The 72,089-nt window shown below is 40.6% G+C and overlaps 1 protein-coding gene across 4 annotated transcripts; it reads right to left on the bottom strand.

Moving 5' to 3' along the window:
- Positions 1-13,498: 13,498 nt before the first annotated feature.
- LOC133953959 (glutamate receptor 2-like) lies at positions 13,499-70,687 on the bottom strand. 4 transcript variants are annotated; one of them, XM_062388154.1, is made up of 20 exons: positions 70,461-70,686; positions 49,840-49,980; positions 47,721-47,960; positions 46,578-46,699; positions 45,867-45,941; positions 42,604-42,657; positions 42,185-42,343; positions 40,449-40,616; positions 39,836-39,940; positions 39,578-39,685; positions 37,692-37,755; positions 37,373-37,515; positions 36,703-36,918; positions 35,802-35,956; positions 34,530-34,728; positions 34,097-34,344; positions 25,887-26,001; positions 23,796-23,930; positions 21,643-21,818; positions 16,421-16,562 (listed from the first exon to the last, which is right to left on the bottom strand). In XM_062388154.1, exons 1-19 carry the CDS (start codon positions 70,528-70,530, stop codon positions 21,648-21,650), a joined length of 2,688 nt encoding a protein of 895 aa, XP_062244138.1. In that variant the 5' UTR covers positions 70,531-70,686; the 3' UTR covers positions 16,421-16,562; positions 21,643-21,647. The 4 variants fall into 4 exon arrangements, with proteins under 4 accessions (XP_062244140.1, XP_062244139.1, XP_062244138.1 ...); XM_062388153.1 differs by lacking the exon at positions 25,887-26,001 and adding an exon at positions 26,741-26,855 and having other exon boundaries at positions 70,461-70,684; XM_062388156.1 differs by lacking the exon at positions 21,643-21,818 and having other exon boundaries at positions 13,499-16,562; positions 70,461-70,687.
- Positions 70,688-72,089: the final 1,402 nt, after the last annotated feature.

Raw genomic sequence — 72,089 nt, 5'->3', positions numbered from 1 at the left:
CAACCTTCCTATATTGTAGTGACACATGGCTGAAAAGAAAATGTCAGAGGATAACAGAATTTTTGTTCAGAATCAGTGTAGTCAATAATTGTGAAATTCAAATGTAAGAGAAAAAATGCTCAGACAAGAGAGTTTTGGGGAAATATAAATACCTTTTCAAGCCATATGTCAGAACAAGATTAAGAGTTTGATTTAAACAGTGAGTGGGTTTATTCACATGATGAATGTATGAATGAATGTTGAAATCCTCTGCTATAATGACTTTATCTGTCTTAAGAACTAGCTCAGACAGAAATTCTGAGAATTCTGATAAAAAGGCAAGGACCAGGTGGACGATACATAATTAGATATAACTCAATTATGTGTTTTCAGTGAGTTATAACTACCTTTACGTTGAGAATTGATAAATAAGACAGATATAAAGATTGTTAAGACACTTCCACCTCTGCCTGTGCTTCCAGGAATCAGTATTAATATGGGTAGCGGGCGTCGCTCATTTAAGCCCTCATATTCATCTTTTTGCAGCCAGGTTTCAGTTAAACACAATTAATTAATCTGATGGTCAGTAAGCAGATCATTATTCTGTAGGGATTTGGGATTGAGTGACCTGATATTTAAATGTTTTGGTACCGATAGAGTGGTTGTTTTAACTTTTATTAGGTTTGAATGTATGACTACTCTCCTTATTACTTTTGATTTAATAATTTAGGTGGTCGGGTTCGGCACAGTTTCTATAGGTGAGGTGTTAGACTGCATCTCTGCCAGGATTGTCATTGTGTAGACTGTCTAATAAACTTTGTCATATTTCTAGATATGAGAACCACTCTCTCTAATGCCATCTCTCCTAATCAGAACAGGTTTTCCCCAAAAACACCACCTTGACAGCCAGCAGTATAGGGATGGCATGCGACGGTACATGTCATCACTGGTCATATTAGGCAGGGGTCCACAGAAAACTACGGAGTCCAACACTGTCTTTGCATATGTACATATCAAAATTAATATTGATTTTTTTTACCTCCAACTCATGTAGTCGTATGTTGTGACTGCCAGCGTGACTAACAATCGTACTGATTTTATGCTTAGCCTCAGCCAGCAGTTTTAGGTATGATTATGTTGCCCGCTCAGGCCCCCAGAAAATATTTAACTTTGGTCGCCGGTGTGGCTAACTTCACCTGTTATATTTTCTCCCCTGTTAATAGATACATTTGATTGATTGTTTGATTGATTTATTGATTGAGTTTGTGTATCTAAGTGGTTAAGGAAATTGTCAATCATAACAAAGAAGGCAATTTTAGCCTTTTATCAATGGTTGTCAATGTCTTCCTGTAGTTTGTATGATGGGTTGAGAGTGTCCATCTTAACCCAGACAGCAACTTCAGCCTGTATTCACTGTTTTAATTGTTCCCAGTTTGTGTAGCAGAGTGATTAAAAAGTGTCCAGCTTAACCCAAACAGCAGTTTTAGCCTTTATTCACTGCAGATTCCATATAACTGAATGATTTAAAGAGTTTATATCTTAACATAGTCTGTGGTATCAGGCTTTATTTCCTTTGATAAGCACAGTTATTTTCGTTTCCTTCAGTTTTTGAACCAGAATTCCGACTTTGATTAACTTTTATTAGAAAACACATTTCATACACAGGGAAACTCAAGATGCTTTACAGGGACATTAAATCCACACAGAGAAACATTTTAAGAAAACCCTTGTTCCACCTAATTCTAAGATATTGCAGGGTTAAGTAAATGTTAATAATACTTATCAGCTCCCATTGAACATGGTGAGCCAACTTCTCCATCTACCTCTTCTGAACTTTAAGCCAAGCTCTCCACCCTGTTTTTTTCTTCACCTTGTCCTTTACTTCCTCTTTATTCATTGAAATAGTTTTCCCTTTTTAACATTTCTTGCATTAAAGCGTTCTTTTCAAAATATAGGGATGCGGTAATGGTGGGGCTCAAATCTTGTCTATAGGGCTCCAATATACATATGATATAACATTTTTTTATATCATTGTCCATTAACAGAACATCAGAATGGAAGGAGGCTCTTCAATTTTTGGCTCTAGACTGTATTGTTACAGGCCAGAGACTGCTAATAGTGTATTATAATTGTTTTGAAGAAAAAAATCTATTGTTTAATTCAGCATTTATAATTGTATTGAAATGCAAAACAAAAAAGTGTATGTGACACCCACCCAACAGAAAAGTATTATATAAATATATTTTAATGGAAACAAAAAGCCATTTCAAACAGTTTTGATGCACATTTTTTATATTTGTTTATTTATCTAACTGGTTATTGTGTACATTACAATAAGTGGGAATTACATTCCACATGGACACATCTGACCACATGGACAGTAATAAGAGCCATTTGTGGTCATTGAATGCCCTCTAGTTGAAGTGAGTGTAAACGACACCGACTGACATTTAAATGATACCTGTATTATTTCCCTCTCCTGGAACCGTCACCTTATCGTGGTGGAGAGGTTTGCGTGTCCCTATGAACCTGAGGGCTGTGTTGTCTGGAGCCTTGTGCTCCTGGTAGGGTCTCTCATGGCAGAGTGGTCTCAGGTGAGGGGCCAGACTAAGAATGGTTCAAAAAACCTCAATGAATAACGGAAGGAGAGGAGATGTGACCCGGCCCGGAGGAAGCCCGGGGCCCCCGTCTGGAGCTAGGCCCAGACGGAGGGCTCGATGGCGAGCCCCTGGTGGCCGGGTTTGCCACGGAGCCCGGTCGGGCATAGCCCGAACAAACTACGTGGCACCCCCCCTCTCTTCATCCCATGGGCCCCCCACCTGTGGGAAGACCCGTTGGGGTCGGGTGGTCAGCCACAAGGGTGGCAGCGAAGGTCAGGGGTCTCGACGGACCAGACCCGGGCGGCAGAAGCTGGCTCTGGGGACGTGGAACGTCACCTCGCTGTGGGGAAAGGAACCGGAGCTTGTGAGGGAGGTGGAGCGCTATCAGTTAGATCTGGTGGGGCTTACCTCCACGCACAGTCTCAGCTCTGGTACCGTACTCCTGGATAAGGGTTGGACTCTATTCTTCTCCGGAGTTGTCGAGGGCGTGAGGCGCCGGGCGGGTGTGGGGATACTCATAAATCCCCGGCTGAGCGCCGCGGTGTTGGAGTTCACCCCGGTAGACGAGAGGGTCGCCTCCCTGCGCCTAAGGGTTGTAGGGGGGAAAACTCTGACTGTTGTTTGTGCGTATGCACCAAACAGCAGCTCAGAGTACTCGGCCTTCTTGGAGACCCTGAATGGAGTCCTGTATGGGGCTCCAGTAGGGGACTCCGTAGTTCTGCTGGGTGACTTCAACGCCACGTGGGCAACGATGGAGACACCTGGAGAGGCGTGGTGGGGAGGAACGGCCTCCCTGATCTAAACCCGAGCGGTCGTTTGTTATTGGACTTCTGTGCTAGTCATGGATTATCCATAACAAACACCATGTTCAAACATAAGGGTGCTCATAAGTGTACCTGGTACCAGAGTACCCTAGGCCGAAGATCAATGATCGATTTTGTGATTGTGTCATCTGATCTAAGGCCGCATGTTTTGGACACTCGGGTAAAGAGAGGGGCGGAACTGTCAACCGACCACCATCTGGTTGTGAGTTGGATCAGGGAATGGGGGAAATTTCCGGATAGACCTGGTAAGCTCAAACGAGTAGTGCGGGTGAACTGGGAACGTCTGGAGGAGGCCCCCGTCCTAGGTATCTTCAACTCACACCTCCGGCGGAGTTTTTCTGGCATTCCTGTGGAGGTTGGGGGCATTGAGCCAGAGTGGGCGGTGTTGAAAGCCTCCATTGCTGAAGCTGCGGTGGCTAGCTGTGGCCTCAGGGTCTTAGGCTCCTCAAGGGGCGGTAACCCTCGGACACCGTGGTGGACACCGGTGGTCAGGGAAGCCGTCCGATTGAAGAAGGAGGCCTTCCGGGATATGATATCCTGGAGGACTCCGGACTCTGTTGCAGGGTACCGACAGGCCCGAAGGGCTGCAGCTGCTGCCGTGTCGGAGGCTAAGCAGCGGGTGTGGGAGAAGTTCGGAGAGGCCATGGAGAAGGACTTTCGGTCGGCACCAAAGTGTTTCTGGAAGACTATCCGGCACCTCAGGAGGGGGAAACGGGGAACCATCCAAGCTGTGTACAGTAAGGATGGGACTCTGTTGACCTCAACTGAGGAGGTCGTCGGACGTTGGAAGGAACACTTTGAGGAACTCCTGAATCCGAATAACACGCCCTCTATGTTGGAGGCAGAGCTTGAGGTTGATGGTGTTTCGTCGTCAATTTCCCTGGTGGAGGTCACTGAGGTAGTCAAACATCTCCGCAGTGGCAAAGCCCCAGGGATTGATGAGATCCAGCCAGAAATGCTAAAGGCTCTGGGTGTTGAGGGGCTGTCATGGTTGACAAGCCTATTCAACATCGCGTGGGATTTGGGTACAGTGCCAAAGGAGTGGCAAACCGGGGTGGTGGTTCCCCTGTTCAAAAAGGGGGACCAGAGAGTGTGTACCAATTACCGGGGTATCACACTTCTCAGCCTCCCTGGTAAAGTCTACTCCAAGGTGCTGGAAAGGAGGGTTCGGCCGATCGTCGAACCTCAGATTGAAGAGGAACAATGCGGTTTTCGCCCCGGACATGGAACTACGGACCAGCTCTTCACTCTCGCAAGGATCCTGGAGGGGGCCTGGGAGTATGCCCATCCGGTCCACTTGTGTTTTGTGGATCTGGAGAAGGCGTATGACCGGGTCCCCCGGGAGAAACTGTGGGAGGTGCTGCGGGAGTATGGGGTAAGGGGGTCTCTCCTCAGGGCCATCCAATCTCTGTACTCCCAAAGCGAGAGCTGTGTTCGGGTCCTCGGCAGCCAGTCAGTTTCGTTCTCAGTGGGTGCTGGTCTCCGCCAGGGCTGCGCCTTGTCACCAATCCTGTTTGTGATATACATGGACAGGATATCGAGGCGTAGTCGTGGTGGGGAGGGGTTGCAGTTCGGTGGTCTGAGGATCTCGTCACTGCTTTTTGCGGATGATGTGGTCCTCATTGGATCATCGGCTTGTGACCTTCAGCACACACTGGATCGGCTGGCGGCCGAGTGTGAAGCGGCTGGGATGAGGATCAGTACCGCTAAATCTGAGGCCATGACTCTTAGCAGGAAACCGATGGATTGCTTACTCCGGGTAGGAAATGAGTCCTTAGCCCAAGTGAAGGAGTTCAAGTACCTCGGGGTCTTGTTCGCGAGTGAGGGTACTATGGAGCGTGAGATTGGCCGGAGAATCGGAGCAGCGGGGGCGGTATTGCGTTCGCTTTACCGCACCGTTGTAACGAAAAGAGAGCTGAGCCGCAAGGCAAAGCTCTCGATCTACCGGTCGATCTTCGTTCCTATCCTCACCTATGGTCATGAGGGCTGGGTGATGACCGAAAGGACGAGATCGCGGGTACAAGCGGCCGAGATGAGTTTTCTCAGAAGGGTGGCTGGCATCTCCCTTGGGGATAGGGTGAGAAGCTCAGTCATCCGTGAGGAACTCGGATTAGAGCCGCTGCTCCTTTACTTAGAAAGGAGTCAGCTGAGGTGGTTCGGGCATCTGGTAAGGATGCCCACTGGGCGCCTCCCTTGGGAGGTTTTTCAGGCACGTCCAGTGGGGAGGAGACCTCGGGCAAGACCCAGGACTAGGTGGAGAGATTATATCTCAACACTGGCCTGGGAACGCCTCGGGATCCCCCCGTCAGAGCTGGTCAATGTGGCCCGGGAAAGGGAAGTCTGGGGCCCCCTGCTTGAGCTGCTCACCCCGCGACCCGACCCCGGATAAGCGGATGACGATGAGCGCTGTATTATTTCTAACCATTTTTTATTAATATTTATTAAAAGCCATACTCAACCACACTCAACCACACTCCAACTTTCCAAATATTGGAAACTAACCTTAGGGAGGTTTCCTAAAGCATTGAAACAGTTTATTTATGTGATAATCTGGGTGTGGCGCAGGACGTTGCCACTTTGGGTCTCCCAACTGTAATGGAAAATTCTACTGTTCCTGTAGTGCCTGTAAACACAACACAGGTACAAATGTACCTAATCATAATTTCCAATCTTATACATCCGCATCAGTGATCAGGCGTAACATTAAAACATTGTTAGAACAATGTTTGTTACCACGAGTTTCAGATGAGTCATTGAATGTATGTGTGTCACCAGCTCACATTTCAAATAGATTCACTCCTCTCAGCGAGGCACCCGCTGATAAACAAACTCTGATTATTGGCGACTCGGTTCGGAGAAACGTCAGGTTAGCGTCACCAGCGACTATAGTTAATTGTATCCCAGGGGCCAGAGCCGGCGACATAGAATCTAAACTTAAGTTAATGGCTAAAACTAAAAAAGATAAATACAATAAAATCGTAATTCACGTCGGCAGCACAACTCCCGGCTTCGTATGTCGGAGGTCACTAAATTGAATGTTGAGTCGTGTGCTTTTGCTAAAACGATGTCGGACACAGTAGTTTTCTCTGGCCCGCTCCCTAATACAACAGGTGACGACATGTTTAGCCGCATGTTGTCTTTTAACCGCTGGCTGTCGAGGTGGTGTCCTGTAAACGGTGTGGGCTTTATAGATAATTGGCTAACTTTTTTGAGAAAACCTGGTCTTGTTAGGAGAGACGGCGTTCATCCCACTTGGGATGGAGCAGCTCTCTTATCTAGGAATATTACTCAGTCTATAACATGACAACCCATAGTTGGGACCAGGAAGCAGAGCTGCAGTGCTAAACACTTCTCTGCGCTCCCTCTGGATCAGTCACAAAACCCCATAGAGATTGTGTCTATTCACCGTCCGATTCAATTATTGAAATTAAACAATAACAGAGCGAGAACTCCACACAAAAATTGAATACAAATTAAAACAACCTCTGAAACAATACAGGAAACCCAGACTTTTAAATGTGGTCTTTTAAACATTAGATCACTGGCAAAAAAGGCTCTTTTAGTTAATGAAATAGTCTCCGATTACAACATAGATTTATTGTCCCTCACTGAGACGTGGCTGCATCCTGATGAATATGTCAGTCTAAATGAATCTACTCCCCCCAGTCATATCAATTCACAGGTTCCTAGAGAAATTGGGCGAGGAGGTGGAGTTGCTGCTATTTTTAACTCCAGTCTATCAATTAATCCTAAACCTAAACTCAGCTACAAATCATTTGAATGTCTGGTTCTTAGTCTTCCACGCCAATCCAGGAACCACCAACAGCCAATCATATTTGTTGTAGTTTACCGTGCTCCCAGGGCTTATACTGAATTTTTAAAGGAATTCCCTGAGTTTTTATCAAACTTAGTCCTAAAGACCGATAAAATTATTATTGTTGGTGACTTTAATATTCATGTTGATAATAATAAAGATTGCCTTAGCGTAGCATTTATTTCAATACTAGACTCTATTGGTTTCAGTCAGTGTGTGCACAAACCTACTCATTGTGGTAACCACACACTTGACCTTGTATTATCGTATGGTGTCGGAATTGAAAATTTAACAGTACTTCCGCGCAATCCAGTTCTATCAGACCATAATTTAATAACCCTTGATTTTTCAACAACTGAATATATGCCACTAATAAAAAATTCATTTTCTAGATGTCTACCTGATAGTGCTGTAGCTACATTTAAGGAAATAATCCCAATTACATTTAAACCCATATTAGCAGTAGATATAAACAACAAAAGACTCATTACGATTAACATTAGACTCAATAGGGCCTCTAAAAAAGAAAAATGTCAAACATAGTAAATTAGCTCCGTGGTATAATTCCCAGACAAATGAGTTAAAACAATTATCAAGAAAACTAGAAAGGAAGTGGCGCTCCAGCAACGATGTTGAAAATCTAATAGACTGGAAGAACAGTGTTAAAGAATATAAAAAGGCTCTCCACAAAGCAAGAGCCGCCTACTATTCAAAACTAATAGAAGAGAATAAAAACAATCCCAGGTTTCTCTTCACCACTGTAGCCAGGCTGACAGAGAGTAACACCTCCTCGATCCCTAAATAGCAATATCTTTATGACCTTTTTTAATGATAAAATTCAAACTATTAGAAATAAAATCAACCATCTCCTGCCCTCAATTGGCACTAATACCCTCCCAACAATAGAGATCTCAGAAACGGCTGAGAATCCTACGCATTACTTAGACAGCTTCTCTCTGATCACCCGTGATCAGTTTACCAAATTAATCTCAGGTTCTAAACCAACAACCTGTATCTTAGATCCCATTCCTACAAAATGACTTAAAGAAATTCTGCCCCTAATTGATAGTTCGTTACTTAACATTATCAATCTGTCATTATCATCAGGTTATGTACCACAGTCTTTTAAAATAGCTGTCATCAAACCCCTACTCAAAAAACCCACCCTAGACCCAGAGGTTTTAGCCAATTACAGGCCAATATCTAATCTCCCCTTCATTTCTAAAATCTTAGAAAAAGTTGTTGCCAATCAGCTGTGTTGAGTTTCTCCAGGAAAATAATATATATGAAAACTTTCAGTCGGGATTTAGAGCCAATCACAGTACAGAGACAGCCTTGGCAAAAGTCACTAATGACCTTTTAATAGCCTCAGATCAGGGACTTGTGTCTGTCCTCATTCTGTTAGATCTCAGTGCAGCATTCAACACAATTGACCATCAAATTTTATTACAAAGACTCAAACAGTTAATTAACATTAATGGAACCGCCCTTAACTGGTTTAAATCGTATTTTTCTGATCGCTCCCAATTTGTGCAAATTAATGATGAGTCATCTGTGCGCACCAAAGTTAACCATGTTGTTCCACAGGGCTCTGTGCTCGGCCCAATTTTATTCTCATTATATATGCTTCCACTAGGAAACATTATCAGGACACACTCGGTAAATGTCCACTGCTATGCGGATGACACCCAGTTATATTTGTCAATAAAACATGAACAAAGTAATCAATTAACTAAACTTCGAACATGTCTCAAGGACATAAAAACCCGGATGACCCGCAATTTTCTCTTATTAAACTCAGACAAAACAGAGGTTATAATACTTGCCCCAAACACCTGAGAAATGCATTATCTAATGATATAGCTGCGCTAGACGACATTGCCCTTGCTTTTAATGAAACAGTCAGGAACTTGGGAGTGATCTTCGATCCTGATTTAAATCCTTTAATAGTCACTTAAAACAAATTTCTAGGACCGCTTTTTTCCACTTGCGTAATATTTCAAAAATTAATGTCCTTTCACAAAAAGATGCAGAAAAACTACGTGGTTCGTGGTCTAGATGGTTGCTGAGCATGGACTGTGCTTGCAGCGGGACTGCTTGGCATGTCATGTTGGGGTTGTCCTTCGGGATGTCTACCCTCATCAAATGCTGCTAGAGGCTTTGATTATTGATGATGTTCTCCTGCACGTGGCATCTATTGCGCTTCTGTCCGTCCTGGGAGAGGGATCCCTCACATGTGGCTCTCTCTGAGGTTTCTACATATTTTTACCCTGTTAAAAGGTTTTTTAGTAGTTTTTCCTTACTCTTGCTGAGGGTTAAGGACAGGGGATGTCACACCCTGTTAAAGCCCTATGAGATGAATTGTAATTTGTGAATATGGGCTATACAAATAAAATTTGATTGATTGATTGAAACTCTCTAAAAATCTATTGTTGGAGACTGTGCCAGACTGTGTCTAGATAAAGTTCCTGTATCAATGTTGTTTCTTAAGATTGCACCTCTGTTTTGTATGCTGCTATTGTGTTGATCAGATGATCTGCCCGCCTCACGTGTCCTGTACAGGTGTTTTCGTGAAGTCCCCGTTACTGTTTTGCGGGAACTCGGGGGGGCTTCTAAAACTGCCACTTCTTGAGAGGCTCTTTGCACTCTCAAGCAGACAGCCTTACTGTTCTTTTGACTTGTGTCTGAAGCTTCGTAATAAAATACATATAAACCGTTTGTCTGATTCACTCTTTATTCCTGACGACCAAGTAAAATTGCCATTACACAACACAGCCAGACACAAACCAATCAGGTTTCAACATGCTTTATTTCTTCATCGGCCAAATAAAAAAAAAAAAAAACATTAATTCATAAATAGCAAATAGAAATCACCTGGCAGCTCAACTATCTGGCTCTGTTCCCCGCAGCTGTCTTAGTTGCCTTTTAAACTATGGAGTAATCATTCAGCCAGGTCTAAACATGGCTAATTCTAGCCAGGCTTTAATAAGCCTTGTCTCCGCCACCTGCATGCAGCTCAGAATAAATCGATTGTAGAAAAGAAGATACAATGTCCCCAAAAGAGGCTTATTCCAGTGTGGTGTGTTTTTCTGCTGTAGAGCTTCAGATGTTTGATTTAAATTAATTATTCTAACTCATATTTGCAAATACAGGAAACATGTCATAATCAAAACGGCAAAGGAGACATGGGGCGGCTGTGGCTGAAGGGTAGAGTGGTCGGCAGTTCGATCCCCAGTCTTCGCCATCTGCATGCCGAAGTTTCCTTGGACAAGATGCTGAACCCCGAACTCCCCCTCGTAGAACAACAAAGTGCTGCTCATAGATGAACTGCATTAATGTGTCTGTGAATGGGTGAATATAAAACTGTACTGTAAAGAGCTTTGAGTGGTCATCAAGACTAGAAAATAACTATACAAAACCATTTACCTTGTTTTCTACAAAATTTTCCTCTTCTCTAGTGTGGAGCATTTGTCCCCAGTTTATATCCTTGTCTGGTTGAGTGTCTCAGGCCTGGTGTGTCGGACCTACTTGCTACTCTCCCATCAAACCAATCACTGCCTATCATCTCTCTCTAAGATAAACTAAGTAAGTGACAGGCTTTGTCCGAAATCACTCACAAAATGATTTTGCAGCAACTTCTCGTAGCAGGCCAAGACTGTGGTCCTTTATTTTAAATAAGAAGTTTGCCAATTCTGTCTTTCAATAGCCTTCAATATTATCAGGTCCAACGGAGGAAAAATTAAACTACACTGGCCCTCAGAAGAGTGCATACCTATTGCAAAGACCTAACATTCCATTCATGAAACCACATTTAATCCTCTAGATCTGGATTTCTTTTTGGATCTGCACCAAAGGGCGAGCACTCATAATTATGTCTCCCAAACATTTTTGATTCTCATTAGGACATTTTTGTTACGGTTTTTGGAGGGAGAAGGACCCAGGATGCGGAGGTTGTTAACAAAAAGGGGATTTAATATACAAAAAGGTCTTTAAACAAGACAAAAACAGGAACACTAACACAAGTAACACTGGCGACAAGGTGCAAGGAGAACAAGGAAGCAGGAGAAGCTGGTCGAGACATCAGGAACAGACAAACCATATCTCACGACGTGTGGACACGAGTAGGAGAAACAACTAACGACAAAGGGAAACAGAGGCTTAAATACACAGAAGGAAGGCAGGGGCAATTACACACAGGTGAAACACATGAGGATTGGAGATGACAATCAAAGACAGGAAGTGAGACACCGAGAAGCTGAAACAAGACAGTGACAGCACGGCTACAAAATAAAACAGGAAATAGAAAACACACGACAGAAAACCATAAACATAAATGACTGAGCGTCACAGTAACGGCTCCGTGGTTGCTCAGAGGCTGAGCACAGAGGCACAGGAGGACGCTCAGGGGCAGAGTTCTGAGACTCAGGGGGCGGCACCGTGGCTGCTCAAAGGCAGAGTTCTGAAGCTGGGGAGGGCGGCGCCGTGGCCACTCAAAGGCAGAGTTCTGAAGCTCTGGAGAGCGGCACAGTGGCCGCATAGGGAGAGAGTTCTGAGGCTCGGAAGGGCGGCACCTCGGCTGCTCAAGGGCAGAAAACGAGGGCTCCGGTGGACGGCCCTGAGGCCGGTCAGGAGCCAAGCCCGGGAGCTCGTCAGGCGGGCGGCCCGTAGACCGGTCAGGGGCAGAGGGCGAGAGTTCTGACCTCAGCCCCGGATGTGGGTCAGGAATTGGAGTGGGGACTGGAGCAGATACAGCAAGGAGCTCAGACGCTGGAACACAGGGGACGTCAGCAAGGAGCTTCCGGCGCGGGGCAGGGACTGGAGCCGACGCTGCTGTGAGGACCTCTGATGTCGGAGAAAGAGAGACATCAGCTGGGGGCCTCCGGGGCGGAGCAGGGATTGGAGCAGGTTCAGGATCAGACACCGTTGTGAGGACCACTGAGGTCGGAGAACGGAAGACATCAGCTGTGAGCCTCCGGCGAGGAGCAGGGACTGGAGCTGACGCCGCTGTGAGGACCTCTGATGTCGAAACACAGGGGACGTCAGCCGAGAGCCTTTGGCGCGGAGCAGGCACTGGAGCGGGGACTGGAGAAGGGGCTGGAGCCAACTCCGGTGTGAGGATCTCCAACGCCGAAACACAGGGGACGTCAGCCGAGAGCCTCCGGCGCGGAGCAGGCACTGGAGCAGGGACTGGAGCAAGGGCTGGAGCTGGCAAAGCGAGGATCTCCCATGCCAGAACAGGAGTGGCGACTGCCAGGGCCCACCAGTGTGGGACAGCGACTGGAGAAGGCGCTGTGAGGGCCTCCATCGCCCTCTGGAGGTGGACCCAAACTGGCTTCATATCAATCGGGTGCCAGTAAGTTTGCTTCTCCAGAGTGAGGCTTTAGGGTCCTCCCAGAGCCAGGCGGGTTCCCTCGAAAGGGTTTAAGCGTCCCCACTCCAGCTCCGACATCAAATAATCAAAATAATAAACTCTTTAAAAAAAAAACTAACCTCTGCTGGGTCCTTAGTTTGGGTTGGGTCGTTCTGTTACGGTTTATGGAGGGAGGAGATGGACCCAGGATGCGGAGGTTGTTAACAAAAGGTATTTAATATCCAAAAATGTCTTTAAACAAGACAAAAAGAAAACAGAAACACTAACACAAGTAACACTGGCGACAAGGCGCACGGAGAACAAGGAACGAGGAAGCAGGAGAAGCTGGTCGAGAAAGCAGGAACAGACAAACCATATCTCACAACGTGTGGACACGAGTAGGAGAAACAACTAACGACCCAACACCAGACAAAGGGAAACAGAGGCTTAAATACACAGAAGGAAGGCAGGGGCAATTACACACAGGTGAAACACATGAGGATTGGAGATGACAATCAAAGACAGGACGTGAGACACAGAGAAGCTGAAACAAGACACAGTGACAGCGAGGCTACAAAATAAAACAGGAAATAGAAAACACAAGACAGAAAAACATAAACATAAATGACTGAGCGTCACAATTTTCAGGACGATATTTAAGACATTTTCATGAAGATCCATACATTATTCTCGGAGAAATCAATGAAAATATCCAAATATTTTGCAATGTTAAAGAGAGTGAAAAAAGTCCTTGATCCACCCTCTGATTTGAAACTACAACAAAAATAATGGATTCCTGTTTGAACCTCTTCAACAAAATTTCAGAAGCAATATTCTCATCGCAATGTTTTTTTTTTTGTAGATTTAGCATAATCCTGCTAACAGACAATAAAATAAAAAATGAGTCTCACTGGTGGAGGTCATGAACAGCATTTTATTTTAACTTTCAAATATAATGTTCATTTGAAGATATTATATTGAAGACTTAAAGATGTTCAAAACATTCTCAAATAGAATCCATTCTGAGAGTGCATAACTCCACCAAGGCTAATGTTCTATCTTGCGAACAGGACTGTTTATTGACAAAGGCTATCATGAATAATATGTTAAATGCAGCCTGATATCACATGTTTGAATTCCGCAAAAATCCCCCCCATCATAATTCTGGACATCTGTCTAAAATACTCACGCAATTTAATTCAAGTTGTTTATAGCTGCAGCTTGTTTTCTGGAAAAATCCTACTTGAACCAATAGGTGTACTGTTTTGGACATCTTTGCAACATGTGGATGTGTTTATGATCTATGATGCCCCTTACGTGAATGAGTTGTAGCCCCTGCCCTTATAGATCATAGTCTATTCAAAATGTAATAATACTGAACATAAGAATGCGAGTCCTAATTGGCGATTGCCTATTTCACCACTGCACTTCCTTGGCCCCAGCAAGACACCAACTTTAACATAGATCAGATGATTTCAATGATCATTCATACATAAATACATACATAAATATGTACAGAGATTCATCACATTATAGTAAGATGTAGAACCATGTTGTATTGGACAACAGCGAGAGCACAATTTAGGCAGTAACTGTGATCACATGGTTCATGCAATTAGCCTTAATTGGAAATCCTAGGTGTAATAACTGTTGATGTTACTGAAGATCCACTTTTGAAAAACAACTTACAAAATTTCAGTCAAAATTTATGAGTTTAATAGAAAATGAAGTTATACCAGATGCAAAGTCAGAAGTGAAGAGTGGTCATTTTCACATTTCACTCAGTAGTTGACATGTCTGGGAGCCGTTGATTATAACATGAAAATATAATAACCACAAGTGTTTATTGCAAAAATTATATGGATCCATGAAAAGAAATGGAAGCATATAAATTGACATTTTCAGCTTCCCCTTACCTGGTATTTATCACGTCTTGGGCATTTATCATGTTGAAGGAGAAGCCTTTCAAGACACCAGCTAGCTTCTATCTAGCAGCACAAATAACAGCTTCCTTTTGAAAGAAAGTAGCAGACTTGATTTATTTAAAGCATACACTATACATAACAAGAATCACATTAGTACTGCAATTAATATTGTTAATATTATTATTACTATCATCAATAAACACTAAAATGCAGCCAGGTGCAAAGCTTCAGGCTGAAAAGTTCTTCTAAAAGAAAAAACTAAAAGTGACATGCAAACACTCTCTTCATCCATTCTTCGTCCTCCTCGTCTTCATCCTCCTCTTCGTTGTCATCGTCAGTGCAGTATATGTATTAAAACAAGGTTTCTGTTCAAAGTTTTTTCCAACTCACAGCAGTCAGCTCCCTATTGGCTCAGGTTTCAGCATCAGCAGCTGCCATCGGCTAAGGAAGGAAAGCTCTGATTGGTTCTCCATCGGTTTGGCACATCTTCCAGTTGGCTTTCGAAGTCATGACAACAGTATGTGTGTTTGTGTGCATTTAAGTGTGTATAAAATATGTCTGTGTACTGATGTATTGTATCGGTGATTGGGGATGTGTATTTGTGTCTTCGTTACTGTATTAGATATTGACCTATATACAGGGATAGGCAGTATAAACATTTAAAGGGACCTTCATGTGGCATTATCTTATCGGTGACCTCAAATTAATTTCATGAATTATGGTTCCACACACATGCACACACACCCACCCACCCACCCCCACACACACACACACATGTATGTGTTGAACCATGATTCTTGCATGTCCTGCACGACACTGCAGGTTTACTGTACAGTGGTTTGGCGACAGCAGACTAACACTTTATAAGCAAAATTTGCTTTAGTATTTCCCGACAGCACATATTTTTCACTTCAGTCAATATTATATTGTATTTCTCACATGTACAACTATTAACAATAGTAGATATAGCAAAATATAGAAAGACTTACTAAACCTACGGTTATGTAATACAATAAGCAGGTAATATTTATCAAACAAAGATGTTCTGCTGTAGCTGTAGATGTCTGTGCTCTCCACTCTCATATTCCTCATGTTCCAGATAACATTGATACTAAGCTTAAGAATTTGATTCCAGAGCCTCAACACTGATAAATGGATGAGGTATGCTCACAGGTTGTGGATGCACTGCCCAATAGAGGTGTTGACAATATACATACTCTTTTTTTTTAGCCAATCCCTGTGTAAGGCGCATGTGTTCTTATAATGTGTGTGTGTCAGTCCATGCATTTCTCAGGTCTACTAAAAGACTCTAATAAGGGATTTTCAGGCTAAATTAAGGGAAACAATTAGGAATAACATCATCATATTATTAACTGCTCTAGAAATTACTATAATTTCATTGATGTGATTTTTCAGGACATTTGTTTTTGTTTGTAGCACTTAATCGAGATACTGGTTTTATGCCTATGATTCCAGATCACATCCCTGATTAATGCTGTTATTGCGTTAATGTCAGCATCACTGTCCTAATTGTCTATACAAGATTAGTCTCCATGGCAAAAAAATTGACTGAGCAATTATGCACCTTTGTTTAGAAAACTGTCCCCTGTGCTTGTTTTTCATAAAATTGTACATTTACCAGCCATCACTCGCTGATGGTAGAGTGATTTTCTACATAGGCGGGCAGGTCTTTGCTGACTCCTGACAGCCAAGTGATGGGAGGACAACATCTGTCCAGTCTTTCTAGGCTATATGTTAAAGAGCGAGATCAAGAGTCCTCAGAGAGTTATGATTGGCTAAACTCCAGATTGAAAGTCAGGGTAGATCAGCTTTGGTGATTGGTAATTTGTCTCAGAAGGAGATGACAAGCATATCCATTTCAGAGGGGAAGGAATATATGTCTTGACTGGCTGTAAGGCACTGACTCGGATGTGGTCAGGAGAGGTCAGTCATGCTGAGGCTCATGGGTAATCCTGGACGGAGGTAAGCCACCGGGACACGACCATTCTCACTGGTCGATCCTGTGATGGATAGACGAGCTTTGGAGCGCATTGCATCTGTGAATTTCATCTGTACAAGGAAAAAATGGGTTTGTTATATTTTAATCATCACATCAAGACTAGAAAAAAAGCTACTTCTGGTCTATCATGCTGAGTACTGACACTGCAGAAATTGTTCATTATTATAGGAAACATGCTTATTTGCTTGTTTCCAAATGAGATGAGAAGACTGATGTGAATCTCAGGTCTAAATGAAATGTAAAAACTGGTAAAAATAGGAAAAGCTACATTCCTTACTTCAACTATTTTTAAAGACAAAAACTGTGTATCCATTCATCAAGCACTTCTGAGGTATCTCTAGCCATACAGCCGTTTATAAGGCAATGTCTGTATATCAAGATATAAGTGTTGACAACAAGGGGTTGTATTCAGTAAAGACATGTTGGGTAAATAGAACCGTTTTTCATAATCAGTTGTAGATGCAAAAGGTGACAATATCCATCTTAATATCTCAATCTCAGAAAGAGAGCATAGAAACTAATTTCCCAAAATGTTGAATTATTGCTTAAACACATTGTCACATCCATGTGAAAATAAACGAGTGGTGTAAAAGTTAAATGTGCGAAAGAAATATAACCCACTTTAATGTTCTTTGAGAATATAGAATGAAACATGAGCATGATGAATGAAGGTATACTACACAAGTTATTATCTCTGCACCACGTTTGAAATACTTACAGCTGAGAGCTGTCACCTCTAGAAATCTAAGCAATTCACTCCTGGATTTGTTTCATGATAGTGTCACACACACCGTACATTTACTGGTCAAGTATCAAAAATCTGTAGTATAACCTTTGTGAAGGTGAAGGTTGATTTACAATAAATATGTATGCTTTATTCAGGAGTAGGACTTCCAGATCTCCATAGACATAACTTCCTGCTGATGTCAGGCATATAAATCTTGTAAGAAATCAGGAAACCCAACTGTTTTAAATCCATAATTCCTAGGCTTAAAAGGGCGCTACAACATTGTTAAAATTGAAATAATTGAATTATAACCTGACACACTTTGTTTGCAGCTGTTATTTTTAAGAATGAATATGTAATTTTGATGTAGATACCCGTGGGGTGACTATTCTGTTTTGCTCACGGAGCCTGGTATCAGAGCCATGAAGAAGACGAAGTCAAGTGATGTATTTCATAGTTTACGTTAACAACAGCTAGGACATTGTTTTCAAACACTGCGGCCTAGACCTAGAGCTCCTCATGGTTCGGCGCAGACCGTTCTTTCTTCCAAGGTAACTTACAATGACAACAATTATTGCAGTATGCATTCCCCAACAAGCTCAGGTAGTGCTTGAAAAGCTGCATGATGTCATCAACAAACAGCTGACAGCTCACCCAGAAAGTGTGATAAATGCAGCAGGGGACTTCACTTTTGCAGATCTCAAACTGGCCATGCCCAAACGTCCTAAAAATGTGAGTTTCCCAACCAGTAAAATAATAATAGCTATCATGAAGCAAAAACAATATATGTATTACCTAATTTCCTTGAATCATGCAAATAGCTGTATCCTTGTTTCACCTGGCAACACTACGGCTTTTGTCAACAGAGGGGCCAAAATCAACTCAAATTATCATTGGGAATTCACCTAATTGTGAATTCCCAATGATAATCTGTTAGTTTGTTTTTTTGACAGGGTTGGTCAGAAGTATTAATTGTATATTTTTTAAGTGTATTATTCAGTAGAGTAAGCAAACATATGTATTCCTGTCTGGTTATTTGATTTTGGAAATTTAGTTTACTTTGATTTAAATGTATGGTGTGTGTGTGTGTGTGTGTGTGTGTGTGTGTGTGTGTGTGTGTGTTTGTGTGTGGAGGAAGAGAGGAAGAAAGTGAGACAGACAGCAAAGGAAACTAGGAAAATAAGTACCCACAACCCACAACAAAATTAGCTGAAATCACTGAATGGAGCAAGACTGACTGTGGCACTATACCATGTATGAAGTAAGAATGTGTGTAGAAACAATGCAACAGGTTGAATTATGGCTTGGAAGGAAGAAACCTCTAACATTTTCTCCTTGATAATATGAATATTTATTATCATTAGAATATTTCCACTGAGGCTGATGTTACTGAAGCATATTATGTTAAGCTTTTGTAGCACTTAATTAGTTTCATTTAGAAACCAAATATTATGACCATTACATTTGTTCCCCAAAGGATAAAAAGTACAATACATATCCTTTCTCTTTGTGGCCCTATCTAAAGACCTATGGTGACATCCAGCATTTAATAAGGAACACCTAGAAATACCTGATTGTTCAGGCATCCAATAAGCGTGTGGCAGCAATGCACTGAATAACATCCTGCTGATATAGGTCAGGAGCTTCAGTTGATGTTTTGTGCTGTGGCTAGAGCAAAGCACCTTCTTGCCCCCAGTGCTTTTTAAGAGGCTCTTTGGAACAGCTGCTTCTCAGCACTATCATTGCCACCATGACCAGGTCCTTAAGGCAATTGCTAACAGCATAGCTACCAACAACACAAAGGCCACCACCAGCCAAAGAAAATTGCCTACCTAAGAGCCAGAGAGAAACAACAGGCTAGATCAAAGGCCGGCCTCAGATAGCACCAACACAACTGTGGCCTGACATGAACTCGTTTCAGACTCAGCAATGTAAATGCTATTCCCCGAACAGCAATCGGGGAAAAGCATTTAAAATGCTGGGCATTACTGGGAGAGAACCATGCCCACTGTTTTATATTTGAGGCCCCTGCTTTCTATTTTTATAAAAAGATTTGCTACATTTGGGCACACTAGTGAGCCCACAGCACAGCCCTCATTATATTTAAAATAGAAAGCTGTTATGATTTTCTTAGTAATGAGTGTACCAGTGTGTACGAGGCAATGTTATTTAGCCCCCATCTTCACATTTTATCCCTCAGTTTCATATCTGCATGTCATCAGGACTAAGGTTTGACACATGTCAGTAAAACGCAAATAATATGGGACATCCCTTATACTCAACCAGCACAGTGAATGACCTGGAGGCAAATCGCCAGCTTAGAACAACTGGATGCTACTGCAAGATCTGTAAAATGTCCCCATTATACCATGTATCAACTCAGGATGAACCACGGACACAGAGGATTTGGATTTTCCGTGTTTCCTCAACAAATACAGTGCCAGTACTTCTTCTCTCCTCTCTTCTGTTTGCTTTCTCAGGTGAAATTATATAACGCAGCAACTTCATTGTTTCAGCCAGTTTTCCTCCTCTCTTACAGAGCAGAACAGGGGAATACTTACCAGTTATGTTTATATACACCATTCGCAGGACTAACCTGAATAAAAATAAATAATCCCGAGTTTATTTATATTGATCTACTGTTGGCCATCGTGATCCTGATTTTGTTCAGCAAGGCTGTCAATGAGCACCCCACCAGACACATCACCTAGGTTTGGAGCATGGGACAGAGCAAAGGGTCTGAACGGAGCCTTTCTGCTCCTACAAAGTTTCTGTTATGGAAATATTGGCCAGCAGACTGAACCAAACACCCCAACACCAGCTCATGAGTTAGGCTAGAGAAAGAAAAAGAAAAGCCTCCTGTTTATCCTCCAACTCTGGTTTAGCATACTCTGTCCTGTCACAATAATCTCCACGTGGAAAGGCCTTTTACTAGTTCTTTAAGTGCACAGAAAAACCTTACTTATGGCAGGGGAGATTTAAAAAACAGTCTTTGCCTATTTGTTTAGGACTTTTAGAGGGTAAACCTGTACGTGTGAAAGGGAACTAACCAAACAGAGGATTAAGCATTAAATTAGTATTTGTAAAAAAGGTGCCGAAAAATCCTCCATCCATGGGTAGCCAAGTTATCAAATAAGGCTGTTGTTGCTAAATTCCAGTTGATTCTGAGACAGATTCTTTCTCAGCTAATGAAACATGAAGCTAACTAATAACACTCTGTTGTGTCAGGTGTTCTTAGCAAGGTGAAGAGCAAACTGTTGACTAATTACTTTGGTATTTTGATCCAATAATATGCATAGAGATAGATAAGGACACAAGTCACACCATTCCATATTTTGAATGAAATTATTGGGCTGCCTAAAGAAAAGCTGGCATTAAGATATAGATGGGAGTGATGGACAATGAGTCAGTATAATAAAGAGGATGATTGGCTCAACGGTCAGAAAGGAATAGGAGAAACCGGGAAAGGACCGAGGCATAAGGATGGAAAGAAATAAAGAAATGAAACTCGGGATGGATGAGAAGATGAAGACAGGAGGACATGAGTGTGGGTAGGAGGAGTGTCAAAGAGGAGAGAAGAGGTCAGTAGGTGAGAAAACGGAATGAAGGGAGTGAGCAGGCTGTTGGGTGAGGAATGAACAAGGGAATGAAGGGAGTGAGCAAGCTTTTAGGTAATGAGTGAACAAATGAAAGGAGTATCACACCCATGTACAGTTTTAACCAGATACTTTGCATTTACTGTCAATCTAGACTGTCATGGGTATTTTGATCTCCATGTTTTCATTCTTTATCAAGACCAATTGCTGCATTCACAAAGTAAATCCTATCGCTCCATAATACCAGTCAACCTCAATGGCAAACTTATTGGTGTTATTATTGTGATGTTAATTCAAATACAGATTCAAAGTTAATGTATTTGACTGAAATCACTAAAATCAAAATCATGATGTGATCTTTTCATTGTTGTTATGTTTTTCGTAAAATAACAGGTTATATCAGTGAAAATAACTACATGTAATATCACCATTAATTTAATCTTGACTGTCATCTTGTTGTGATTGATACTAAAAACATTTAATCTGCATCAACAATAACTTTTACTTTGCCATTTCTCCAGTTGTTAAGACGCTGGTATTGAAACTAAACCCTCCCTGGATATGTTTTGCATTTAACTTAAACCAGAAAAAGAGGAGAATTAAACCACTGGAAGTTTAAAGGTAAGCTTGAAGCTCAAAGAAAGTTTAGCACATGAGCAATGTTTTAATGAGTCAAAATGCAATTTGCCACTGAAGCTGCTGTGTTCAATCCTAATGTGAATCCAGTTGCATAAAAGTTCATTGTCTAAAAATGATTTATGACTGTGAGGTGAGGGAAGTTTTAGCCATCAATCATCACTCTCCTACCCGTTTTAGATCTTGACGCTCTCAATGCCGTAAACGTTGTAGCCCTCTTTATAGGTGGCGTAGTTTGGCTGGTGGCTTGGGGACAGCAGGTTGAAGTTGGGGGCATGTTGAGGAGAAGACAGAGTGTGTGTGTAGTTTCCTGTGTGCTGGGGGGACGACAAGGTGTTGGCTGCAACCTTTATGAAAAAATAAAGTCATCGTTACTACTATACTGGTTGTAGTTATGTAACAATGACGACTTAAGCTGTTTGACTTTTAGTTTGACAATAATAGTTTGAGAAGCAATAGCCCTAATAGTGCTGAAATGCTGCATAGACTAAATTGTATTATGAGCGAGAGAGAGAGAGAGAGAGAGAGAGAGAGAGAGAGAGAGAGAGAGAGGGAAAAAGGTAGAAAGAGGGCTGTCTTAACATTGAAATGTGGTATAATACATTAGCATGCGTTTGTGCTAACATCCTAATGTCATGTTAGAAACAATAAAATAAAACAAAATGCCCATTACACAAAGAGGAAAACAACTAAGACAACAGGTGAAAAGCAATGTATTTTCTAGAGGAAAATTTACAAAATATATAAATTCTTGCTTTTTAGTTTCTACATCCGAGGAGGATTTTTGCATTTGTTCAGCACATTTCTGCTCTCTGATTGGCAGACGGTATCATTGTTTTAAATGCTCCAATAACATAAGTATATCTTCACCAAGATCTCTATTAGGAACATCTATACATATACTTATTGATGGAATTGTAGAAAACCATATGGCAGCAGTGCAATGACTAACAGCAGAAGGGTCAGGTGCTTCAGTTCAGGTTCACAAACTGGAATAAAATGTTTTTTAAATGTGATCTCACTCACTCGCTAGTGCCAGAAAGGCTAACTTGAGTGTGAAACTTCTAATTCTGGGGATGGTTACATGCAACAGTCTCCAAAGTTTCCAATCAAACTGGTGCAATAAACAAGGAAAGCGCCAATGAGTGTGAAAAGTGTGGACAGAAATGCCTTGTCGGATACAGATGAACAAGAAAAGCCCACCCCAAGTCCAGAAGGTGACATGAAATGAAATGTCTGGTCAAAGAAAGAATGACACTGGGGAACAGGTGGAGGAAAGCATCACAGAAGTAAAGAGATCAATCTCCTGCAAGTTGATCTAAATGAACAGCCGGGTAGACTAAACAGAGCAGTGAATCCCAGAGTTTGTTGGAAGAAGAAGAGAACATGGACAGCTTTTCTAACGGACCCTTTAGATTTGTCCATAGAAAATAGTGGCTCCCACTCATAATGCTAAAAATAGTATTATGAGTGGGAGCCAACGGACAACTTGAGATAAGCAGATGCCCACTATTTTTAAGGGTGTAGCTTCAACTACAGAACTAAATAAAACAACTCCGCAATTATTGCTCAGACGCAGGAAACCCTCACCTGCTTCAAGCCAAAAGCCAACACCCACCACTGTCCCTATCACCCAAACCCTACTTGCTTCTACAGAGACTCCACCTGGCCCAAGCATTAACTCTGTAGTCTTTCTGCTGAAATTAAAGACCAGTTGCCCCCCTGGACTTACCATTTACCCTCAAGTTGCCTTAGCGATTAAGACAACAAACTGTTTGGAAGGGGGATGGAAAAGACACTGTAGGCAGCTCAGGCAGGTGTCTAGTAAAAGACCAGACTCAACAGTGAAGGAAGAGTTATTAGTGAGTCAGGCTTTGTCTTACTTTTAGCACCTCCGAGTCTCCAAGTATTACCCATCTCTGTAGTCTGACTCCCCTCATAACCCAAAGCCTATTGCTATAGCCTGATATAAACATAATGCAAATTAGTTTGACCCAAATGTAGAACAGATACATTTAAATCAAGTACAGACAAGGTCCACATGAATACAATTGGTTTTTGTCTTTAACAGTTGTACAAATATCATGTCAGCTGGTGTGGATTTCAGAAATTGAAATACTACAATATAAATCCCATTTACCACGCAAATTTCTGCTTGAAGATATATATTGATTTATCTATAATTTTTAAATCTGTAATCAAACAAATTCAGATTCTGATGGTATTTTAGTGAGACTCTAATTTGTCGAAGATTCAAAATACTAGTCATACTATTATATTATTAACATTTAAAATGGAAAGTGAGTTAAAACAAAAATTTGTACCTTCATTTTTTTGGCTTCAGCCCGGCTCTTGTAGCAGAACTCTACCAGTGCTACCATCATGGCAAGACCCAGACCTCCAACCAAGATGTAGAAGACACCTGCTACGTTACTAAGAGACAGAGCACTGGTCTTCTCCTGGTACACACACACACACACGCACACAAACATACACACACACACACAAACACACACACACAAGAAGATGGCAGTCACCCAGAGAAAAGAGGGGTTAGTGGGGTGTTTTTACGTTAACAGCTAAATTAAATGACTGACACACTATAAGTGAGTGAGTGATGTAAAGAGCTGTAGATTGGCACATTAAAAAGAGCAAACACAACTAAACTAAACCTGACCTGCACATATATACACATATTTGAAACACAGTTTCTCTTTGTTGCTTTCTGTATCAGTAAGTCAGTGAATTTATATATATTTTGTTTTGACCCCACTGTATATTTATACATACACACAACAATCACATACACACAAACATATATAAACATATATATGCAAGTAAACACACATTAGCTGTTACTTAAGTCCAATGTTAATATAATAATAGAAACAAGGGGAACCATAGTTTTTCTACATTTGACTTGTGTCAAATATCTCTACATTCGGCACAGTTTACCAGTATTAGTTAACTGTACCCCTCAATCCAGGTGTTTTGGCTAGGGTCACCATGTGCTCTGTTGTACCTAGAACTACACAGCAGTGATGTCACAGACAAGATTTTTGTTGTTAAGTTTCTTAGTAAGAGTCATCAGCTTTTAGACGTTTGTTCATCATCCTCCATATACAAGTATTTACTTAATCAGTGGAAATTAAAGGCCAACTATTTGAAATAAACACTTCCAGGAATTCAATAATGTCCCGAAACAATAATTCCGATAATCCCTTGGAAAGATGTCTCATGATCATAATTAGTATGATTCATGGCAATCGTCCCCTGTATGTAATGGCTGGCTTTTCTAACTTCTTCCTTTTGCTAACTAGTGTGACAATTCAAGATATCATTATTTCTCAATGGAGTGTGACAGAGACAGCATAAACAAAGAGGGAATAATAAACAGTCTATGAAGTTGGATGTAGAGATGTTTTTTCTTAAGCAAAGTAGGCCATGAATAATATGAGAGCTAGTCAAGGGATGATATTTATCAAAAGGTTTATTTATAAAGCTTTCACAGACAATAGTCATAAAGTGCTTAAAATGATAACACCAAATTGATTTAAGAAAATAGAACAAAGTTTTTGGTAAAATGAATTGAAAGTATGATATCTCATGGATGATATTATATGAAAATTCATAGATATTTAGATATTTAAGCTCCCAATTCCACTGACTTAATAAAAATGAATAAATAAAGATAAAGATAAAAACCCAAGTGAGGAAAAAGCAAGTGTTTCCCCTTGTGAGCAATATGTAATGATGACTTGAAAAGTCTCGAACAATCATGGATTTTGAGATACAAAATTCTTATTCAAGAAAATATTTGAATTTCAGAAAAATTATCATATTTCTCAAGATCAATCCATGGGTCCGGCTGTAGCGTGTGAATACTGTAAATAAATCTAAATCTTAATTTACGGACTTCAAAATCTAAACAAGGTTTCAAACAGACACACGGATGGACAGGCAGACTTCAACTTGTGTTAAAACAGACAGAACAGCTGATTATTCAACAGCCAAAATACACAGGGGACTTAGTGGGTTTGCCTTTGTCTTAGTAAGTTGTACTGTTCTCTGGACACTAATTGTTTTTCTTCAATTCAGTTGAAATCTATTCAATTCAATTGATTTTACAGACTTTACTATGTAAATTGTACTTTACATACCAAAGATTTTTTTTTCTCTTATCAGCATTATACTTAGAGTTTTGAGGGTTGAAGCTCCATGCTTCAAACTGGGAGTGTCACTGACATTACTTAAAGCTACAACTAACCTGTACTAACAAAGCTGTGTTTGGTTTCTTTTTCAGTTAGAGATACAGAGATATGCAACTACTGCAATTATAGAGCAAAGCTTACTGTGTATGTTTAATATGCAAACAGATAGTGTGTTTAACTGATTCACAGACATGTACAACTAACCTTATTGGTGGAGTCCTTGAAGCCACACTCTCCTTTATCGTACCACCACTTGTTTTTCATCTTGTCTAGGGTCCCTTGCTCATTCAGTTTCAATACGGCAAGGTTTACTGGCACTCTTCAATGGGAATAACATAAATAACATCATTATCAATGTTATCTTATGTTATTGGTGAGGCAGTGGTTCTCACACTCTGCTCCAGGACCAAGAGAAAGGCCAACACGTTTGTCATGAGTTCTTCAAGGATTAGTTAGCTCATTTTGCGAAGCAAATATTTAAGTTAAATGTTTATTGATTGTCAAATGGGGAATTCTAGGTGTTTACAATGAAGTGTTATAGTGAAAAGGCCCCTCTGTTTGGTCCCTGAGACAGAGGATGAGATGTTCTGCATTGAAAAGCCTTTGTGCTGCTGTATTTAAGCAGCAGTATACTTCCAGTCCAGCCAGAGCCATAGATAAGTAGAGTTTGGCTGTGTTCCAAACACTCTTTATCAACAACTCTTCTCTTGCACTGTTGCTGCCATCTGGTGTGAGGTCACCTGACCCTTGCCTTGCCCCTGACGCCTGCCCTACCCCTGACCTCAACCAAACAGTGTACAACACAATGGTGTAAGAGGCAGCACAGACTACAATGCTACATGTTGGTGATGCTTATCAGCATAAGCCATATAATATCTATGTGCAAAATCTATTTACATTAATTTGTTTTCACAGTTATGAGACATTGCTGGATCTTGCTGTTTAGTGTTCCCATGTAGCATTGTTACTGTGCTGCTTCTTTAGCTTTCTTCTTTCCACATCATAGCCCAGTGTTACCTTCATGTCTGTGTGTAGTGTGCATATGTGTGTATATTAACCTTGCTCTCCCCTCCTCCGCTGCCGCATTCTCCCTTGTCATACCACCACTTGTTTTTCAGTTTGTCCAGCAGCCCCTGCTCGTTCAACTTTAACACCGCCAGGTTCACCGCATTTCTACATGAACACAGGGGCTGTTAGCAGTTCAGTGGTTGTCACTTGAGTCTTCCTGCTGGTATGCATGTAAGCAGCATGAACTCTTAATCCTAAGCATTAACAGAATACAAACAGCTGAAATGGTCCCTTTCATTAGCAGCAAACTCATCACTTGTAGATAAGTTAACCTTTAACATGTCTTGGCAGCTATGATCAACCTGCTGAATAAATTACAAATATTTGTTTTTCTCCAAGTTGAAACGCTAAACAAAACTTATCAACTTTTTGGGGATTTTCAGTTGGCATTGATCATTGTTTTTGTAAATTTATAAGACAGCTTTCCAAAAAGGGAAAATCAGACTTATTTGTTGTGCTTTCAAGTTTCTCTCTACAATCTGTTCTTTTGTGAACAATAGTTTTTCTCTCAATCATGTTTTCTCTAGCACTGGCCATCACCTCTATTGTTAAAGGTGGCACCTGAGATCTGAGAATTTAGAGTTTGGTGACATCACCCAAAAAAATAAACATCCATAGGGCAACAAAAATTTAAATCAGACCATTTTTAAACAAGCCAACTAAAAGGAAATACTTTAAGAATGCAAAATAAGGCTTGCATTAGCAAGTGTCTGGTCAGGTGTCAGTGCACCCAATATGCATTGAGATGTAGTCACTCAGATCACATTTGGAGGTGGTCTGGACCACGTATGGTAACATTCAGGACAGCTTTGGCTCAGAAGCAAGGAGATCAATGAGAGCAATGAAATCACATATGTGATCATATCTCCCAAGAAAGATGTCAATGCAGGATATAAACGGTTAAGATCTCACCAATCATTTCTCATTTTAGAGATAGAACCATGGTCCTATGTCAAAATAAATAAATGTTTTTTTTCCAGTCAAATTGGAATGATAGTTTTAGGGTTAGGGAGTCAACGGTAAGGTTAAAGTTATGACTGTATTAGATTAAGGTGGCCAAAGGTCAATTGTAACGTCATTGAGGCACCACTCTTCCAACATCACTAGACATAAATACCATGTCTCTCTGTAGAGGATCTTGCTGTGTCATGTCAATTTCAACTGTTTAAATCTCTCATATAGACTTCCAACAACAACTTTTCAGTGACAGCTTAAGATGATCTGCTTCTCTATCAGGACTTTGAGATTAACATTTGTAGTCATACAGTTCGAGTATGTTTAGACTAAACAAATACCTACTCTGGGCTGTCCCAGGTGACCAGACCAGGAACAGGTTGCAAAAAGTTAGTCATTAACTAGTGTTGATAATAGTATGTAACAAAGTACCCTTTCAATATTTTGCTGATGATCACTTTATGTAGGTCCCTTAAATCATAGGAGGATGAATACTATGGGAGTCGTATAAAAATAACAACTCTAAACTCTAACAACTAAAAATAGAAGGCTCTTTTTTTAACCAAACATGCCACTCCTTCTGAAAACCACGGTTCCTCTGCTGATGGAGGACAAGCTGGGTGGCAACAATGCAGAGAGTAATGTACTGAGCTCTTTTACATGGTCATCCAAGTTTGGGCTCTGGATCCACCAATGTCAGCCTAGACAAAAAGAGGGCTCACTGCATCTTTCTAGTCCAATTTTCTCCTTATTAAGAATGCACTTCTTATCTTTGTCCACAGTTAAGTAACATGTGGTCTTTATCTTTCTGCCCTTCTTTCTTATAGATTGCACCAGGCCACTTTGATGAGGACCCGCAGCCCAATCCATATTTCCCATGGATGTGGATTCAGTCTCTAGGTGCCCCACAGATGATCTTTCATCTTTTTCACCAACCACCATTCTTTTAAGTATAGGAACAAAGGCTCAACACAATATGCCCTGTGTGCGTTCTGTATGTGCATGTGAGCATGAGAGCAGGATTCAGCAAAGCTGATCATCCAATTATGGCTGTAGACAAGTACTGAACCTTTGTGCACCCAACCCAATGGTTGCTTTATAGGGTCCTCTTTTCATGTCATTGATTTGTTTTGTATCTAAAAGATCCTCAATCCAGCAGGAAGCTTGTTCTGTATAATATTTTTGATGTAATAGTACGACAAAAAGGCAGTGAAATAGATGCGAGTGGTATGTAAATTCCATTCATAAATCAAGTGAACCTGTCAATACCGACCTTTGTGTGTAATGTATTGATTAATGAAGGTGTATGTTCTGTAAGACATTAAAAATACTATAAAAAACATTATTTGGTTTAAAAATGTTTGCGATAACCAGGCATGGGCTCAGATCACAAAAAATTTGATCAGGTGAAGCACATGTGAATTAACCTCTTCAGTTTTCAGCTTTTCTTCTGAACTGAGCCCACCATTTACATTATAACATTAATAATCCACTTTGACCGCAATAGGGGCAATATTAGAATATCAACTAACAACAGTTAGATCATGCCAGGAGCAGAGACATGAGAAAAGGGGAACATCATGTTTGCAGGTATTCAGTGCATTATTCAAGCACTTTTGATCTATCAAAAATCTTACTGACTGAAAATGATCGAAAATATGTCTCCGGTTCTACCATGATATAGGACAACAACAGACATACACTAAATTTTTGTTAAACTTAAAGCTCCATTAAGCAATATTTTTGGTAGTAAAATTTAGGGTTGCCAACTACCATCAGATCCAAAAGAAATCCTCTTCACCAGCAGATGATCTAATTGGATAATCCTTGCATTGAAAAAACTAAACAAAAAATGCTATAAAAGCAAGTGTAATAAATAAGTAGTAAACTGAGGGTTACTTGGTTCTTCTTGCTCTTATTACAATAGAAGAAAAAAGGAAAGTAGTCAGTCTGCCATTTTGTATCAAAATAAGTTTACCAGCTGAACCTCAGCAGAACCTCAGCTAGTTAACCTCCACTTGGTCTTATACATAGACTGTGGCAATATAAAGAATCTACAATGCATCGCCACTATTAGAGTCTGAACATGGGTGATAGGGGGATGGAGCCCCAGTAGCGATATCATAACGATGCAAACACTTAACCAATCGTAAGTCAGTCTAAGCAGTCAATCATGATATTTTTAGCATCAGATAACTCATTTAAACCAAACTTATCAGAGACATGGACACTTGAAGATACATCAGTTTGATAAGACCTACCCCAAAAAAAAACATCTTTGAGAAAAATGTATTGAACGTTAATTTGGTCGATCTACCATCTGCTAACATGGAGGATGAAGGAATTATGATCTGTCTGGCAGTCAGCCACTGGGTGGTAATTAAGACAATTTGGCCTTACTTCTAGGGAGCAGTAATATTATCCATACAGTCTACGGCCTTACAACACAAGTGAAGGAGATGTACTGTATAGGGAAACTAACCATTAGTCCTCTGCAACTCAATAGCTGCACATCTCTAAACCTGTATATCCATGCCCACATTTGAGATATCCAATCAACACCATAGGATTTGATTAAAATCACACTATTGACCAAACCCTGTTTACACTGTTCACGTTTCATTCATAAATATGTCATATTACCTATGGCACTGTAACCATTCCACTGTGGCTTCATTGATCCTCCCATATAATCCTAAAACGAAAAACGTCCATGTACTTGCTGCTACTAGTATATCCCATCTGGAGCTGGTCTGTGGACTGCATACTTGTCCTATCTCTTTTGGTTATTTAGTGAAGAGGATTTCTTTTGGCATGTCAGGTTGTTCTGTTATGTTAATACATCATATTGAACTTTATTCGTTAATATGATGATGTTTGGTTATCAATTACTATGAGTTGCCACTGCTCTTTGTCTAATAAAAGAATTGCATAATGCAGCTTTAATTGCAAATTTGATGATTAAAGGAAATTTAAATCATCATAAAAACATTCTGCAGGCCAAGGTTAAGTTTCAAAACCATCTGACAGATACAAATAAGGAGACAGAGAAGGCAGGGCAGACAGAACCACGGAGGCATCAGTGTGCTGAAAAGACACAAAAGTGGGAAACAGTGACTAGCATGCAACTCAACACAAACAACAAAACACACACACACACACATATTTCAACTAAAGATTAAAAAAAAGAAGTGTCTGTAAGTAGTAGGACAGGTAGACATTTTAAGAGTTTTTTTTGCAACTGCAATCTGTTTGTATCACATATTTATTTCTAGCTACACTATAGGTTTTATATTTATAAATAAATCCATAACACTTTCTGAATTCACCAAGATGTTGACTGTTCTCTTTTCCAAGCACACAAGATTGTACTTAAAAATAAGTTTTTAAATGGCTCATTATGCTATAATTACAAAATATTGTACTTTGAAATGTAAATTGTTGGTACTCTCTGAAATATCTGCATTGTTGTACTCTGCGAGAGAGGAGGGTGATCATATATTTATTTTGATAAGGTTGAAAAAAGGCCTGCAGTATATTTTGTAAAGGTGTTCTGTAAAATTATGTCAAATTCAATTCGATTGTCCTCTCAACCTTCCTAATTCCAGATATCAATATTTAAACAACAGTGCCGTGATCAGTTGAACACGGCTCTGGGGGCAGAGGTTGAGAACTGAAAAATAATTACATTCATATCTTTCAAATGTAACAAGTTTTGTGACGCTCTAGTGTCATGTCAACCCAAGCATAGATGTATCTTATCTTGACTTTATGTAGGCCCTGCAGCAGAGATGGGCAGTATTTCTATTACTTTGAGAATTTTGTAATTTGTATTTGATAGGGCCGATACAAAATCTAACGTAATTTGTAACAAAATACTTTAGAGTGGAGTAATTTTGTATTTAAAATACTCAAAATACTTTCTCCACTAATCAAAAAACAATTCACGAGTTCACCCATTCTTCAAAATGCGCTGGCTACCAACACGATTATCAGGCGAAAGGAGGGGAATCCATCAGTCTATGCTCCACTCAGCTGAAGATCTTGGCCTGGTGGAAGAGACTGAGATGGCTTCCTCCAACTTCCAAGATGATGAGGAAATGACTACTTTGTTTTCTCAGCTGAAGAAACTCAAGTCCAGGAAAGACAGGAGATCACAAGCCACAGCAAAGAGACCCTTCGTTTTCTGGAGGACACCAGAAAAGATCTGCTTTCTCTTCAGCAGTACCCACTTATTAAGCTCCTTTTTGTGCGATTTAACATAACCCTCCCCTCTTCAGCTCCGGTTGAGAGACTATTCTTGTTAACAGGAATAATATTCCATCCGCACAGGAGGCGGTTAACAACAGAAATATTTTAAAAGTAAGTTGATCTTAAAGGCAACTAAACTGGCTACTCAGTGGTTGGGTCTCAAGAACCAAAATGGAAGGATTATTATGTCATAAAGATGTCAGTGTGAACCTGTATGAGACACTTAACACTGTAATAAAGAACTATTTAGCCTACCATGCCACTGGCCAATGTAAGGGAGAAATAAGTAGGCTACCATGCCACTGACTAAGGTACAGTAAAAGAGAAGTAAGTAGAATACTCACTTGTTAAGTTACCTGTTCACTTTTGTATGGATTTACTATTTACCTTTTATTTTTATTCATTTTTCTGTCCAAAACTTGATGGACAGTAATTTATTTTGGCTCTTTACCTGTGTACACCTGGTTTAATTCTACATTTTGCTTTTATAGTATACATACGCCTATGTGTTATGCTATTCATATGTGATGAATATTTTCTTGTTGACACAAAGCCAAAGTTTATAGGCTGTCAAGTTGTTGTCTTTTAATAGCTCTGCTTAGTTACACTGACATTCTGTGACTGCTCATCCTTTTTGTGGGGTTCACCAGAGCTATGTGTACATTATATAGCCAAAACCTGAATGCTCTGCTATATCAAATTGTGAGAAAACAGAAAATCCAGAAAAAGTATTTCCTATATTTTAAATACTACATGTATTCTATTTTGTTACATTTTCTGGCACCAATATTTGTATTTTATTTGAATACATTTATTTGAGGGGTATTTTGTATCAAAATACATTTTGATGTATTTTGCCCATCTCTGCCCTGCAGTAAATTTGGGAGTAATGCAGAAATAATCTTATGAATACACGTCAATTCACCATTACCTCTCTTGTTATCTGGTGAATGATAATTTAGTCTTAATGTTGAGATTTGACAGCAGTTGAAAGTAATGTATAAACATTGAAGTCTAGGTTAGAGTTGTTTCTGGGAAAATTCCTAGAGTAAATTGGCTATTCTAGAAAATATGGCACCTGTAACTTAAATATTATTATTACTTAATATATTTAAAGGATTTTTCCATAAACCTACGCTTTCCCTGGCTACCAAAACTGTTAGCTTGTATCTTTATGAGAGGCTACTGTTACAAAATATCAAATAATCTGAGTTTATTTATTTAAATTAAACTGTAATAAAAAGGTTTGTGTCTAAAATGTTATCTTTTTAAAAGGTATATTACTTATTGAGGGAGACATGACACATCTCATTGATAACAAATGTAGACACACATAGACAAACATACACACAAAGATGCACACATAAAAGTGTTCAGGTCATAAACGCATAAATAACAATCCCTTGAGCCAGGTCTTGAAGAACCAGCTCATCACAAATGCAACCAAAGTCTCCCGATTGTGAACAATATTAAATCCCATTTATTCAGTGTATAGTGTTCTAAAAACATAACACTACAACGTAAAGAAACTATATGATACTATCTATTCCCAATCCTGAACATCTGATGAATTGTTGAGATGAAGTATTTCTTCAAGACCTGAAATCTCAAATTCAATCACCCCACCCACAGTCGTCAGGGCAACCACCACTAGCCATTGGTCAGAGGTGGTAGCCATGGTAAAAAATACAAACCACTGGGATGATGTCATCAGGGTAGGTGGATTATTATAACAACGAGTAAGCCGCCATGCCCCATTCATCACACTCGCATACTGCAACACCCAATTGGCACTAAGGCTTTGGACCAGACTATATCGCTCCCCATGGTGGGATATTTTCTTGAGCATGGCTGCACATAACCACAGCCACAGCTCACACTGGCTAATCACTATCTGACTACTATAGCAGACGGTCAGCCAGCGATTTCTGATCATTACTGCAGAGCACTGAGGGAGGGACATTCTGAATCCACTCACCAGCCTAACTCAAGCACAAAGCAGTTGCATGAATTGCTCTTTCCAGTGAAGAGGAATGAGCTGTGTGAATGGGTAGAGGGACAGAATGCTAGGCAGCAGGTTAGTAGCGTGAATGGTACATGGCAGTGTAGGTTGGCTAGCATTGTTATACTGATCCACCCACCTTAATGGGGATCCTTTGGGTGTCGCGATGCCGTAGCCTTTGGAGTCCAGGTTTCCTCCCACTTTCATGGTGTCGCAGGGCTTCCTCTGCTCAATGTATTCATTCATGGTGGACTCCAGTAGGTAAGCATACTTCCCTTTGGACTTCCGCACACGGAGAACACCTTCTGATGTTTTCTTGACGAAGACTGAAGGTTCTGCTGATTTCATGTACTGCCACATCTTGTCGAACAAGGCGATTTTTGAACGCTTAAAAAAAGAATTGAGGCTATTACAACTTAATTTGAACATCTGGGGTACCATTTTATACTCTTTAATACTAATCTAAACTTGTCTATACCAAGTGACTACACTGCCACTACTGCCAAAAAAATATTTAAAACTATAGGTTGCATTTGTGGCAACCTACTTTCTGTTAGTTATGAAGTCCTTACCCTGAAGAACTCCTTGGTGGATCCAGAGTCCAGGGTTCCATATGCAATATCTGTCTGTTTAGCCAGGTCTTCAGCACTCTCGATGGGAGAAACCATCCTCTCCACAGTCAGGAAGGCAGCCAGGTTGGCCGTGTATGATGAGATTATGATCAGAGTGAAAAACCACCACACACCGCCTACTATACGACCTGACAGAGACCTGCAGACAAAAACACACACAGTCAAAGACAAACAGCCCAAACTATGCTGTTATTTTAGTTTCCAAAACTGAAATTCATGGGCTGGCTGGGAGGTTCAGGTAAAGAGGATAATTGAAGGCCTTGAGAAGGAGCATCCCTGCTCTCCATGGATACAAAAGTAAATTATGTTATGTTTCTTGATAAAAGAAAGCAAAATTCTTTGTTGCTTTTATAACATCATAAAATCTCTAATTCCTCTAATGAGTTTCATTAAACTTTATACTATTGAAATCCCTGTCTGCAAAAAATGGACTGAACCCCAAAACCTACTGTTAAGTATGGTTAAAGGGCTTGATTTTGATTTGATTTCTTACAAATGTCACTATGAATTTGAATACGGTTATTCCTCTTGCACAGAACATTAAAGTTTCACTTTTTCTTTGGAGAAACACAGAGTCTTGAATAAAAAAAACCTTATTAGTTCCACAGTGTAGAAATTTCCAGTTAATAATTTATAAGTATTTAAAGCAGAAAATCTGGTGAGTCCAAAGGACACATACTTTTCTGGCCTCTATTCTTCTTTTGTATTTGATATTCACATCTGTGCTTCTTGGATTCAGTATGATGAAAGGTTTTATAACTAATGTGATACTCGGTGTGGCACATACCTTGACCAAGACCCAACAGTCCCTGTGAAATTGTTAAAAATGAAATAAAATATTTTCCTGGATCTGCCTCTTAACCCACATCAGCACCAAAATGGTATGTTTCTTACCAAGATTCATGGCAATCTGTCTAGTAGTTTTTTTAGTTACAGTCTTGCTTACAAACCAACCAAATATCAAACTGTTGGATGAAAGCATAACCTCCTTGTCAAAAGTAATCAGAACTTGAGGGGTGACCTAACATCCTTGTACCCTTATGTAGATTAATTTGAGGTATTGAAAAATCTGTCATTAGAGAGAGTTCAAACTATAACAATCTCGGAAAAAAGCATCTCTGACTGTGTTGAGAGCAACTGTGTGGCAAACCATGTTTTTGAGAAAAGATCAGACACTCATTCATTAATACTGAAGCAGTGTACCATACCAACCTTGGTGAGATGTCACAACCTTGCCGCATGAAAGCACCCAAAGAGAACCAAAGGGAGTTAAAAATCCCAAACTCATTGGTGGATTCAGTTGTTAATGGCAGCGCTCCGTCCTCGGGCTCCTCTAATGTCCACTCATAGGGGCTGAATCTGGATACCTGCAAGATAATATTAGTATTTAGAGCTTTGAATTTCCCTGTTGCACTGTGCTTAGAAGAAAGAAAGCTTGGTTACTTTGGTAGTAAGGTGTCATAGAGAAGAATAAACACAAGCAAGATGTGTTGATAAAAGTTTAATGCGCAGGCTGCATGAAAACTTTATTCACAGCTATATCACTATCACATGTCGTCTGACAGGCAGCTGTCTATTAGTTTGGTGTGTGAGACTGCTGTGAATGGACCAGCTTCGGGCCCATCTTTCACAGCCAGCTGCTGTGGCAGAATGCCACAGTTCTTCTAAGGTCATAAGTGAAACTTCATCCAGCCACAAATCTTTACATGAAAACTATTTTGTATAGATGTATACCACACCGTTTTGGCATTGATGCATACAGTTGAAGCAAGAATTGAACGAGAATTTTTTTTTCTATAGTGATATTGATATAATTGCAGTTTAGTGAGTTAGCAGCCCTGCACTACAACGTAGGAATTGTCCCTTGCATAATACATACTGTATTATACTCACATACCTTACATTCATCTCACAGTCATCACATACACACAAACGCCATTGTGTCTCTCTATCCACTCAAGTTATTAGCTTAACTATCTTGTTATTCAAACAAATTGAAAAAATTATTGGTAGAATATCCATGCATGTGTGTAACACATTCATATTTTTAACCTCTGACAACCTGTTTGGTGGGAAGAAAACACATCTATACCCAATCAAAAGACTCACTTACCAGAAACAGTACAACACTAACTCCTATATAGGCAAAGACAATGCACATCCAGATCTCATAGGCCAGTGGATCCAGAAAGGAGAAGACCCCTGGTTTGGATTTCTGTGGCTTTTTGATCATGATGGAGATTCCCAAAGACATGAAGGGTTTGGAGAAATCGATCACCTCTTCACGAACCAAAGTGATTGTCAGGGGAGCAACTGCTATGTCTGCTTTCTGTTGGAAAGACAAACCCAGAGTGAGACTGTTTGATGGTGTGATCTCTTCATAGATTTGAGTCACCTGTGGAAAAGATGCCAAAAAACAATAAGACCAATGTAACTGTCAAACCTATTTTCTATATTTGGTGTGATGCCCCAGTTTTCCAGGCTACAAAACCTAGTTAATGTGCACACGACCTCGAGAGCACATCATCCATTCATTCAAATATTATACTGATGCACCAAAAGCTGGAATTGCCAGTGTTCATTTTATCGTTTATCTCTATATAAATTTTCTCAGGAATCTAACAGCTTTGCAAGTCATATATGTGAAAAAAAAGTAATAAAAAAGATTTGCAGACAGTGATGGCTCATTTACACAATTTGACTCAATGCTCAGGTTGAAACATGGCATGATTGTATCGATCATAATGTAATATTATATTTTCTGCAGGTGGATTAAGGCTTACCCCATACACCAGCTCTCCAACCATACCATTCCAGATCTTAGTTTCCGCATCTCTTGCCCCGTATTTGCCATCCCCGACAATCCTTAGCTGGTAGCGTATGCCACAGTGCTTTGCGATCTCTGCAGCAAGGTCAACGCAGTAACCTTACATCAGTCCGAAAAGACGAACACACAAGAAACACATCAGCAATGTTAGAAAGACTTCCAGACTTCTCTCTCTCTTTCGCTTTATTTCACTCTCTCTCTCTCTCTCTCTGTCTCTCTCTCTGTCTCTCTCTCTCTCTCTCTCTCTCACCTACATGCACAGTACAAAAACATACCTTCATAACGGTCATTGTCTTGGAACAGCTCGGAATTTTTCTTCAACATCACGTAGGGGGCTTCCTAGATGCACACAAACATACTTCTACTACTTTCATACACTCCTCATTAAAAATAACGAAATTTTACAAAATTTAAAGAGACATAAACATTCTATTTACGAGTAATAGTCATATATAAGACTACTTTATTATATTTTATATATTACAGTTTTTCTAAATTTTCCAAAACATTAAACTCCATTCTCTAAACAAAACTGTCAACTGGAAAAACAACTTGCAAATCAATCACACAGTTGGTAAAACACACATTTAGCAGTGTGGTGCACTTGGACCCAGACTGACATACAAAGGCCTCAAAGACCAAACACATCAAACTAAACTTGTCATTGTTAACACACCACCACTTAAAATGTTCTGGATGGTCTATCGGATGCTTTGCTAAGACATGAGCAGAGATGTCAAGAGCAGGCATAGCTTCCTGTTGATGTTGTCACTTGGGTTGTGTGCTGTCACTGTGGTCAAAGAATGTAAATTAAATCCTTTGGTCTGACCCGGCCCAGAGTCATAATGCTGAGGCAGAATGAATGATACTCATTGCTTACTGTAAAATCATACAGTGTAGATTTTGCATTTATGAAGTGTGTTATTATTGCGGAGTACTGCTCATGCATATACTGACTTAGGCTCAATCCCATGTCACCCCTTTCTCCAAGCCCTTAGACCTACCCCTCAGTTTTGCAAGTTCACCTATAGAGTTAGGGTTTCCTGATTGTTGTTGGAAAGGCGGGGTAGGGCCAAGTGTTAGGGCTATAAAGCCCTAGAAACAGAGATTTTTCAGACCCAAACTTCAAACCAAGGCTGCTCCCAATAACCAGCACAAAAATATTTTCCTCCATAATAAGGAATAAAAAAAATCCAATAATAATTGTAACATCTTAGTTTAGATCTTTCACAGCAATCTTTAAACAATATTCGCAACCGTAACACCTGCCAATGTCTCAGTAGCTATTATGCTAATGTTACATCGTTATTGCTGAATTAAAAACAATAATCCCGTATTTGTATATAATTCCATGTCGCACCACCCCTCTTTGAAGATACTGATTGCACTTAATTTAACCAGCATACAGCAGCGAGGTTACTGAAATTAACTGCTCCTCTAATAATAAAGCATCCTGGCAGGCAAAACATTGCTAGTAGCCTGAAGCTTTGTGCTTTTGATTTATATATGAAATAATGCAGAACATCCAAGCTTTTAAATTTCCATTGAGTGAATGGCAAATATCATTGTGCTGTAACCTTGTTGCCATAGTAAGAAGGGAAAGCAGGAAAACATGTTCTAAGCATGTATGTGTTAATTAGATTCACTTTCATTACCATATATGTTATTAGAATATTATATGCATGTCACTTTAGTTGTTGCAAGCAATAGCCTTGGTTTATTTAAGATCGCAACACTGTTGTTACAATGACATCCCCGACAAAACCTTTTGTCTCTTCTGTTCTTTCTGCGACTACTGATGATGTAAGGGCTTCTTGAAGTACTGTCCCAATTCGTAGGGGAAGATTTCAACCATTATACATTGTGACTCCGTTTCAAGGGACAAGTTAACCCTCGAAAACATGATGTAGGGGTAGGACCAAGGGGTGAAATGGGATTGAGCCTGTGTCTTATCTGAAAGCAGATTTTGTGAGTGTAGCTTGAATTTTGGGGATGTGTTTACAGATTTTTTAAATGAAGAGTCAATTTCAGAAAATGTGTTTTAGCAATTCTGAAAGACTGTGATGTAGTTGCACATTTTCTTAATATTCCTAAAATCTACTCAACAGCTCAAGTTACTTTGCTAATTTTCACTCCAAATGTTGAAATAATGGATAAATACCAGTATAGTTGAAACAATGACAGTCTTGTTTTCCATCCCCATAGTGTCATTGGGGTAAAGGTCTGACTTTGTCACCACCATCTTATCCACCTCATTCCAGTAGCCAATCTAGAAACACACACAAACGCGCGCACACACACACACACACACACACACACACACACACACACACACAAGCACAAGCACAAAGGTTATATATCTTCCACGTAGCTCAATGCTGTCATGGTAATACTGATGGGAAATTGATTGTTGAGTTACCTTTATGGGCCCGTTATTCTTTAGCTCCATGACAGTTACTGAGTAGTTGATTCTCTTCCCATACTGATCAAACTGAATGTTCCCTGTCAACCCATCCACACGCACCTATACATACAAATACATATAACACACACAAACACACATACATATGACAAACACACTCACAAATTCACGAGTTATAATTTATGGTGGAAAATGATAATGTACATTTTAATAGAACAGGTGTAATTTTTCAGCTTAAATAATAATAAAGGAGTCGTAGTAACAGACTAGTTCTAGTCAAATCTGAAAAATATCTTTTTTAAGCAGCAGTTTTTTGTCTGGTAAGCATTATCAACTAACATCATATACAAGAAACATGTAAATGCACCTTCAACTCTCTCTGTCTCTAATGTGTATACTATGTTCATGTTACATGGTAGAGTAAGGCCTTTCATTGTAGACATATGAGCTTTCTAACAGTAAACAAACACAGTAGTTTTAAGTGCTCTCCCACTTTTCAACTTCATTACCTGTAGTATCCTGCAAATAGGCTAACAACTAACTGTTTTAAATTTTTATAAAACTAGTAGTCTATCTCTGTTGATAGGTCTGTCTGCTGATCCATGGTTACCTGTTTTAGGGCACGTTCAATCTCCACCCCTTGTGCCCAGGGCACTGCAGGATTGGCCAGACAGTCCCCATTGTTGCCACGACGACTCATGTCTATTCTCTGCTTATGCAGGAAGCGAAATGCCTCAGTCATCACATGGACAGCATCAAATGTAAGGGCTGAGGTATACTGAAAGATAAAGACACATTGGTAATGATAAAATCTTGTAGACTACATGAAGACATTTTACTTAATTCAGAGAGCCATAATCTACTGTGGCTATTGTAGCTTGTATAACACATCCATCTCTCTAGCAGCTCATTATTACAAACACATGTCAATCAAATAATGTCTTGGGCAAGAGTAACAATGAATATGTGCATGTGGAAAGTGTGGCCACAAAGTGCTTCACATCAAAATATATATACCGGAAGGCAGTGTTGTGCAAGTTCACACCTCTCATGAACTAGTTCAAAGTTCAGTTCACACAAGTAAATATGAATAGTTCACATTCATAGTTCACCATTTAAATTCTGAACTAGTTCATAGTTCAGTTCATTTCATAGTTTAAGGTGCAAAGTGAGCCATTTTTGTAAGAGGCCAGAGCTGTTGTGTTGCAGGTAGGGCCTGCCCCTTTAAGGAAAGTTTGTAGTGTGTGACGTACTGCATCTGGGTATTGTGGGAAGAGAAGTTAAAAGTGTGTTTATAACGAGAAGTGACGGACCACCTAGAGGTGATGCGAGTGTTGCTCCTGCTTTATATCCGAGAAATAAAGTGGCCGCATTCCAAGTAAAGAAACATCTCCGCCTCCTTCTTCACGGAGCGGTCCGGATGGCTGGTTACCGGCCAGACAGCGAGCCAAGATAACCCGTGAGCCGAGCTCCAGACTACGGCTCGGAGCCGAGACACTGGCCAGAGAAGAAAACACTTGGAATACGTTGCTTGTTTGGTGTGCATGTGTGTGTGCGATGAATCATGGGTAACATAGTGCGAAGTCGAGTTACTCGGTTCAGGTTAGGCTACATCGCGGACATTTTACTGGCACTGAGCAACGATTTAGACAGCGTCTCTCCTCAGGAGAAGGAAAACATTCCGTAACGTTTTAGCTAGACCTCAGATAATATTGTAACGGACTGGTAGTTAGGTTTATGTTCTGTTTGACTGCTATGTGTTTGTTATGACTTATGTTCAGCTAACTACGCCATGTCAATAAGTATTGGGATTTCCAGAGGGTCAGTGAACCAGTCGGGGTGGGGCAAGTGACAGTTCTAGACCAATGGCTGGAGAGTTACCTGGCATGACAGGCTCTCATTGGCTGATGAGTTGGCATGTCAAGGGTGAATGAGGAAGGGGAGTGAAGAACACAGTAGTGGATGACAGGAGTGTCGGAGTTACAACAAGAAGTGTGTCGTGTTCGCTGGACTTTAGTAAAGTTACACATAAAGAGAGAAGTTTCCTGTCGTCTATAAGCGAGGACACGGAAATATGAACGTGTTCACCGTTCAAATTCATTATTTGTCATTGAGGTGCGTTCAGTTCATCGTTCTCACAAAAGTGAACGTGTTCAATGAACGCGTTCATTTGCGTTCGTTCATACACAACACTGCCGGAAGGACAGAGTTTTGCTAGATGGTAAAACTCAATATTAGCATTGCTTCATGCTAAACTGATTCTTAGCTCAAGCTGACTCTTCCTAAATAAATTCCTATTTCTGGAGCACTTTATACCACATAAGTGTTGGATAATCCCATTCTTACTCTGATGCGTGTATCAGCTCCAGGATACTCCTTCTCTTCTAGAGCCTCCCATCGTTGGTCAAACTTTGCCACAACAGGATCATCAAAATCGACTATTTGAAACCCAGACACATTCGCTCCACCATACTGGATTTTAGAGAGGTCCCCATCTACAAAACCCTGAAACAAGAACAACAGAAAATCATTTTAATTGAAGGCTTCTGACTTTTTCCTACATTTGCTGCTATTAACAATAGAAAAGCATCCTTAGTCTTGATAATGGGGATCCTGGCCTGATAATACATAGTATCAGGTCAAGACCATATTAGGTCGTACTCGCACTTCTACTGCCAGCCAGCAAGGTGCCTTTTAACAATAACTGGCTTTTAACCAAATGTTCATATCAGCCATAAGAAGTGTTTGGAAAGCAGGTAACTCACAAGGTTGGCGATGATATAGTGATATCCCTTTACATGTCTGCCTATGGTGATAACCTGATGGGAAAATAGAACAGGGTATGTCAACAACATCCAGAACAACAATGACAAAAAAAATTTCCATCCACAGCAGTGTTTTGGGGTTTTATCACTCTGTTGTTGCTGTCTTGTGAAAACCATGTTTTACCTACATTTAAAATTACAATCACTTGCAGAAAAAGGCTCAGGCAGTATTAATACCTTGATTCAGCCTTTATGGTACACATTTTCTATAAAGTAGTGTGCTGACCCTTTGTTTTGTTAAATTATGAATTCTTGGTATCCTTAAACCCTTGACGCCAGCGTAATTGTAGCCTTTGCAACCAGCTCAATGCACTGGGTCCCAAAGGGTGTTGGGGGCCCACCCACTGTCCAAAGTGGGCCTCATGGATGAGCCCACATTGGCCACTTGAGTTCCATTTCTGTTTCCATTTCCTGATAAAGTTGGCTACATATATTCTTGACCAGTTCAAGCGCTCAGCTTAAACTTTTGCGATCAGGTGGGGAGCGCAACGTGAACTTTTGGAAATACACAAAAGAAGAGTGAAATGCCACTTCAGTGAACTCTGTGAAGATGAGAGGCTTAATGATGTTTTCAATGCAAGCCTGGACATCTTTATCAGCCAGCTCCAGTTCACCTCTATGTGTGAAACCAACAACCTGTTTCAGGCTATCCAACCTGGCACACTGCGCAGGACAATGTGCTTCATCAGGACTCGCAGCATGTCACAGAGCACTACAGCAGAGATTTATGACCGACTGCTTTTAGATAATGCTTTAGATCCAAAATAGAAAACAATCAACTATAAAGGATCTAGCCATGATGCTCATCGTCGAAAGCAGCTCAAATGCAGCCTCATTCGGCTACTTTGATGAGTAACAGAAACAGCAGCTGCTGTCTGTGGTGTCTGCGTGTGTATTTGCAAGTGCATGCGCACAAGCATGTACTTTTTATGGAAGGGTGGGCCCAAGAAAAATATTTGCACCGGGGCCCATCACAGTTATGTTACGCTGCTGACCCTTGTGTTATGTTTGCCACTGTGTGCACAGTTTTATCAGCTATACTCATTCTGGACCGAATACTGCACTGCGGTTGTATGCCTCCGTCAACCAGAGCACTTTCTGTGTACATATTTAAAAACCTTCCCTCAAGCACTCTTGAGATATCACATCCAAGAGGACAAAAACATGTTTTTTGGGGCCACTGTGACCTTGAACCTTGAACACTGATATCTAATCAGTTAATCAGTCCACTCCAGGTGAACTGTACTAGATGTAATGAAATTCTTTATGGGCCGTCCTAATATATAACATTGACAGGGACGTGAGGTCAGATTGGCAATGGTAGTAAATCAGAGGAGATCTCTTCCCGTTTCTAAAGGAACAGCACTAGGTTGGTTTAAATCCTATACATTAGATGCAGAGAAACTAGTCCATGCCTTTACAACCTTTAGACTGGATTACTGTAATTCTTTATTTCAAAATCCTGCTGCTCTCATACAAAGCCCTTAACAATCAAGCCCCGTCACAAAATAAAGAGGTCATTGAACCCTAATATCCAAATAGATATACCTTGCTCCCAAAATACAGGCTCCTAAAGCCTGTAAGAGTAGAATGGGAGAGAGCCTTCAGCTACCAGGCTCGTCTCCTGTGGAAACAGCTCCCACTCTGGGTTCGGGAGGCAGACTGTCTCTCTCACTTAAGGTTAGACTTAAAACATTCCCTTTTCATAACGCATATGGCTAGGGCTGGATCAAGTGAGTCCTGATCTATCCCTTAGTTATGATGCTATATGAATAGACTACTGGGGGAACACCTATCATGCAGTGAGCATGATGGGAGAAATCTATTATCCATCCCTATTTGGTTCAGGTTACCTGTTTGACCGTTCTCTGGTTTTGGTATTTCACATGCCTCAACTCATTGCAAGCCTTGTCCTTTGTTTAACATAATCTTTAGAAATTGTGTACTGGGCATCTATAATGGACTCTCCCCTTTGTGTCTGTTTGCAGCCAGTTGTTCGACATTTGGAGTGTATATGTTCAAACAATGGAACTGTGATACCTCGAAGATTAAGTCTGTGGTGTCTTCAAGTGGATGAGAGGGTTTGTAACAGTGTCACTGTAGTTTAAGGATAAGAATCCTAATTTCAAATCATGTGTGACCTTGTTAAAAAAGGCCAGGAATGTCTGGCCAATGCACTGATTCTTACCTCAGATTTTCGCCTAATACCATTTTGTCAATTTTTTTTTGTCTACTTCTTTTCAATTGCCTCTGCATAGGCTTCTTACTTCAAGTATTTTTGTTGAGCTTTAAAACTATGCAGAACATTCACAATAATAAACAAATTACCTTTGGCCACATAAGGTCAAACACTGGACTGAAATTATGTGTATTATGTGGGCTATATGAATATGTTGTTCTTTTCTCATTACAAAGAGGAGCAAAAGGGGACAGTCATGTCATGGTTTCGCCATGACCTCAATGTTTTTTCTGTCTTAACCTTTGTTTTTCCCCCTCCCCTGTGTCTCTGTGTTTTAGTGGGGGTGGCTTCTCTCTCTCTCTCTCTCTCTCTGCTGAACTGCTGAAGTCTCATCTATCTCATTCATGCCAGTTCATAAACCCCAGACCTTGCACTCACACTTGGACCGCTGTTTTGTTCCTTCCACTCAGTGGTACAGTGCGCTCTAGCTAAATTTGAGAATTTGCCACCTAAAATATTTTGACTTGCTTTGTTGTTTTTGCCTAGCTTGTAACCTGTGCCTTTTCCCAGTTCACATCCACTTGCTGCAGCGTGCTCATCTGTCATCTGGCCTTCTATTCTTCACTCCTCAGTAAAACACACCAGGCTTCTTTAATCCATTTGTTGGAAAATACATTTTCTAAGTCTGCGTTCGGGACAAGCCTTTTGCTCTATCACAAGTCTTTCAGCAATAGATTTGGTGACCGCAGGGATAAAATGAGTTGGTATAGTCAACTCAGAACCAGACCCTGTAAAAAACACTAATCCTACCTTCTGTGGCATGCAAGCACATTCAACGGCAAGAAAATATTTGAAGAAAAGTTGGCAAGGTAAAAGTATTTAGTGCTAATGCTGACAACAAAAACAAAGTTGAAACAATTTACAGGAAAAATTCATGCAGGGGATGACTTTATAGCAGGTTAAAAGAGGAGGAAAAATACAATTTTCTTTTAGTAGTAGCAGAAGAGACAAAACTGGAGTCGACCTGTTCCATGATGTCTTTGACTTTGTCTTGTTCGCAGTCTAGGATGATGCGTCGCTCTTTACGGATCTCTAGGTCCTAAAAAACAAATAAAAAAATGCATTTCACAGTGTCTAATACCGAAGTCCTTATTATTGTGTAGGTCTGCAGTATAAATGCTAGCGCCGCAAACACCTAGATGTGTTTTCCTGAAGTGCAGCGAGGTTCCAGACTGGTATTTAGGTGCCTTCTTGTAGGATGAGAGCATGTCATCCAGCTGCATGATCTCTGGTGTTTGCTATTTAAAAATCATTTGGTGGACAGTTTACAAGTGTAAAACAACTATTTTCCATACAGCTAGCACCTAATTCATTTCCAATAAACCTCAATTCATTAGATATTCTAGATGTGCAAAAGGTTGTTGTCTCACACAAGAAGGAGCTTATGCGCTGAATGTATGTATGTATGTACTCTAATCTGGAGACAATATTTACAGTAACATTAAATAACAAACATTATTTTACCATTTATTTATTGCTTATTACATTTTCCAGTTCCAACTGCACTGCTGCCTTTATTACTGCACTGTTGGACTGGAACAGGCTACTATGCCACATAACACCAGCCACTCCGGTGGGATGACATAATGGTGAAGCTCCACACTATCTCATAATTTCCATCAATAGAGTGAGAGCCAACATGGTTCAGTACTATGTATGAGCAGAACATCAGTACCTGGAACAAGGAGCGGTAGGCTTCGTCCTTCCTTTCATCTTTCAGGTTTCCGACATTTATTGCTGTGACAATCCATTTTTTCTCAGCTGCTGTGTCCAGTATTACCTGAAGAGTAGAAAGACCTATGCAACCAATTCACAAACAGGACATGGTTAGTAAAATAAGTTGCTGCTTTGTACATTTTACATGCATTACAGGTAAATCTGAAATGCAATCCTTTTAGTATTCCTGACAATTTTCAGAGCTTGCCAGGTAAGGTGAAGTTCCACAGCATTTTAACAAAACTGACTACAATTTCAAATCTGCTTATCAAGTATGAATCCATTTATATCCTTTATCAAATATATCAATATTATTTATCATATTTATAGATTCTGCTTCAAGCTTTAGTAACTTCTAAACTTCTACAGTTGAGATGGGTACTTTTGTCATCTGTATATAAATAGACAAATCTGTCAATGTGTACATTGACTTTTCATCCATTAATATCTGGAAATACAGACAAGTCATTAGTTACAACACAGAAAGGCCTCTCAATTCCTCAATACATCTCTCAAGTTTCAGAAAAGTAGCCATTATGAGATACAAATGAGGTACTTTTACTTTCAAAAACCAAAACTGATAAAGTAAAAATGTTAATCTCGGATCTAGTCCGATTTATTATAAACTCAATCATGTTGTCCAGCAACCTAAAATAAAAGAATACAGAATAGAATAGATTTATTGCTTCCAGTAAATATAATGAAATTAATATATTTTTTTCTATGCATGTATTCTTTTGCTGAGTTTGCCATTCAAGCAAAGGTCAGAATAAAGGTGCGCTCCAAAATCATGAATGTAACAAAACGGTGTATTCTGCGGCAAACTGATCTGAGTAGCCACTGAGACACAGACAATTCACATACATTTTAAGGACATGACGATTAAAATGCTTTAAACTAGATCAAGGCCCTTTATGACTTGATTATTTCAACATGATGAACGCTACCATGACACAACATTGTTTTTCTGCCAGAGATTGTAAAGTCAGTCAGTTCCTCTCAGTACTAAATTCTTGTTAGAAGAACTAAATTGACACAATTATGCAACAGCTCCACTAAAATCAAATGTAATGTACGCGACGACTCACAAGATCCTCATTACCTCTGTCACTGTCGTATAGATAGGCAAATTTCTCCCATTTGTAGTACTCCACTAATGAAACCAGCGGCCCCTTGATGTCTGGCCTCATCTGGAGAACAAACTGATTCATTCCTTCTGCTGGGAAAGATGGTGTGATGAAGGAGACATGGAGTGTCTCACAGAAGGATGTGATGGTGTTTACGGACTTCTTGTCGTAGAAGCCAAATATGGCATACACACCTCGAGAGAACTGAGAACAAACTAGAAGAAAGACAGTGAGAAACATTTTAAGATCGCTTTAAACAGAGACAGACAATCAGAGGATAAAGCAGGACAAAGGCAGGTTTTATGTAACAGAAGAAGAATGTCTCTGCACTTAGCACCTCGCAGTCAAACTGAACTACTCTTAAATCTTAAGATCTTGAATAACTTTAGGCTTCTCTGCATCTGATCATCACATAGATTATATTATTACAATGATAATACCAACTTGGTTTGGTAAACATTTCAGTTGTGCCATGACATGTAGTTAGATTTCAAGGTGCATTTCAGGCAATGACAGACGCTACCCAAACCAACCAGCTGGTGCTAAGCTTTTTATTGCAGACCCAGGCCTGTGTTGATGTTGTCTGACAAGAAACCTTTCAAATTTTCTACACAACCTTTCATCTTTTAACAATTAAATTTGCTACCCTAATATTATCACATTACTATCATATATATTACATTTGTAGTATTGTGGATGTCCGCTGTTGTACTTAGAGGGTAGACACAGAAGTCCTTTGTGCCTGTTTGGCTGCTATATTTAGCTGTCCTACTTCAGTGACCTTGTTCTTCACTCTAGAAATAAAAATTCAATTTTCATGTCTCTGTGTAAATTCCTGCCTTCATGTACATCATATACCACAATAATGACTGACATCATAATGCTAAGGGCCCTAAATGAAGGGCCTTTGACATTTAAAAAGACACCTTTAAAGACTGGTGTGACAGTCATCATCATCGGATTTTTAACATCAAAAAGACGAAGGAGATGATATTCAACCCCAGAGAGGGGAGGGTCCATGACCCGGTCATAATCAGTAACAAAGTTATCGAGCAGGTGAGCACTTTTAAATATCTGGGCATACGGCTGGACTGCAATCTGAAATGGAATGTTCATGTAGTAATTCTGTCTGTGAATTTCGCTTCCTATGCATTCATGTCAATATTCCACACAGCTGTGCTAGAAAGCATGATTAAATACTGAATGGCAGCATGGTTCGGCACTCTCACAGTCCAGATAATCAAGAGAATATTGTAAAAAAAAAAAACGTCTATAAAGGTGATGGGCAAAAATAAATATCTGTTACATAGCCAGCTATTCTTTGAAATATATCATTCTTTGTTTTTGGCAGCCAGTAATCTGTGTTTCTCTGTACCTGCAATTTCTCAGCCTGACTCCTGCCTCATGATCTCAGGAAACCAACCACCACCCTGAACTTTACTATTTATCGCACTGCTTGTGATCAGACCTAAGCCCTGCCTTGTCCTCACCATCAAGCCCTCCTCATCTCCTCTGCTCTGGATCCTCCCTCAGATCGGCCCCCCTCCGGCGCCCAGCTCTGACACAGTTCCATGGTTCAACCTGATATTTGCTCGTTTCAAGAAAAACGGTTTACCTATGCTATCCTATCTCAGTCTCTGTTCTCTGCTTATAGGTTCTCTGATCAGCCCCCTACACTTTGTACTAAAGCAGGTCCAGAACAAGTGTGTAGATGACAGACAAAGGGAGCTCAATGTTAATCCAATGCACTGCACTTATGTAGCAGAGCTTTAAGCCTCAGGTCACCATTACATCATGCTCTGATGAAAACACAGTATTCTGCATGCATGAGTTTTCGTTTCATTTATTTCTAGTCTATGTTGCACAGTTACTGGAACCCAAGTATAAAATAACGTTACAGTGTCTTGTTATTTTTAACAGGGAGACTAAGCTCATTTTCTTCTGAAGCATTTATACCGTTACATTTTTAAATGGATAGTAGATACAATACAATACAACAAACACATCAGTCTCTATAACACTAATGTTAATAATTATTATTTTTTTAACACCTATCATTTTTTTTGTTCGGAATAAGAGAAGAGCAATACTTACAGCAGTTAGTTACAGCAAAGCTATTGGCCACCTCCAGGTTATCTATATGTGGAGTCAGTCTGAAGTCTGCCATCCCAAACTGAACCATGCCAATTCTGAATGCACTATACTCCTGATCTGCACCTCTGGGGAACAAACCACCTGAGACAGACGAACAAACACAGGACCCAGGTAAGACCGACATGAAAACAAGAAAAACATGAAGATAAACAGCTGAATATAAATTTGATTCTAAAATACACATTACAAGATCACAGTTTTGAATATGAGGTGTTTTTGTGTAGGTCGTACTGTTTTTTAACTTTACTGCTGTACTTAATAAAGTGACAGCTGTCTCTAAAACTAACAGCCTTGTTTACTATCATTACTGCAGTACCATCAGGAGGCAGTATACGTCATTTTGACTTTAATTCAACACCTAACAGGTTATTGTTGTTTGCTCTAATAACCACTAGGTGGCATCTGATGTGGCCCTGGAATATGGACCTTCTGGACCATGTACTCCTGCAGTATGATGCATTTTAATGCAATATTTTGCCAGAAAATAGGAAGAACAGCAACTCCATGTTTGGGGTCAGACAGACAACTGACCCCAAACATGGAGTATAATATGGCAGGAGGGTAAGAAACAGCAAGGCAAATTGTGATTTACAGCAGTTTTTGTTTCATCTATGGCCAATACATTAAAAGGAAGGAAGCATTCAACGTAGGAATTTCACAAAGTATATAAAGTTTCCACTAATTCAATGAAAAAAAGTCCCGGAAAAATAAAGGTGTGTTAATTAACATAAAAATATGCTCTGTTTTGTGTATACACCATATCAAATATGACCAAATGGTTACCCTAATAGATACTAACAACAATCGGAATGTGTTCAGACAGGTGCTGCAGATGCTGGCTCTGAGAAATTCCCAGAAGGATAATTATCACTGCAGCAAAAAGTCTGCTTTCCTCCCACCTCAATATGTCCAGGGTTCTGATCCTGATCAGACCATGGAAAAAGCTCTACTTTGAACTTAAGATAAATAAATAAATTCCTAAAATCGGCTGTTTTGAATCCGACTCCACCTCACCCCATCTAAACATTCAACATTATTATCCTAAAAACAGACACATTCCTACTGTGAGGAGAGGCTGTGCTCTCCCTACATGTCCTCTGACATCACAATCAGTCAATTGGCATGCGTAGAAACTAGAATACAGTGAATACATTCGAATACATAGAGTAGATACAAATCAAATAATTTCAGTGTGCTTTACATACTGGCGAATAATATAATCTAAAGTATAGTTTGGTACATTTGTTCGATATGTAATACATTGTTAAGGTTTGAAGGTCAGTCTTAAATTATCAGACAATTGGAACAGAACTCAAACATGTTCCAAACATGGGGAAAAACTAAAGGCTGCTTCACTTTGCATGGTTCTGGCTCTGACTGTGAAGAAAAAAGAAAACATCAATTTTTCCATTGGGTGAAGTTGAGTCAAACACAGTTAGGTGGGGTTATGAGAAGAAAATATGGGCTTTCAGGTCAAAAAACTGTTCTGAAATTAAGTTAGATAAACACAAGCTAAACAAGGTTTTACAAAACAGAGTCTGCACAGAACTGAACCTGTTTTATTTTGATAGTTAGCCAGTAATGTATATTTTACAGGTAAGTTTGCTATGCCATCTTGCGCAGTAGGTAATGTAGTGTGGATCCATGTTTTGAAGGAACACAAGCATCTCTGTTGAGCGCATACCTCAACCATGGCCGAGTAGAAATTATATAAATAGAAATCATATAGCTATCCGTTCCCTAAATATTCCTAATTTTCCATCACTATTATTCCATCGGAATTTAGTTAAAATTTTGACAATCTCGCAATGTAAAAGATTCTGAAAAACATTCCTTGATCCGCCCCCTGAACGGGTTCTGCACCAGAATTTAAAGGGTTCTTCGCTGACTCATACTGCATCATTCTACCATATTGTGTTGTTACAACCTTGAGGTTGTGTGGATCTCTCTCTCTCTCTCTCTCTCTCTCTCTCTCTCTCTCTCGTGATGATTGTGTGATGTGTTTCAGGTGTGTCTGTTCTAGTGGATGCGTTTCAGGTGTGTCTCTTTGAGGGGGTGGATGTGTTTACAGGGAGCGGATTGGTTCCAGCAGGGATGGAGGTGGATCGTATTTCCAGGATAAGAGGACGGTTCCCAAAGCTCCTGCGGTTCTCTCTCCTCTTGCCACTGCCAGCAGGACCTCCAGCCGGACTCAACTTATGCAGCCGTCTGTAAATTGTTCTTTCGGTAACAGCCCGTTCTTGGTAGGGGTGGGTAGCATCTTCGTTCGAACCATGTTTTCTCCTGTTTTGTTGGTGAGGAGCTAGGTCAGTATGATGTCTTTTGTTTTCTTTAATTTTGAGTAGGGAAGGTTAGGTTGTTTCGCCTTAGGGTTGTTTTCTGTTTGTTATTTTGCTGTAAGCCCACCCTGAAGCAAATGTGTCAATAAAAACGAACGGGCTGTTAATTGTTGTGGCTGGTTCTTGGGAGTGTGGCAAGGAGGGGGGGGGGACTATTGTACCATGTTGCGATTATATTTTCCCCTAGACAGGGTCTTAACATGAATTGGGGGCTCGTCCATTTCTTCTTTTGGGGAATTTTTCTTTATTTCTTGCTCTTCTCAGTTTCATTCAGTAATTGTTGGCAGATGATATATGTGTTCGTATAGATATATTCTCCACAAACGTGTTGCCGGTTGGTTGTTTATGTTAATAGGATGGATTTTCAATTAGACAATTTTGCCACAGACCCCTCGATAAAAAAGCTGGATAAATGTAAGAAAGCTGATTTATTAATTGTGGCAGATTTTTTCGGGGTTCAAGTACCTTTACATGCAAAAAAAGCAGAGTTAAAACAACTTTTGGTTGAAAAACTAGGGGAGAAGGGGGTGTTTCCAGAACGTCATGTGGATACTGGGGAAGATGCGGAGGCCAAAGCAATGCCACAGTCCCCCCCCCCACGTGGAACCCATGATTAAGGCAGACATGATGGCCGAGGAGCTCCACTTGGTGCTCCGGATTAAGGAGGTGGAGTGTGAGGCAATGCATCTACGAGTGCGAGCTCTAGAGTTGGAGCGGGAACCCCCATTAGCATTTGCCACCCCCATTCGGGCAACATCACCTGCCCTCTTCCATCAGGATAGCTTTGATGTCGGCAGACATGTGGCACTTGTTCCTCCGTTTAGGGAAACAGAAGTTGATTCATACTTTTGTGCATTTGAACGTATTGCTTTGAGATGGCCTAAGGATGTTTGGCCAATATTGTTACAATGTAAGTTAGTAGGCAAGGCACAGGAGGTCTTAAATAGTCTTACTCTAGAACAGTCTCTAGATTATGAGGTGTTGAAATCTACTGTTCTACGTGCCTATGAATTAGTTCCTGAGGCTTATCGCCAGAAATTTAGGAACTGTAGAAGAACTGGCAACCAAACGTATGGGGAATTTGCACATGAGAAGACCACATTGTTTAATAAATGGTGTCAGGCTTCTGAAACCAAGGATTTTATTGCCTTACGGGAACTTATGCTTCTTGAGGAGTTCAAAAGATGTTTGCCTGAGAATATTGTGGTGTACTTAAATGAACAAAAGGTTGCAACCTTGTCACAAGCAGCAGTGCTGGCTGATGAATTTGTCAGGTCAAATGCACAAAAGTATGAATCAACTTCTGTTTCCCTAAACGGAGGAACAAGTGCCACATGTCTGCCGACATCAAAGCTATCCTGATGGAAGAGGGCAGGTGATGTTGCCCGAATGGGGGTGGCAGACGCTAATGGGGGTTAAAATGAGTGTTTTACGTGTGCCGCTTCATACTATGCAGCTGTCCTCTCCTATTGTGTCTGGCCTTGTGCGAGTTGGGTTGCGATCCCAGTTGCCAATACAGGGGGTTGACTTAATTCTCGGGAATGATGTTGCAGGAGTAAAAGTGTTCCCCTCCCCTGAGGTTGTTGAAATCCCCACCGTGGTAACATGTGACTCACCCTCCATTTTTCCTGCGTGCGCCGTAACACGTGCCAGGGCTCGTAAACTAGATGATGTGGTGCATCTTTCTGATACTTTCATGGTACAGGATAATGTTGTGGTAGATAGTTCTGTTTTGGGTGAAGCCCCAACAACAAGAACAACGTTGGAAAAAACGTATGACCATATGTGGATGGTTCCAGATTTGTCTTTGTCCCTGGACAAAGTAGAACTGATTAAGGCCCAACAGAGTGACTGTACCTTAGTTAATAGTTTGTCTGCAGCTTCTGAAAACAGAAGGGAGGGGTCTGGCACTTACTTCTTTGATGATGGTGTCCTCATGCGGAGGTGTTCTTCTGGGCCTGACAGTGACCACAATACAATCCGACAACTAGTTGTGCCAACTCCCTTTCGTGTTCAAGTGTTGAGTTTAGCACATGATCATAGTCTGTCAGGACATTTGGGCATTTCCAAAACATATCGGCGCATCCTTAGGTATTTTTTCTGGCCGGGATTGAAATCCGAAGTGGCGGCATTTTGCCAATCATGTCATATTTGCCAGGTTGTGGGAAAACCTAACCAAATGATCCCTCGTGCACCCTTACACCCTATCCCTGTAATAGGAGAACCGTTTGAGCATGTCGTGATTGATTGTGTGGGACCACTTCCAAAAACTAAATCTGGCAACCAGTATATCCTCACTATGATGTGTGCTGCCACTCGATATCCTGAAGCTGTGCCCTTACGCACAATAAAGTCAAAGGCTATTATAAAAGCACTAGTGAATTTTTTTTACCACATTTGGAATACCTAAGCATATCCAGAGTGACCAAAGTTCCAACTTTATGTCGAAAATCTTTGCTCAAGTAATGTCCCAGTTGTCTGTTAAACATCGTATTCCAGTGCTTATCACCCTGAGAGACAAGGCGCGCTTGAGAGATTTCACCAAACATTAAAATCCATGCTTCGTAAGTACTGTCTTGAATCCAGTAGGGACTGGGATGAGGGCCTACCACTGCTGCTGTTTGCCGTGCGGGAAACCATGCAAGAATCCCTAGGTTTTAGTCCGGCTGATCTTGTTTTCGGTCACACAGTGCGTGGTCCGTTGCGTTTACTCAGAGAAAAGTGGCTGGCTGGCAAACCAAATGTTGCTCACAACATTCAAGATTATGTCAGCGCTTCAAAGAGAAGTTGTACCATGCTTGTGAAACAGCTAGACAGTCTCTTGCTTCTGTTCAGACCAAGATGAAGAACAGATACGACCAGAAAACTGAGTCGAGAAAGTTCCAGTCTGGTGATAAGGTTCTGGTTTTGTTACCAGTTAGTGGTTCTGGCCTACAGGCAAAATGTTATGGTCCCTATGTCGTGGACCGCTCGTTAAGTGACACTAATTATGTGATTAAAACCCCTGATCGACTGAAGAAATACAGAGTATGTCACGTAAACATGTTTAAACAGTATTTCTCCCACAGTATCGACCTGTCCCCCATAGTCCCTGTTTCTGTGGTTGGGGTACCACCCCCCAGCAGGGAAGAGGATGAAGTGATTGAGGGACGACTTTCAGTTCCCTGTGCTCGCCTGAAGAATTCAAAAATTTTGTCCAAACTGGACGAGTTTCTGTCACATTTGGCTGAGCCAGCTCGTGACGATGTGACTTTCCATTTCCCCTCAAACTTGAGGTTGATGCCAGTGGTCACGGGGCTGGGGTGGTGCTGCTGCAGGAGGATGTTAAGGATGTGGATCACCCGGTCTGTTTCTTTTCTGAAGAAATTCAACAAACATCAACTTAATTATAGTACTATTGAGAAGGATGCATTAGCTTTACTCCTAGCCCTTCAACACTTAGAGGCCTATGTCGGTTCCACTCCGCTGCCTGTGGTTGTGTATTCAGACCACAACCCCTTAGTATTCCTGTCCCAAATGCGTAACAGCAACCAGCGTTTAATGCGTTGGTCGCTGCTATTGCAGGACTTTAATATCGAAATTCAGCATAAGAAAGGTAAAAATAATGTTATAGCTGATGCACTTTCGCGTTCCGGTGACCTGTGAAATCGATCATTTTCTTTTGGAGAGAAATGTTCAATCTTTAAGGGGGGAGGTGTTACAACCTTGAGGTTGTGTGGACCTCTCTCTCTCTCTCTCTCTCTCTCTCTCTTTCTCTCTCTCTCTCTCTGCTGTGATGATTGTGTGATGTGTTTCAGGTGTGTCTGTTCGAGTGGATGAGTGGGTGGATGCGTTTCAGGTGTGTCTCTATGAGTGGGTGGATGTGTTTACAGGGAGCGGATTGGTTCCAGCCCAAGGATGGAGGTGGATCGTATTGGCAGATTCCATGCCTTGCTTACAAACATACAAACGGAAAGGGGTGAGAACAACCTTTTTGGCAGAGGTGACAAACAATACTTGAAAACACATCGCTTGGGAACTGAACTACTTTTTTATGTACCATAATTATGGCAACTTAATTACCTGCAGAAACAAAGGCGGATCATAGTATTTCCCCCATACTACGGGGGAAATCAGAGCTCTTCTTCTTTTAAAGAGAAGTCATTAATGATCAACTCTGCTCCTTTAAGTCTGCCAGACTGTGGTACACTGTCACAGGACTCCAGGGTTCTCTCTGCATGCACTGCTGTCTGGCTGCATCCCCATTCCCACTTTGTCCCAGCAGCAGCATCTGGATCCTGAGTGGAGCTGCCTCACTTTGACATATCAGCCAGTCAGGATGGATGATCCATTGAAAGCACTATTGCGCAAAAGTTAATTTTTTTCATTCTTTTTCAACCATTTAAAAAAAAAAAGATTTGCTCGATTTTAGACCTAACCAATCAATTTAGAGTGAATGAAATATGATCACTGAGCATATCAACATGTGTTTGCAATTCAATCTCTTTTTTTTATCAAGTATTATCAAGCACGCACTGACGGGGGAAGAAAAAGATCTTTAGAGATTTAAGAAAATAAATGATAGCTCAGCTCAGATGCAGTAGTTGAAATGAAGCTGGCAGAATGAGGTCATAGTTGTACACACTGACTGATTGACCATGAGCAGTGAGAGTGGGGTTGTATGAAGAAACGATGGCTGCTTGCACTGACTGCGTAAAGTCTGAATACACTCGCTGAGCTTCTGCCAACAGAAACAAGGCCACCATAAATAATGGTCATTGACTTAGGGTGGATGTCACATGGGCTCCTGCTCCGCTCCTACTATCAATATTTTCATATTGTAGTGTATGAAAATGACTTCGGTGAGTAGAGGTCCTGTTTCACTTTCTGAACAATAATGCCAATATTCCCAAATTAATTTAACATTTGGTTCATGACCTTGCAGCCAGCTGGACTGGACTCTAGCAGTACACATTTTTGTTTATTTTTCTCAATTTGATTGAAGCTCCAAGTTACTCTTATTTATGATTATTCTCAGGTGTATGTTACTCTATTATGTCTGCTTCATGTTACTGTATTGTATTTAAATATTTTTAAGTTATGTGCTGGGAGCTCAACGTTCATGTGAGAGGTCTCTTATTCAGAAAATAATTACAATGGTCCTGTGTCCTGAATGCTCAAGGAAAAAGTTTTTCCACTTAATGTGTAGAAGACAATGTTGTTCACAGAATTAAATGTGACATTTCACCACAACAGCACATGCATACAGCTAAGCATATAAGACACACATGTACAGGCTGACTGCATACACTGATGCTAAAACTGGAACACCTGAAGCTGAGTAAACAACAAAAAAAAGCAATGCAGTTGACCACACAGCCCGAGCTTCAGATTATGGCGTAGAGCTCAGTTATTGGAGTGTGGGATGGGTTTTGGTGCTGGAAAGGTTAATAAACAGTCCAAATCCTGATATTTTAAAAATACTCAGGTAAAAAAAACATTGTAGAAAAACATCATGAAATTAGCAGAATTTGAGTAGCTTTATTATAGCCAATACTGTTACATCAAAACATGATTATCTTAGCCCCATGTCAGTTCTCTGAGATACATTGGTTTTAAGACAAGGGGTTCATAATTTGAAGGAACACTTCTCCAAGGGGAGATGTATTGGATAAACAGCATATACTAAAAAACTACTGTATACAATGTATTAAGTCAGGGATTAGACATTGACATTAGACCTATTTCCTTTTTTATTTACTGACCTTATATTATATTAACATATTATCTAGTATGTTGGCACTCATCTGCACTGATGTTTGTTCACGGTAAATTAAGTAAACTGTACTTAATGACGTCTTTCTATGAATAAGACTTATGAGATATAAGGCCACAGTTTAGTCCACCATGATCCGCTGAATGGGCGAAGACTGTGTAGAAGTCATTCTGCATCTCCCATCTGTCACTTTACCAAAAATAAGATAAGATAAACTTTATTGATCCACATGATGGGGAAATGTCCTTGTTACAGGAGCAGGCAGGTCAGAAATGAGGTAGACAAGAGAATAAAGAAATATAAAAAGGAAAATAGAATAAATAAGAAGAATTAAAGTTAAATAAAAAATTGGAAAAAAGCATTCTTGCACTGTGGGTGGAGAAGTCTGCTGCTGAATGAGCTGCTAGGGGCTCCCACGGAGTCATACAGGGGATGAGAGGTGTTGTCCATGATTGAATTCAGCTTTGCTAGTATCCTCCTCTCGCCAACTTCCTCAGTGGAATCCATAGGGCAGTTCAAGACCGAGCTTGCTCTCCTAAACAGTTTATTTAGTCTTTTCCTGTCCCTCTCAGTGCATCCACAACCCCCAAATATGATGAACAGGGTGGACCAATCTGTCAGCACTGTAATGTGGTTGTACATATCTATGGCAATGAAATTGCCAGTTTCAGAAACCTGACCCAAGCAACTAAGCAGCTCCATCGGCTTTAAACTACTAAGCCCCTCTGCCAGCAAATCGACATTTGGGCACAAAGAGAAAGTGTCCAGTGATGAGCCCTCCCGAGAGGATCAGGTTGGTGAATGTCCAGTTATGAATGTTAGAATGCTTGGGCAGATTATGCCTCGCCTTGTGGACACTGTCTTACAGATCACTATGTTGAGAGAAAGCACTTTTCACCAAGTGTTTGGTGAAAAGTGATCCATAAACATCCATAAACATACCATTTGGTGAAAAGTGCCCAGCGGGCGACGTAGCTGAGGTGATCCGCGAGAAGGGACCGATACGCGTCCAGAGTCGCAGCCGCCGACCGCCGTAAACGGTCCCCTCCAAACGGTCCCCGCCTTCCGCACCGGCGACGGACACCGCCCCGCGGTCCCAGAGAAACAATGCCCCCGCACCAGCGACGCCGTGAGGCGCCCCGGACGAGGACCTCCCCCCCGAGGCTTGCCGCACACCGAGCCTCGGAGGGCGACACTAGATATTAGATAATTTCCCACGGCACACCTGACGATCTCTCACGGCACACTAGTCCGCGGTAAACTGGTTGAAAATCACTGATGTAATGCTCTGCACTCGAGGTGAACCAGAGGAGCCTCAAAAAGACTGGGTCAAACTTCACCACAAGAGACTTAAACTGGATAACCAGCAAGCAGCTGAGACTGGAGAATGTTCGCCATGAAAGCCATGACAGAGGGAGAACAACACCATAAATTACACACATTATGACTCAGTCATGACACAGCCAGGATTTCCTGTTCAAGTGATTCGAATCAATCCAGATTCATGGTCCCAACCCCATTGCTTCATCACTAAATAAATGTGATTGTCAGTTTGTGTGTGAAGAGCGACATAAAGGAACACACACAAACAAACACACACAACCCTAGAGAACACGCTGAAAGACTAACGTAATATAATACAAGCCTAAAAGTTCATCTAAACCGTTACCATCCTGTTAATTAAGCTGGTAAAATACATTATGGGCCAAATGTTTAATATTTATTCAAGATCAGTTTTTGTTAACAGAGTCCATTTTATTCATCGTTTTAATTGTGTGTGGTTTATTTTGTTTGGGTTTTATTTATATGGTATATTTTAATGTCTAATTAAAATGTCAGACTGAATACTCTAAAGAATTAAGTCCATGGCTCTTTTGTCTACTTCCATGATTATGCTATAAAATTATCATGTTAGTGGTATAATGTTTATAAATAATATCATTTGTCACAATACTTTCAGGTACAATATACAGAGGGCCGAAACTGCCAAAATGAGGGACATTTTAATAATAGTTTCATATTTTCAATGCTTAATAAACTGCAGTTTATGTGCTGTTTTTTTGTTTTTTTATATGTTTCCATACATGTAGGTTTGTTTTTACAATAAGTTAATACCTGTATAAAGTAATAGTTGGTCATTGTAAATGACCTTTTAAAGGTCATGGTACAATTTAAGGTTCACAAACCAGTTATGCTCTTTGAAAGTTATATATTCTTACAGTTTATGCGCCTTATAAATGGTAATTTGTCTGTATCTATATAGCGCTTTTCTAGTCTGGATAACCCTTAAGGCACTCTACTGTGAGAACGGCACAGCTGCCAGGGTTGATTTGTATCTGGCCCACAGTTAATTTCAGTATCCTGCCCATGGACACTTCAGAACACGATACGGGAAAGACTTGGATCGAACCACTGAGCTTCTGCTTAGAAAATGACCCACTATATTAAAGAAGAGGACATGCACAGACTTGACAAAAGTCATTTTCTAATAATAAAAATGCTTTTACTAATCAATTTTAGCTGGTGCTTTGGGTTAAAAGAACCAACATGCTGATGTGTCATTAGATAAAATGTGACAAAACAACTTGATGACAGGCCTAAATTAAACTTGGCTGTTGTCAGTTTGTGGGGTCTCTGCAGAGACATATACCTGTCTGAATATCCAGAACCTCCTCTTTGGTAGTTCACCCTCCCACGACAAATGTTCCATAATGACACACACACACACACACACACAGAGCTCAACAGTACTGCTGACAATAGCAAAATGTAAATACATGTGATAAGGAAATAAGTAAAGAAACAAAATGGAATCAGCACAGTACCACGAAAGAAAGAACAGAGGGATCACAATGGAATAAAATACAAACAAACAAGTACTTTTGCATAGCATATGTTCACCGAGTTACTGGCTTCTGAAGTCAATCCTCCTGTGCATGGTGGCCATGAAGAGATCCCCTTATGCCATGACAACAGTTACAAAAGATGAAGGGCCATAGTCAGTCCTTGTTCTGTGTATTAAAAACATTCGGTAGCAAAGCCTCAGCAGTGCGAGTGAGTCAAATTCAGTGGGTAACTTTCCTTTTCCTAACCTGTGCAATGTTTCTTTGTTGACTCAAAGTCAGTGGAGATATTCAACAGCAGTTAACCTGCAGTCACCAAGATGAACATGCCACGTTGATTTGTTTAACTGTGACTTCTCAAGGCAAATTTTCTCTTCAGCTACACATACGATTGCAGTTTTATAGAATTTTTTTCCGTTTTGTCACACAAAATGGAGCACATCCCAGCTGTTTTTAAACAGGAGGAAAAGTCACAGCAACACATTATTCTCTCAAAGTACAGTTCATTTGGTTTGTGAGTGTAATATTCAAATGAGCATGAAAATTCAAAATACATTCAAATGTATTATTACGATTTATTATTATCCACTCCTCAGCCCAGTTGTAGTTCAGGGCACCAGAGGGGCCCGGGCACCCTAGACTCCTGTAACAGCCACATTCGTCTCAAATTATTGTCTTTAAGGCATATTTTAATACATTTTTGATGTGACAAGTATATTTCTACACAGTTAAAGTCCTGGTACTACATAGAGAGCCTACTTGGCTAACATTGCTGTTAGCAGTGGAAAGTAGGCTACATAATGTTTTACAAGCATCTGATTAAAACATAGTGTAGCCAATATTCCTATATTCAGCTCCAAAGCTAAAGCATCACAGAACCTTTATTCCCCCTCTCTGTTTCCATAACTTAATTTGGTAGTTGAGTAGTTTTAAAAAACATCTTGACATGTACAGTATGGCATGCACATATTCTGTGTTGATCAAAGTACCTTCAGGGGCTTCTCAGTTGATAATTAGAATCATTAACATTAATGGCGCAGGCTTACACCACATTAAAACTCAGATCAGTATCAGGAGAAAAAAACCAGTGGGGGCTCGTTAATAGGGGCCGTTGGGGCGCCGCCCCCTCCAACATGCTGAGAAAAAAAGGCCTATTAAACATTTAAGACATAATTTGATTAAATAATAATAGTTTACTCTTACAATGCAACGGCCAAACAATGGTGAATGTAAGTGAGTTTAAGAAAGTTTTGGCAACCACAGGAACTGAGGCTGTTCTTTAAATATTGTTTAACTATAAAACTAGCATTAGTTTATGGATCACGTTTGACAGTCACAACCTTCAGAGGTAAGTGCTTAACAGTGTGACATGAAGAGTCTTCAAAAGTAAATCGCTGGAACTGCCCAACTAGCAGTTCACCTGGATTGAATGTGACTATACCAGCATGGGTCCTTCCACAGCCATTCAGGCTGTATAGAATATTGATGAAATGAAGATAGATGGATGAATGGCTGCAAAGGGCGAGTATGAAGATGGATGAAGAATGTCATTGTTAGGCTGAACTGGGAGGATGAAGACTCAGAGTGGGGGTCCCTCTCAGGCACATTTCCGCCCAAGCTGGTCAGACCACCAGACAGAACCTAGGGAGAGATATGAGAGAAATATGCACATGATGAGCTGGAAGGGATGTAGGTAAGGATAAGGATGGATTGGGGAAGGGAGGGTGAGGGGAAGGGAGGTTGCGTCAAGAGATGAGACAAACAGAGCAGGATGGATTGACCAGGTATAAAAAGGGTTGATAGGTAATTAGAGGAGTGGTTCAGGCATGGTCCCGTTCCCGAGCCTAAGTTTAATTATTATTTTAATTTCACTAGTACAATCTGTACGTTTAAGAGTAGGCTTAAAACCTTCCTTTTTATGACCTAGACCCTAGACTTGCTCTTAGGTATGCTGCTATAAGTCTAGAAGGTTGATAACATCAACTGGCGCTCTGCATTAATTAGTGCGGCAGAACTTAACTTTTCCTATGTTTTTAAATAGGAGGCGTTTAGTTTAAAAGGCAAAGAGGTATTGATGTCTGATCTACTGAGTGGGCCACATGGTTTTCATGGTACTGCCATAGAAGGGGAATTTATGACACATGACACACAGAGCTTCTCTTTCCAGCTTCTCCTGCCTCTTCTCCATCCTTATCACATCAAAGTTATTCATATCACATCAACACCTGTTTCTGACTTGACCCCTTCCCCGGAGTCCCTGTGCCTTATCGCCCGCAGATCCAGGGCCACAGCTGTGGCCACATCTTCATGGATTGCGATTTGTGGATCGCGTGTCGGAGGTCGCGGTGGTGGATCTAGTGTGGTGGATTCTAGGTGGGGTCAGCTGATCGTAGTTGGAATGGCGGATCCTTTGTCGTGTTGGAGTGAGATAATGGTGGTGGACAACGACCGAGCTGGCAGCTGATGATGAATCCTAACTGGCGACAATAGACAATGACTATGGACTATAGTGGATCCGATCTTGATGATGGATCACGATCTTGCTGGCTACTGACCATAGACCAGGGGTCTTCAACGTTTTTCAGGCCAAGGACCCCTAAGCTGGTGGAGAGATGGAGCAGGGACCCCCTACTATATATATTGTATAAAATTGTTTTTTATATTAAACTGGACCTAGTGCGATATATAAACATAGCTACCCTGTTATTGCGCATTCAATACTATGCTATTCAAATACAACACGGGTGCATATATTCATGTTCAATTTAAACATGTGCACGGTACAGGGTGGCCATGCCACTGCCATGTATAAACATACATCTTGCATACAACACTGAGCTATTAAAGCAATTCACAGATTCATGTTTTTATTTTAAACACATGTAGAAGAGACAGTGAATCCTCAAGCCATCTGTGGATGCCACACATACTCCCACATCAGTGAGATGTCGGACCCTGATGGGTAGCACACAACTTATCTAACCTTGGACGGATGGAGGTTGTCAGGCAGAGGGTCAAATCAGCCTCTCAATATGTTGATGCTTGTTAATTGTGTATTTAAAGACATTTAAATTTGTGGAAAAAATTGGCTAGAAAATAAATCAAAAATTATCAAAAATATAAAAAATGGTCTAATCAACCAAACATTTCACGACCCCCCTGCAGTACCTCCACGGACCCCCTAGGGGTCGCAGACACCCTGTTGAAGACCTCTGCCATAGACTATGATTGCAGCAGGACTGCTTCATATATACTAATGAAGTTATCCTTCAAAACGTTTACCCTCATCAATGCTGCTAAAACCTTTTATCTTGATGATGTTTTCCTACACTTAACATCTATTGCAAGTCTGTCCGTCCTTTTTTCCTTACTCTTGCTGAGGGTTAAGGACAGAGGATGTCTCACCATGTTAAAGCCCTATGAGACAAATTGTGATTTGTGAATATGGGCTATACAAATCAAATTTGATTGATTGATTGATAGTATGGACCACTCCACAACCATTTAACATTAAATCTCTCGATGGAAATTCAAAAGATTGAAAGGCTGTATTGTATAATGTGGATGAATACATGTAAATGGCTGTTAAGGGGGAGGATGAAGATGGATGAAGAATGTCCCTGTCAGGCTGGTCTGGGAGAATATGCTGTTGACTGGGCAGATAGAGATTCTTTGTGGGGGTTCTGTCTCAGGCATCCACCCAAGCTGATGTTGGACCACAAAAAGAGTCAGAAGAACAGGTGGTATGTGGTGAGAAATACCTTGAAACAATTCTGGCCAGTAAAGTAGGCTGAGAGAGTGCTTGGGGCTGTTAAGGATGTCTTCTTAGGAGGCATGCACAATGATTTCCAACTATGGAGCTGGTTGTTAATTGTGGCTGAAAATGGAGGGACTGGAATGGGGTGAGTTTACGATACTGGGGCCAAAAGTATTTGGATGGATGGGCAAGACTTTAAAGGCACTGTTGATGTCGGCTTTTGACAGCCAAGCTCTATGGCTGGCAAAGCAGATGAGAGTGATGGCATGGTGGATTTTTGAACATTACATGGAGAAACCTGAACTGGGAGTGAGAGGTGAATGCTTGGAATGAATGAGCCGTGTAGGGAAGACAAGTCTACTATTACCTTCTTTTTACAGGAGTATTTTTGTGGGCTCATGAGCTCTTGAAAAGGAGTACTGTCGAATGGGCCTATTATGATCCCTCTTGACCTCTTTAGCCAATAAGGTGTCAACAGAATGGGATTTAATTGGAGTCTAGTGGACAGAGTTAGAATGTAAATGCCGGCGAGTCTATGGTATTCTGACCACTAGGTGCAGTTGGCTTGACTGACACTTTTGGCTGTTGCCTAACACCGGGTTCACACCGGATGCGGAAGCCACGCGCCAAGCCTTAAAAACCAGCTGGCTCCCATCCATCCCCCTGTCAAACATTTGTGCTGTTCACACCGGGTGCCTCGCGCCGTGCAGCGATCGTTTCGACGTCGAGTCAATTTTTTCCACTCATCACGAGCGTATCATGCCAGGAAACACACTGAAAAATGATTATAAACGATATTGATGACATATTTTATATTATGTAAATGATCAAATATGCATCCCATACTTTGTATTCCATTTCTGTTGTCCTGGAGTTAATTTTACCAATTTTACCAATGACATTATTAAATGTACCCCTCTGCCCATCCACTACAGACACATAAGCAGTCATAAAGATAAAAAGAGAGGGGGGGAGGGTGCTACGTATTCTCCACATAGACTTGAGTGGAGAATACGTCATTTACCCTCGACACCCGACATTGAACAGAGCAGGGGAGAATTTCTTGAAGATGGATGACATTAAATTAATAATTGAAGTGGAGAAGTACAGTTAGTTGTATGATCCTCAGCACATGTTGTATAAAGACAACACCAAATAAGACACATGTTGTTGAGGCTGTAGCCGTTAATGTTGGAGCAACAAGTGTGTATATGCTTTTAAAAAGATTATTAAATGCCAATTTTACTGTAGGCTGATAATAGCAGAAGTATTTGATATCATTAGTAATGTGCAGCGTCGCTTCGGCGTCGCTACTGCTTCCGGTGTGAACAACCAAGCGCTGTCGCTCTAGGGATTAGCACTTCCGCGTCGTTCGCCGTCGCTTCCGCAACCGGTGTGAACCCAGCGTTACTGAGTGATGGCATTGAGGATAATTGGCTTTGAACAGGTGATCATACAGGTTGTCTCCGATTCAGGTGTGCTTATCTGTATTTTTATTTTTTAAGAGCCGATCGGGAAATTTGGTCTGCCTGTCTTCAAGAGTTCTAAGGCAAATGGAGCAGGATGGTTTGACCAGGTATAAGAAGGCTTGATGGGTAATTAGAGGAGCGGCACTAATTCACATAAACTTTGACATGCTAATCTCAACTACAATTAATTACTGCTCTGGAATATAATATGGACATTTTTACAACAAGCTTAGATTATTATAACATTTAGCTATGAACTTTACTTCAGAGGACGGAAGCTAACTGTGTTAGCAGCTACATTTCACAGCACAGTCGAAAGCTTGTGTTGTTGGTAGCTGTTGTAAGTGGTTGTGACCGGCTCCAAACTGCCAAGATGGCGATAATCCAATTTGATACTCTGCTGCAGCTCTTCTTCTGCTTTTTGAATTCAGGGAGAGTTAATTGGCCAACTATCGCCACAATTGCTTGTGTGTGTATGTGGCCGTGGGTGAGTAAGTAGGCGGTGGAGTGAATCATCTTCTCGTAAGTATACAATCATTGGTCAACATTGTGTTTTTTGGCTAGGCTCAGCACCGTGTCAACCAACAGGCAGAAAACCCGTCAAATTAATCAAAAGAACAACTACCACAGCCACTAACAGAGGCTAACGCTGGGGACACACCGGAGGCGGATCGGCCGCAAAGCTGCTTACTCCGCTGGTTGTTGTATGCTCCCTTCAATGTAGGGGTTTGTCGGTAAATGATCACGGTCTTAACAAGTGACTGACCTACGCATGCCTAAACAGTCACAGTTGTTGACCGGGTCACAACCAATAGTCTACTTAACCCGGATTCATGATCTCACACCATCGATTAATACCTAAATAAATGTGATCGTCACTTTGTGTGTGAAGACCAACATAGACAAGCAGGTCAAAACAGATATAAACAGTGAAGCAGATAGAAAAAAGGTTCTTCCCTCAGATTATGATGCAAAGCAGTGTTTTAACTTCATTGTTGCAGAGAAAGCAATGTTCATTTATATATTTGTATTATGCTATTTAATCAGTAATAAAATTGCAACCAACACCCAAACTCTCCATACAACACAGCACTGCACTCACCAGAAACACACAGCACGCTGTCATCATTAATTTTTTTTGTCTTTCCAACTCCCCTTCCTCTTTTTAGGAAAAGGGCTTCTCCCCACTGGGCCTGAAGGATGCAAGGTTCAGTGAAGGAGTTCTGGGTTCTAATCTCCATTGGCTAGCTCTCTCCCCAGGGTTAAGGCGCAGCTGACGAGATCAGGCCCCTTTTAATTCTTGACCTCCTCATTTTCAAGTGGAGGGGGAGGGGATGCTGTGAGGATGGTGCTATCTTTTTTCCGCCCTCATGAAAGGCAAGGCAACTATATTTTTCTCTCTCTCTTCACTTCAGTTTTAAATATCCTCTCTATTTTAATTTTTTATTCTATCCACTCGCCAACACAGTTGCACCAGTACTATAAAATCTCTCTATAACAAATAGTGCCATCTCCGAGTTTTTTATGTCCTTCCTCCTCGTTTCAATCCTGAATGTTCATCATGTCTTGTTTTGTACTTTCTCGATTGTTCTCTTGTCTTGTTTTGTCTTACTTCACAATAAAACATGTAATAATAGTAATCATTGAGAGTGAAAGCTGTAAACTGTTAAGGAAACCTCTACTTAATTCTTAAGAATATTCAGTCTGACATTTGAATGAGAATTAAAGATAAAATATCATAAATTAATAAAAAACAAACCACATACAATCAAAACAATATATAAAATGGACTCTGTTGCTCTGTTAACAAAATTCAACCTAAATTAATATAAAACATTTGGCATAGGATTTATGTTGCCGGCTCAGTCAACAGGATGGTAATGATTTAGATGAGATTTTAGCTTTGTATGTTATAAGGTTAGTATTACAGTGCTTCACCTAGGATTATTTGTGTGCGTGTGTGTATCTCTCCACATATTTAATGTGTTTAAATATGTGCATCATAATCTCTCAGAAGAAGCAAAAAAAAATCTACTGTTCAGGTCCTAATAACTTGTGATTGGTGTTTATAGTTAAAGTGTAAAGTCAGCATGAGAGAGGAGGTAGGACACCAAGCTAGATACAGTACAATCCAACCCCTGCTTCTGCTCTGATCTTCATCTTTTTACAGGGATTTGTTTCCGCTTTTCGACATACATCGCCTCATTCACCTCCTCTTCTCCCTCTTCTCTGCTTCACGTTTGTCAGTCTGTGAGTGACTGGGGGCGAGTATAAAGTCCGCAGAGGAAATGAGATGAGGAAGCGACACAAGTCGATCAAATACAGAGACACACCAGCTAAATATTTGCTGTACCGGTGCGACCAAGGAAAAATTTTAGTCGCACTTCACCGATATTTGTACACATGTACAGACTATTCACAATTTATATACAAAGGTCCCATCCCTCCACCCCAATTCAGATAGTCGTCCCTCTCAATATCACTGCAAACATAAGCCTTGATATTGCCTACATACATTTTATTAGTAATAAAATATAAACACATGATCGCTAATTATAGGTGCAAAATTCTTAAGCTTTGGCATATTGCATCCCCCCTCTCCATCCATCACAGTGGTTTGTATATTGTTCACCACCCCCCCTCCTCAAACACTCACTCACAATTTCTCTCTCTATCTCTCTCAGAGAGATGCGCTCCAGTTTAGACTGACTTCCTGTAAGTCGCAGCTCTGCAACAGTTGTTGTCAGAGGATGTGTAAGACACATTGCCTTAATTCTACAACTCAATAGCAAAACAAAATGTTTAACCACACTGCATATTTTTGTTTGTTTTACCTCACAGTTAAATCTAGACTCTACATACCTGCAACTTCTAAAGCACATGTAAGGCAGGAAATCTCATCCTATTTCAAGCCGTTGGTTGCGAATGTCAGATGTGTTATATATATGCTACAGAATGCTTGGATTCAATAAAAATGTAGATAGAAAAAATATGTGATCTGTTGTCGATGATGAATTGGTATCAATTTATAATAGTTAAGATGAACTCATCCAAAACAATTTGGTTGCAAGTACATAGTATTTTCTTACTGCATGCAAAATTTCTTATTGGTATTGTGGTATTGTTTTTTAAATAAATTAAGTCTTAATTCACTGAAACAGGACAACATTACAACAAATGCTGTTATATAGTCTCAGTGAATTGTAGGCTTTATAATGTTGTGGACTTGTACATATTGACAGCAAAACATTTTAGTTGTGCTTCTTCAGGAAAACTAAATCTAATTAGGCTTATTATTGGCTTTAGCATGGTTAATGGATGTGCTACGATACTAAACCTGCAAAGAGGAGGTATCTAATCTTTTTCACTGCACCAAAATGTCAACTAAGCATAAAGACCCAGATATATCAAATGCAAGTTGATATAAGAAAGTAATGAAGTACTTGTAGAAATGTTTCACAAATTTGTCATCAGACAAAGGCAACTCAGAGAGGAGCTGGCTGTGGACAGGCAGGGACAGTCAGGCAGAGGGCGTCTCAGGTAAGCTTGTTAGTTTTTGTAAAGTCATTAGTAAAGAAATAGATTGTTGTTGTGTTGAACTGTGAAGGAGTATAGAAATCACCTTATTTCTATTCTTTGAGACATATGTTTATATATATATATATATATATATATATATATATACTATACTATACTGGTCCCCTATGGTGTCCCCCTCCAGGAATTGTCATTGAAGAAATGTCTTTGTTTATCAAAGCAATGAGTCTTACTACGAGAAATTGTTGACTGACGAAAATCTTTGTAATGATGAGTACATTTTTCAACCACTGCGTAAAGTTGATTATCCACAATCCTTAGTAATACAAAACATTATGATCACTTGATTTTATGTTTAACGATCGAAAAAGCTAACAATAGAAGAGCCTTTCATGCAATTTGTCTAAATGTATGTATCGATTTGAATGAGATGGAATGCAGCTGAAAATCCTGTCCTGTAGGGGTCGTCATACATACCTGTGTTTGAAGGTCCAACAATGAAACATGTCTGAAGTGCTGAATTTTAATCATCTAGGATGTACCTGCCTTTAGCTTTGTGCCAGTTAACACCTTGAAGACAAACACGCGTATACCGCGCACACAAACCACACACTGCAGTGCACGCGCATATAATAACAGCCTACATATATAAGATAAGAATGTTGACAGAATTGGAGCAGTCCGTATTAAGATAAGGCCTCTCCTCAGTGACAGTGGCACGAAGACGGGAGCGATGAGAGAGGCCCACACTGATGGTTGGGAGACATTGATACATACGATGAATGAGAAAAGAGGAACAAGCAGGAGGAACAAACGGTACAGATGATAACGGTGAAGCGATGGCACAAATGAGAATCCTACCGATCTGGACGCTCGGAGATCCGCACAACGCCTCGCGCCATAAGAGTGTCACCACAAACAGCAGCTTCATGGTGCTGGTATTGCTCCTCGCGCAACGGCACCGCAGCCTACAGCAGGTTCCTACCAAAACATCAACGAAATCACACGCTATGCGAGTTCATGGCGGGATTGCAGGTTCACTCTCGAGCTCTGCGGATGCTGTCTTCTCTCTCCGTGGAAATGCTCGTACCACCGCTACTGCTGGACTTGGGCGCGCGCCGAGGGTTGCTAGGAATACCGATGAGGCACGACAGCTGAACGTAAAGCAACATTTTTGAAACCAAGATGAGGTCTCAGGAACCTGATAGTTCACGACACTATAGCTAGAGGAGTTTATATAATGACACCGCACAACAAGCAATATTGAACTGGCTGCCAGCTGGCCTCTGAACGGTGAGTTGATTAATTCATATTAAGAATAATTTAATATTATGACATACGTAATAAACAAAAATACCTCAAAGGTTACAGGTTACAAACATTTTTGAAGCTCCAGAGGAATTTGACTAACAAAAACACCTATCGGTCTGATTCTTTTTGTCTTGTGTGTTGATTTGTAGTTGAGAGAGATCCGGCTATTCCCAACATCTTCTTAAACATGAGGATGAAGTGAAGAAGGCATCAGCCGTAGCACTGGCAGCAGCCAAGGAAATTGTGTTAAAACAAGTGCATGTGCTAGCCAGTGAAATCATGTTAATGCAAATACAGGTCCAGTCCTTACAGATAGCATCTAACCATAACCCTGTCAAAGTGAGCCTGAAGACAGGAGGCAGCTGGTCAACCTGGGGTGTGTTCATCTGGCTGTGGCGTTTAATTCCAGTGTACTTCCCTTTAGCATTGCAAGGACAGCTAGCATGGCACAATTAGCATGAATACTGGCTTTGTTGTGTGTCCTGAGCAGAACACTGATGGGTGTTGTCAATATGACAGTTGTTCCAGAACCAAACGTCAGGAACACCTACTGTCAAGCATTAAAGCAACATGTACATGTGTACAGGTGAGTGTTAACTCAGCTCCTCATTTTAGGATGCATGCCTTATTGTGAAGACAGACGTCATCTGCCAGCTCTGTTGGTTCAGGATCGGCACCTCAGACAGCAACTGCATCACAAGAACTCCGAGGAGAAGACAGCAGTAGGCCCAAACGGGAATCACCTGGGTGAGCTTAGAAAAAGTCAAAGCCTATTCACATCAGTGATCGTGTCAGTCTGTCCTTTTATATTCTTAAAAACTGCTAATGCGATTGACTTCAAACTTATACTAATAATTGATACTTTAATTGGTTACCATTTAACTCTTTGCGACAAATTCTTCTTCTTTATGCTGACATCAATCCAATAATCAATCATAAGTGACAGCTTCATGATCAGAAAATTATTAAACTAAGAACCAGTGTAAAAGATTAACAATTGTAAATTTGAAATATTTTACTTGATGAAAATCCAACATGAGAAACGTCTAAGAAAAAGAACATACTTACAGTCAACTTGTAAAAAAATAAACAGACCAACAATGCTTAAAAAAGACAGCTTGCACTTGATTAATACACAATCATATTTAACTTAATCTGCTCTTTATATTTTTCAAGTAA

Source organism: Platichthys flesus, chromosome 5, assembly GCF_949316205.1.
Source record: "Platichthys flesus chromosome 5, fPlaFle2.1, whole genome shotgun sequence".
Lineage (NCBI taxonomy): Eukaryota > Metazoa > Chordata > Actinopteri > Pleuronectiformes > Pleuronectidae > Platichthys > Platichthys flesus.
Note: the sequence above shows the minus strand (reverse complement) of the source record. Positions and strands in the feature narration are given on the sequence as shown.

Bases quoted from the DNA above. Each gene is read 5' to 3' on its own strand.
- LOC133953959 (XM_062388154.1), bottom strand. From the start codon at position 70,530: ATGAAGCTGCTGTTTGTGGTGACACTCTTATGGCGCGAGGCGTTGTGC. The intron at 45,942-46,577 runs GTACTGATGTTC...TTTGTTTTTTAG, and splicing joins CCTACCGCTCCTTGTTCCAG to GACCTAGAGATCCGTAAAGA. The intron at 42,658-45,866 runs GTCGACTCCAGT...TTTTCCCATCAG, and splicing joins TCAAAGACATCATGGAACAG to GTTATCACCATAGGCAGACA.